Source organism: Siphateles boraxobius, unplaced genomic scaffold (genome assembly GCF_051911475.1).
Source record: "Siphateles boraxobius isolate OS27281-9 unplaced genomic scaffold, OSU_SipBor_1 66, whole genome shotgun sequence".
Taxonomy (NCBI): Eukaryota; Metazoa; Chordata; class Actinopteri; order Cypriniformes; family Leuciscidae; genus Siphateles; species Siphateles boraxobius.
Window position 1 is genome coordinate 8751195 of NW_027509193.1, and position 72089 is coordinate 8823283.

General features: G+C 37.5%; 6 protein-coding genes across 10 annotated transcripts in view; 1 reads left to right on the forward strand and 5 right to left on the reverse strand.

Annotated features, from left to right (window-relative positions):
* tmem150b (transmembrane protein 150B) overlaps positions 1–270 on the reverse strand; it is a 4704-nt gene extending 4434 nt beyond the window's left edge. The window contains exon 1 of the mRNA XM_077212046.1: positions 168–270. The gene's annotated coding sequence lies outside the window, so the exon portion shown is untranslated. The remainder of the gene's footprint in view (positions 1–167) is intronic.
* A 1788-nt stretch (positions 271–2058) lies between these two features.
* Positions 2059–12530, reverse strand: adsl (adenylosuccinate lyase). Its single transcript, XM_077212045.1, has 13 exons — positions 12247–12530; positions 9015–9218; positions 8800–8844; positions 8318–8397; positions 7816–7987; positions 5010–5056; positions 4776–4866; positions 4583–4652; positions 4355–4502; positions 4136–4226; positions 2713–2802; positions 2350–2526; positions 2059–2218 (listed from the first exon to the last, which is right to left on the reverse strand). The coding sequence occupies exons 1-13, from the start codon at positions 12391–12393 to the stop codon at positions 2132–2134; spliced, it is 1449 nt and encodes a 482-aa protein (XP_077068160.1). The 5' UTR covers positions 12394–12530; the 3' UTR covers positions 2059–2131.
* Positions 12531–16689: 4159 nt separating this feature from the next.
* On the forward strand, positions 16690–21203 carry LOC143721546 (GTPase IMAP family member 8). Of its 2 annotated transcripts, none has more exons than XM_077212047.1 (4): positions 16690–17019; positions 17666–18355; positions 18494–19075; positions 19191–21203. In XM_077212047.1, exons 1-4 carry the CDS (start codon positions 16989–16991, stop codon positions 19241–19243), a joined length of 1356 nt encoding a protein of 451 aa, XP_077068162.1. In that variant the 5' UTR covers positions 16690–16988; the 3' UTR covers positions 19244–21203. The 2 variants fall into 2 exon arrangements, with proteins under 2 accessions (XP_077068162.1, XP_077068163.1); XM_077212048.1 differs by having other exon boundaries at positions 16742–17019; positions 17663–18355.
* A 344-nt stretch (positions 21204–21547) lies between these two features.
* atf4b (activating transcription factor 4b) lies at positions 21548–24504 on the reverse strand. 2 transcript variants are annotated; one of them, XM_077212051.1, is made up of 3 exons: positions 24310–24504; positions 23076–23462; positions 21548–22965 (listed from the first exon to the last, which is right to left on the reverse strand). In XM_077212051.1, the coding sequence occupies exons 2-3, from the start codon at positions 23362–23364 to the stop codon at positions 21986–21988; spliced, it is 1269 nt and encodes a 422-aa protein (XP_077068166.1). In that variant the 5' UTR covers positions 23365–23462; positions 24310–24504; the 3' UTR covers positions 21548–21985. The 2 variants fall into 2 exon arrangements, with proteins under 2 accessions (XP_077068166.1, XP_077068165.1); XM_077212050.1 differs by having other exon boundaries at positions 23082–23462; positions 24310–24464.
* A 602-nt stretch (positions 24505–25106) lies between these two features.
* On the reverse strand, positions 25107–32007 carry prr15la (proline rich 15 like a). The gene is made up of 2 exons (XM_077213817.1): positions 31812–32007; positions 25107–26348 (listed from the first exon to the last, which is right to left on the reverse strand). Exon 2 carries the CDS (start codon positions 26329–26331, stop codon positions 26005–26007), a length of 327 nt encoding a protein of 108 aa, XP_077069932.1. The 5' UTR covers positions 26332–26348; positions 31812–32007; the 3' UTR covers positions 25107–26004.
* A 27379-nt stretch (positions 32008–59386) lies between these two features.
* LOC143721548 (BEN domain-containing protein 6-like) lies at positions 59387–64951 on the reverse strand. 3 transcript variants are annotated; one of them, XM_077212052.1, is made up of 7 exons: positions 64695–64951; positions 64526–64615; positions 63763–63822; positions 63387–63492; positions 62827–63083; positions 60684–60870; positions 59387–60504 (listed from the first exon to the last, which is right to left on the reverse strand). In XM_077212052.1, exons 1-7 carry the CDS (start codon positions 64794–64796, stop codon positions 60341–60343), a joined length of 966 nt encoding a protein of 321 aa, XP_077068167.1. In that variant the 5' UTR covers positions 64797–64951; the 3' UTR covers positions 59387–60340. The 3 variants fall into 3 exon arrangements, with proteins under 3 accessions (XP_077068167.1, XP_077068169.1, XP_077068168.1); XM_077212054.1 differs by having other exon boundaries at positions 62941–63083; positions 64695–64937; XM_077212053.1 differs by having other exon boundaries at positions 60303–60504; positions 60668–60870; positions 64695–64937.
* Positions 64952–72089: the final 7138 nt, after the last annotated feature.

The window sequence follows — 72089 nt, forward strand, 5'->3', positions numbered from 1 at the left end:
AAAGAAGTTGAACATTTATTTTAAAAAAAGCATATGTAGCTACACACACTACCATTCTAAAATTTGAGTCATTTTTTTGAGACAGCTACTTGCTGTACGCAAACAGCCAAGCGTTCAAACCAAACTTCAAAATGTGAATGAAATATGACATAAGAAGTGACTCTTACCATGAGATGATTTGACTGAGTATCCACAGGCAAATTAATCCCTGTTAATCTGCGGAATAAACGGAGAAACGCCAGACTGGTTGAAGATGACGTTATAGTAAACGTAAAACAGGTTTCAAACCCTGTAACTATGGACTTTGCGCCAGGATAATTGATTTATAGCTGCACGGCTATTGCGAGTCATTTATAGGTGTGTGTGTGCTTATACGGTACAAACACACTTTGCTCTGTCTTGTACTAGTTTAAGTATTTACACCCGCGGTTATAACACATAAGTGAATAATCTGTTGGTGTCCTCCCTCATTAGTTTTATTATACAGCCAGTTAAGCTATTGGTAAAGGACACCTTTAAACATCTAAATAGTGTCATAATTACTTAAAACCACATGTATATGATTAACTAGTTCATAGACAGGAACATAAAAATACCTAAACTTTTCTTCCAATACTTTAGGACTTCAATTAGGGGTTCAATTCTCACTATTAACTAGTTGCTTATTAGCATGCATATCACTAGGATATTGGCTGTTTATTAGTACTTGTAAAGCAGATATTAATGCCTTATTCTGCATGACCATATTCTACATCACTAGTCCTATCAATACCTAAACTTGAAAATCAAAAGTCAGTCATTAGTTAGTTAATAGTGAGAATTGGACCCTAGTCTAAAGTGACACCATAATTTTACAATTTAAGGATTATCTTTTAAACATTTATTTTCAATTCAATTTTACAGTTTATATTTCCTGAGATATATTGTCCATTTAATATATACACCCATAAAAAAAGATGTATACATGGTAATACCATTGTATAGTATGGTAATACCATCAAAGCTGTTATTCTGATCAAAAAACCTCAATGTCCCCATTCACAACTCGTTTAAACTTTTGGGGAAAATGAAAAAAACCCTGATATTTCACTCATCACAATATAAGAGCAAAGGCCAAAATGTTTTTCATTTCGTTTGTAAGGTTTACCCATCAATATTACTATACATCAGGGGCCGGCTGCACCAGCTGTGCGCAACTTACAACTTAGCATTTTGATGCAACTTTGTGCCCATTTACAACTAAGTTAGCACTACTAAGTATTTTTGCGTTACACCATTAAACTTAGTTAAAGCATTACTCTACGTATAAACTAAATATTTATGGAATAAAATAGCAGACAGACTGAAATGCATCAATAAACTCTTGCTTTACCCGACAGACTTCAAGTCTTTAGATATATATGATAATGCTGACATTTACACTCACTTACATTTTAAAAGAGAGAACATTATGAGAAAAGATTCATTTGTTTAGCGGCTCTTAAACACGTACCCTTCCTAAACATTGTGCCACTGTGTGCATCTGTCCCATGTCAAATAAAATCAGTCATAATCAATAAATGTCATTTCTAATGTTTTTTTTGTATCAGTATTTATTTATTGATTCAAATAAAGTTTCTGAATGTTATTTATATAAAACACACATTATGTTATTCACGGTTAAGTATATCCTACTTAATGAATGTCTAAACTTATTTTACCGTTAGTAACGTGAGGCAAAAGAAGTTAGAATGAAGGATAAACTGAAATTCACGGCATTTCAACAACTTCTGCTCGCGTATTTGAATGCTGCATTCGAATATTGAGAGTAAACGTCATATCATGAGACTACACATTACTTAACAGAGAGCTTACGACCTTACATTACATTCTCACAAATGGTGCGACCGAATAAAGTACAGAGTTAATTACAAACTAGCTAGTAGTTACTAAGCCTCTAGAGTGGACTTAACATTCTAATTTAAGAACGAACTTACGAATGGCTGGTGCAACCAACCCTACCCTGGAGCTTGAGAACTAAATGTTGTCAAAATGTCACATAAAAGAGCACACGAAAAGTTATACAGCTTGACATTTATTCATTGTCATACAGTTCTGATGCATCAGTCACAGAGTCGCATGTGTGTGTGTCTTAAAGCTCTAGTTCAATCTTCACGTCCATTTTACTTTTGTATGGCTCTAGAACAGGCCTGACCTCCTCAGACAAAAATCTTGTAACCTGAGAAAGAGAGGGAGCGATTGGAAGGGTATTACAGCCTACCTCATGATTAAAACATTATGTTAATCATGTGATAAATATTAATAGGACAGCAGCAGATATACAGGTGTGTCAAGGCTGCATGCGTGTACCTGTTGTGGGGCTCGGCCGATGAAGGTTTTGGGATCCAGAACGCTATCCAGCTGTCCGAGTATAGGGGTGAAATATGGATCAGCCTGAACCCGAGCCAGTAGGTCATTATCTCCCCCTTCCTGTTTGACCACGGCCGCAGCTTGCTGGGACAGCACACGGATTTTCTCATGGCAGTCCTGAGTGTGTTTTCAGTACAGACATGTTAGTCAATGCTAGGCACTATAAACATCTGCTGTGCTCACAGAAGCAATATTTACAGCAAGTCATTTATTCAAACATCTTGGGGACGGGGTTGATTTGCCAAAGCAAATTTATTTACAGTACCATATTTTTCTTATTCATTAATCGCTGATTGTTCTGACCTGTCTGTTTCCTCCGGCCTTCACCATGGCCATGATGATGTTTTCAGTAGCCATGAAGGGCAGCTCATGACGGATATGCCTCTCGATCACCTATACAAGAGAAAGGGAGAATGATTAAAGGGGTCATGAACTGCATTTTTTATTTATTTTTATTTGATTTTTTTTTTGTGTAATGTTCTCTGAAATCCCCTGATAATGTTATCAAGATTTTTTGATAAAACACATCATAATTTAGAAGTAATAGGCTATTTTCCTTCCTATGACCCTCTCTTTGAAACATGCTGCAACATTCAAGACTTGGAAGTAAACGTCCACTCTATGATTGGGTAAGAGTTTTGCATGTTAAAATATTTTTTCAATGTCCCCACCATTACACGTGTGCAACTGTTCTGAAAACTGAAAAGAAAAATGTCTTTTTTTTTCAAAAGAAAAATGGCAACCGGTCTTCAAGCCAGAGTCTACACCTCAAAGACAGCATGCCAATTAATCAACTTTATTTATATTTATTCCTTATATATTTGCGAGGTAGTTAGTACATTATATTAGTGTTTAAAGACGTTATAGAGAAGTGTTTATTTCGTTACATAGTTGAAACATTTGCAAACGTTTATGCATATTACAGACGCTTTTGGTTGTGGCAAATAAAGAGGCAATGATGTAGAAGTAGGTGTTGATCTTCTGCAGAGTGACACAACAGACAAAATCTAAAAAAATTGGTTACAATAAAATCTGTTTTAGGACTAACAAGGGGGCTTTAAATTCTGACACTTAAAGGATTTTTTTATAGTACAATGACCTCTTATGAGTCAAAAGATCAAGAAAATTGTCTCTCTCAATTCATGACACCTTTTTAAACGGTACAGCTGTCAATTTAATGTGATAATTATCTATAATAAACTATGTCTAATGTAAAGGTTTTGAATGCTCTTCATTTGCAGCTTTATTCATCAAATATTGTTAAATGGTTTAAATATTATTAATAAATGCATTGATATAGAAAATGTTTCTTGAGCAGAATACCTGTATATTACAATGCTTTCTGAAGGATCATGTGATTGAAGAAGACTGGAGTAATGATTCTAAAATACAGATTTGACATCACAGGAATAAATTACATTTTAAAATATTAAAATGGAAAAAAGATATTTTAAACTGTAAAAACATTTCACAATAGTACTGTTTTTACTGTATTTTAGATTTGATTCAGTGAACATAAAGGACTACTTTCAAAAACAAAAGAAAGGGGCCTTTTGAAAAGCAGTGTAAATGCAATTATTTGGACCAAATAATCAGCGTCTCATTTAGTTCATTTGATAAAACCTGACACTGATAATTGCCAGCACTGATGAAAACTTTTTAAAATGTGTGTTGAAAAGAGACGACCCAGAAATCAAAATGCATTGAGAGTAGCACACACACACACCTTAGGATACACCACCAGCCCTTCAGTGATGTTCTGCAGAGTGCTGAGGATGATGTCAGCTGTGAGGAAGGACTCGGGCAATGAGATCCTCCTAAATAAGCACAAAACAATATTGAGACAGGATGTAGGTGAAAGAAAGAGCCTAAAGTTTGATCTTCACAAAGCCAAAATGGTGCAATGCCACATCATATGGTCAGACAACAGATGACATAACAGTGCCTGTTAGCGCTGTCGTCCAGGGTTCTTTCCAGCCACTGCACTGATGCGGTCTGCAGAGGGTCTGACACCAGCGCCATCAGGTGGCGAGCAAGACTACAGCAGCGCTCAGCACGCATGGGGTTTCTCTTGTACGGCATGGCACTGGAACCTACAAACAGAGAAAACCATGACAGATCGGGGGTTGGTTTAAAATGTGATCAAAATCCTCTGTCTCGCATACAAACTCACCAATCTGCTCTTTCTCAAACGGCTCCTCGATCTCTTTCAGATTAGCCAACAGACGAATATCAGTGCAGATCTACAGCAAAAACAGGTTGTTCTAATCAAACAAATATTGTCTGTTGCTTTTCTGTGTCTATTGCGGATTGTTAAAGCAGCTAATTTATAAGTTCATAAAGCTGATGTGATATTCATGTCTGACCTTGTGTACTGAGGCTCCGAGGCTGGCCAGCACACAGAGCGAGTCCACATCCACCTTACGACTGTACGTCTGACCCGTCACCAAGTATGATCTAGAGAAATAGAGAACTCAATAACCATGTGTATACAAAAACATGCCCACTGTAAGTCTCTAGCCAACAACATTTAATCGATTAGAAGCCATTTGAAGCATTTATTAAACAACAAAAGCAGAAATTAAATAGCCTGAGCATACTTTTTAAATCCAGCCATCTCAGTGACCTTCCTATCCAACTCCTCCACCTAAGAGAGAAAACAGTCAAAAGTCAGTTCAACCATAGAATATACTAGAGCTGGGACGATACATCTATCCCATTCGATAATATCACGATTTTGGCCGTTCATTTACATGACAACGCCGTTTGGGGGGACTGAAAGTGTAAACTTTTGAAAACAGGTTTCAAAGTGCAAGTTTTTTTAAAACGATACCGTTATCGTCACCATATAAACTATAAAAATGTGAATTTGTGAAAACGCTAATGTCATATGCGCATACATTCTGTGTTAGGTGCTTAGTGTTTCTTTATGAAGTGACTTCGCCAGCTACTGGCCTGGCGTGAAAAATACAGCGTTTTTAGTTGTTTTCGCGTTCTGACAACGTTGTCATTTGTACAAGAAAAGCGCAAAGAAAAACATTTCCGTTTTCAGTACATCTTTGTTGTGTAAACGTACCCTAAATGTATTCATTGCAACAAAGATTAAAAAAGCACAAAACATTTTTTTTAGGTCAAATGAAAGGTCAGTAAGATTTTTTTTAACATTTATGAAAGAAGACTCTTACGCTCATATTTTTTTTAAAAATACAATAAAAAAAGTAATATTATGAAATATCATTGCAATTTACAAAAAACTCTTGTCTATGTTAATATATTATTTTGCAATGTAATTTATTTCTGTGATGTCAAAACTGAACTAAGCTAAAATAATTTTAATATGCTGATTTTCTGCTCAAGCAACATTTCTTATTACCAAAATTATCTTATTATAAGGTTGAAGACAGCTTCACTCTTAAAGTGCTTAATATTTTTTTGAAAACCTCCATACATTTTATTCATAATCATGAGTTAAAATAACATTTATTTGAAATCGATTTTTTTCTGTAATAATGCTGACGTCTTCTGTCTTCTCTACTGTCACTTTTAATTAATTTCATGCATCCTTGCTGAATAAAAGTATTCATTTATTTAAAAAGAAAAAAAATATATATATATATATACACATACACAGGTCCTTCTCAAAAAATTTGCATATTGTGATAAAGTTCATTATTTTCCATAATGTAATGATAAAAATTTAACTTTCATATATTTTAGATTCATTGCACACCAACTGAAATATTTCAGGTCTTTTATTGTTTTAATACTGATGATTTTGGCATACAGCTCATGAAAACCCAAAATTCCTATCTCAAAAAATTAGCATAACATGAAAAGGGTCTCTAAACGAGCTATAAACCTAATCTTCTGAATCAACTAATTAACTCTAAACACCTGCAAAAGATTCCTGAGGCTTTTAAAAACTCCCAGCCTGTTTCATTACTCAAAACCGCAATCATGGGTAAGACTGGCGACCTGACTGCTGTCCAGAAGGCCATCATTGACACCCTCAAGCAAGAGGGTAAGACACAGAAAGAAATTTCTGAACAAATAGGCTGTTCCCAGAGTGCTGTATCAAGGCACCTCAGTGGGAAGTCTGTGGGAAGGAAAAAGTGTGGCAAAAAATGCTGCACAACAAGAAGAGGTGACCGGACCCTGAGGAAGATTGTGGAGAAGGACCGATTCCAGACCTTGGGGGACCTGCGGAAGCAGTGGACTGAGTCTGGAGTAGAAACATCCAGAGCCACCGTGCACAGGCGTGTGCAGGAAATGGGCTACAGGTGCTGCATTCCCCAGGTCAAGCCACTTTTGAACCAGAAACTGCGGCAGAACCGCCTGACCTGGGCTACAGAGAAGCAGCACTGACCTGTTGCTCAGTGGTCCAAAGTACTTTTTTCGGATGAAAGCAAATTTTGCATGTCATTCGGAAATCAAGGTGCCAGAGTCTGGAGGAAGACTGGGGAGAAGGAAATGCCAAAATGCCTGAAGTCCAGTGTCAAGTACCCACAGTCAGTGATGGTCTGGGCTGCCGTGTCAGCTGCTGGTGTTGGTCCACTGTGTTTTATCAAGGGCAGGGTCAATGCAGCTAGCTATCAGGAGATTTTGGACCACTTCATGCTTCCATCTGCTGAAAAGCTTTATGGAGATGAAGATTTCATTTTTCAGCACGACCTGGCACCTGCTCACAGTGCCAAAACCACTGGTAAATGGTTTACTGACCATGGTATTACTGTGCTCAATTGGCCTGCCAACTCTCCTGACCTGAACCCCATAGAGAATCTGTGGGATATTGTGAAGAGAAAGTTGAGAGACGCAAGACCCAACACTCTGGATGAGCTTAATGCCGCTATCGAAGCATCCTGGGCCTCCATAACACCTCAGCAGTGCCACAGGCTGATTGCCTCCATGCCACGCTGCATTGAAGCAGTCATTTCTGCAAAAGGATTCCCGACCAAGTATTGAGTGCATAACTGAACATAATTATTTGAAGGTTGACTTTTTTTGTATTAAAAACCCTTCTTTTATTGGTCGGATGAAATAAGCTAATTTTTTGAGATAGAAATTTTGGGTTTTCATGAGCTGTATGCCAAAATCATCAGTATTAAAACAATAAAAGACCTGAAATATTTCAGTTGGTGTGCAATGAATCTAAAATATATGAAAGTTTAATTTTTATCATTACATTATGGAAAATAATTAACTTTATCACAATATGCTAATTTTTGAGATGGACCTGTATATAAATCATACATATATAAATCATACATATATAAATCATACTGACTACAAACTTTTGAAAGGTAGTATGTATAGTATGTATGCTGGAGACAAATTGCACACTACTAGGTATAAAGTAAGCCAGTGTTAAGACATAAAAATCAGATTCAGCTGTTGATTTTCATTCACCTTCTCATGATCCCCCTGGAAGAGCTGCAGGAAGCTGGCCTGAGTGCCTGTGGTTCCTTTGACCCCTCGGAAGCGCAGGTCTTCTCTTGCACGCTGAAGATTGCGCATGTCCATGACCAGATCCTGCAGCCACAGACACGCACGCTTGCCGACAGTAGTCAGCTGCGCTGGTCTGAGAGAAAGATGGGGAAGAGGAGAGGGGAAATAAACCCAAAACAAGTCTAGAATTGTTGTATTAAATGAAGAAAAGATGAAAGGAAGGAATATGAAAAATAAGACATTTGAAGAAAATGAATAATGCTGTATTGGTTACAAAATTAGTGAATGCTGAAGAGATGCGTCAAAGATTAGATGGACAGATCATAAATGAATAGACGATGGGGAGGGAGAAAGGAAAACAGTAGAAACAATTAATTTTACATGCACACTTTAAACATGCTCTAATATCTAAATACTTATTTGGGAGGTTTAGTACATGCACTGAAAGCCTGAATTTACTCACTGATAGTGGGTGAAGCCTAAAGTCGGCTGGTCAGCGTATTTCTCTGCAAAGTTAGCCAGCCTGTCTATGACACGAGCCAACTATAGAAGAGAGAATGTTTGAAAACAATAAACACTTTACTGCAGTGGATGGAAAATATGGAGGACTAGGTGTGCCAAATTTGTGGTCAAAGCAATTATTTTTTTCACATTTAAAATTTGCATGATTAAGGTATTTTATTACTGCATTTAATTAACATTTTAAGCATTAAGTAAATAAACTATGTTTTAAACATACATTTATTTGCCAATTTGACAAGTGATTTATTATTTCATGTTACATTTAACTACATTTCTTAAATTAATTAGACCATTTTACACTATTTGTCAAAATAATTGAATACAGCACATTGATAATTGATTTCTTAATTTTATATTTAAATGGAACTAAGAACCTTAATAAGCATCAGTTGTCATAAGCTGGAAAATATCAGAAGGTCAAACCTTGGGTAGCAGAATATCAAATCCATCACGCAGCATTATCAGATCCTACAGATAAAGCATACACACATTTCAATAAGACAATTTTCACTATTTTAAAATAATATACTGACTTTAGAACAACATGCTTTTTCTTAGAAGGATTTTGCATCCAGCAGCATTTCCACTGAGTCCAATTAATAGGAACAAAAAGTGGTGTGATAATATTTTTGCCTCACCGTGTTGTCTCCCACATAACAGGAAGTAGCACCCAAGTGGATGATGGGAGCAGCAGTGGGACAGCAATGAGCGAACGTGTGCACATGAGCCATGACATCATGCCTCAACTTCCTCTCTTCCTCTGCAGCCATGACGAAATCAATGTCGTCAGCGTGAGACTCCATCTCGCTAACCTGGGCATCGGTTATGGGGAGACCCAACCCCTGCAGACAGAATATTAGAGCAATAAAGAAATGTATTAAAAATAGATTGCATTTTCACACATTTAGCATTCCCATTGTAATTCAAGCACCAAGTTGTAATATGTAGAAGCTTGTTAGTAGCTCATGTTCTTTCACATTTGATGTATGACTGTTTGTACTTTATGTTGTAGATAGAACAAGTATCATGAAAGTCACAAAACCCATTTGAACTTTTACAGGGCTTGAAATTTTTTTTCTTTTTTTATTCTATGTTGAAGGACTACAACCTGAACAGCTCCATTCACAATAAAGCTTGTTGTTTACAATGTAACAGAAGCACAATATACCAAAATATAATATTGGTTATCAGCCAATTTCAGAGATTTTGTTATAGTATAATTTATTAATATTCCTTATCATACTACAGGGCTGTTGAATGCTTGATTCTGATTGGTTGAGAACGTTCTAAGGTGTGCAATTATTTTCAGGGAAACGCACGGCTAACGTAGTTCCAGGCAGGTCTTGACCGCATTACAGTTCCATATCACTTCGCGTAGTTAACTGTAATAACGCAAAATAGGATACAATTCATAACAAGAAAAAACATGCAGCCCATGCGCTTGATCTGCAATTTTCGATGTCTAACTTCACAATCAATAGAAACATGCAGGTTAATTTTAATAAAAAGTATATAGCCCTATATAGTCAATAGAAAATTAAACTGAATAGGCCTATATAAATAAATTGATAGTCCTGCTGCACGGGTTTTCGTAATTATTGCAGATAATAGGCTATAACAAATAAATAATTATTGATAGGCCTATAGCCTACTTGTTAATAGGACTTTGTGTTTCATTTACTACTGTCAATATTAGGAAAAAAACATGAACAAACTAATTAAAATGAATTGAATTAATTATTAAATAATAACATTGAAGCACATGCCTCTCTCTCTCTCTCTCTCTCTCTAATAACTGCATTAATAACTGCATAAAGCTGGGGACACACTTATTGTAAGGCCGGTTATGAATGTAATTTGATACTTTGGTATGATTGATCATGCCCAAACGCGTGTTCAGCGCGTTGAGTCTGTGTTTAAAATCTGCTGCAGTCGATGGAAACAGAATGTTTCAGCCAGTCGTTAAGTATTTCCAGCATTAGTCTGCTATCAGTGGCCCAAACCTCCGTTACTAACTCTAAAATGACCTTTTGGAATTAGCAACGGAGGCGTGGGATTAGATGCGCAATAAATTAGTCCTACAAACAAGAGCGTTTTAATGACAAAAACTTTACAAACGTCTTGAAATACATAATTTGAACAATGTTTCGATGTGTGGTAACTGTAGTATAAGCGGAATAATTGATTTCAGGCCGTTGAATTATTAGAAAAATAATGCACACCGAGGTGTAACGGCCACTCCGCTTCGCGTCGTGACCGCATTACCACCTCGGGTGTGCATTATTTTTCTAATAATTCAACGGGCTGTGGTCAATTATTCCTTACTTATTAATGCATTCCCATTTCTATTATCTTTATCATTTACCATATTTATCATATTCTCGGTCATTTTTAGCTAATCTTACAATATCCATTTTTCATATGGCTCATTTCAAATGTTGTCATATCTAACGTCACTTGTAGCATTTTAAAAGTTTATTCTATTTATTTAATGTTTTAGTTAATTTATTATAAAATTATTATAAATATGAATTTCAAAGTAATTATTTGCTAATTACAATGCCAGAATTGCAATATCGTTGCATCCTCCTATCATTTTGCTGTAACACATTGTATCAGCATATTTGTTTCAGCATTAGCTATACACAGAGAGAGTGTAAAGGTCAACCCTCTTAAGTCACTCTCCTGTTACCCTGACATTTACATTAGTTATTTTGGAAACACACACTTATACAATCTTTCCCAGGGCTTTGTCTAGTACTGTGCGTCCCAAGGACTAGATTAGTAAAGTTCTGCAGCGTGACTTTACTTACAGAGCAGCAAACAGAAACCTTTCTGTCTCATCATCGGGTCAGAGAATGACCACCATGTGACCAGATGACTGTGTTCAGTTAACATTTCCCAGTGCTAATTGAACAGACTGCGGCATTTTGGAGACTTATGGGTAACTGGGTGGGCGATCACAAAACCTTAGTTCTTGATTTCTAAACACACTACAAACAAACAACCTTTATGCAAGCCTTCCCATGTCAGCTAAACCAGCAAAGTCCACCGGTCAACAGTGAATAATTTGATTTCTCATCAATTCAACTATTGTTAATCGTAGCAAACTGAATATCTGTTATGTGAATTTGAGAGCTCTCTTCTAATACTGGTTCCTACACCATCATCTAAACTGATATATAGGGCGCTAGACATGGCAGTCATAAAACAGAGGTATACCTTTTATATACTGCATACAAAAATACACTACTACATTAAATTACCATGGCACTACAATGGTTTTAGACACATACTGTAGTAATGCTTTGCTTTTTGAACTTTTACCATAGTACAACCGAATACCATGGAACATAATTATAGTAGGGATTCAGTATCATGGTAAATGTCAAACTAACATGGTATTACTATTAATACAATCACCAACCATGCTATAACAACCACTTACAAGAAGTTCCAAGGTACAATTTTTGTCCTGTTCATGTACAATGATAATACTCTTGAAAATTATTTATAGCAGGGTACACAAATTTCAGTACTGTGGTATATATTAAATAATGTACAATGATTACTTTTTCATACCATCAGAGTACCGTGGTAGGCTAGTAACGATAGGCTACCACCACAGTAAGTTACTTCTTTGTATAGGCAAGTTAAATATTAAATAAACATTAAATATTACAGCACAGCTCATGTCCAAACTTTCAAACTATTTTTAGACTGAGAGTGTTTGGCAACTTCAGTTCTCCACTCACTCCCTCAAGGTCAAAAACTCAAGACAGGATCACCCTTGGCATTCAGAGGATCACAATAACAACAAAATCATTAGTAGACCGTCTATAGAAATACACGTAAGAGAAATATCCAGACCTTCTCGGCCTTAGCGAGGTAAATCCACAGTTTCCTCCATGTGGTGAATTTTTTCCTGTCGCTGAAGTTATAGGCCATCTCTTTGCTGGCGTACCGCGACACCAGCGGTGAGCGGTATTTCATGAACTCGTCCCCGGATCCCTCCATGCCAGTAACGGATTAGTGATGCGCCCAGTGCAGCGAACACAAGACTGTGTGAAGATGAACTCCTGTTGGAATAAGTGTCCAAGTCAAGATGAGACTTCTTCTTCTTCTACCCTTGGTTTTATCGCGGGTTGTGAACCAACTTTAAAGGTGTACACCGCCACCTACTGTGATGGAGTGTGAAAAGAATGAACTAAATTCTTTTTTTCTTTTCTTTTTTTTTATTGCAATATTAACCAGCAGAACAAGTCGATACATATAAGAAATATAAACAATCTTTCAAAACAAAACAGAAATTATGGTTCAGAATACATTAAGAGAGGAAATGTGAAAGAATTTAAAGGAGAGAAAAAAAGGGAAAAAAATTAAGAGAAGTGGGCACAAAAAGAAAAAAGCATTAATGGAGAATATTAAACATTAAACACAAATTTAAAAATTCTTTAAAAATTAAAAACAAAAATTGTTTTCATTGCTTTCTTGTTAACAGAAGTTGAAATTATATTTAAATACATCTTCAAATCTTCTTTGAAAAAGCTGAAGTGGGGTTTACTTTTCATATATTTACATTTATGTATATGAAACTTTCCAATATATAAAAGGTTTATACAAAAACGTGCATTAATTAGATTCTTGTCTTTGAAATAAAACCCAAAAAGAATGTGTCTATATGATAAAGAAAAGTTACAAAAAACCTTTTGGACAATCAGAGCATCAATATTATTCCAGAAAGACCGAGTAAAAAGACATTCCCAAAACAAATGATCAACAGTTTCAGAGGAGGTAGGCTTCACAGAAAGAGCAGGAAGTATCAATATCACTTCTAAATTTCTTTAAAAAGTGTTTAACTGGATAAAATCTTTGAATAATTTTATAGGATATTTCTTTAACTTTATTTGTTAGAAAGAATTTCTGAGGAAGTGACCAAACATATGACCATTTAATATCATCAAAAAGGTTATTCCAATAAGAAATGGAGGAAGGAAATGAAGTAACAGGGTCCAAAAATTATGACCTTATTTTATAATTGGATGTATGCATTGAAAAACAAATAGAACCAACCACAGTAGATTCAGGACTAGGGGGATAAACAGAGGTCACTGTAGAACTATTATTGTTTCTAAACAGCATACAGACTCCCAAAGAGATGGCCTTGAAAACTATATTAAATTCTTTACTAGATACTGGGCATTGGTATCCTGAAACAAAATCTGAATAATTAAATAAATTACCTTCACTATCAAATAGCTGGTTTACTAACATCACTCCATTATTGAACCAGTTTTCAAGAAATAAAGATTTCCTCTTATGTAGAATATTAAAGTTGTTCCAAATTAAAAAATTGTGTGGCGAGAAATTATGCTTGTAAATAAGTCTCCAAGCCATATCCATCTGCTGATGATAATTGGAAAGTTTGACAGGAAGTTTACTAACTGAATAATTGCACATTAAAAGAAAATGTATACCTCCTAATTGAGAAAAGATATATCTTGGGATTATACTCCAAATAGAGGATTGATTGTGAACGAAACGTTTAAGCCAATTAATTTTTAAGGTATTGTTAAGAGAATCAAAATCAATGAAATTTAAGCCACCTTTATTATAAGAATTCAAAATAACTGATTTTCTAATATAATGAGTTTTATTTTTCCAAAGAAATTTGCGCAACATTACATCAATCAACTTGCAAGTAGATTTATCCACAAATAAAGACTGAGCAGCATAGGATAAGCGGGAAATCCCTTCTGCTTTAGTAAGCAGAGTTCTGCCTTTCAAAGATAGATCTCTTAACAACCAAAAGTTAAATTTTTTTTGTGTTTTCTCCACAACTGAACTAAAATTCATCTGACATCTTAGTTTAGTATCTTTTATTATTTTTATTCCTAAATAGGTGACACTTTCTTTGATGGGAATGTTTGAGATAGAGGTTGCAGCACATTTTTTAATATGGAGTAATTCAGATTTATTAACATTAAGCAAAAGGCCGGAAATGATTTGTCTATGACGCTTTGCCAGACCATAACTCAGTTACAACTGAGAATGGTCTGGTTTTAACCAGGCTAATATAACCCACTATTCCTAATAAATCTCATGATTGCATGTATTTGTATTCCTGAATTTGGACCATCATTTAATAATCCTACAGTATCCAGCTGCAGACCCGCAGCACCACCAGTTTCAGAACCCCAGCGCCAGAACCGGAAGTATGGGGCGGAGCTCACTTATTAGACCTGTGTGATATTTTATGTTCTATTTATTTATTTATTTATTCATTTATTTATTTATTGTGTTTACAAAATAAAAAAGCTGTTTTTATGTTTCATTAACTTCATTGTTACTTTCCCTGTGTTAGGCTACATGTTATCAACTTTTTCTACCATGAACGGGATTATAATCGGTTTCCCTCAATACCTCATCATACTCAAGGATTCACCTTCCATCAGGAAAAAACGCTTAACGTAACTTAATGGACTAGCTAATACAGTGATATAAAAGACCTAACTCGCACCTTATTGGTGAAGTATGCCTACATATGTTAATATTCCTACATACATGATTAATCTGGGAAGGGTCATAGCACTTTCATATTGTTGTCCTATATTGTTAGTTTAACTGTAACTTAAGTCGCTTTGGATAAAAGCGTCTGCTAAATAATTAAATGTAAAATTGGCTTGACATTCGCACATTTAGGGACCGTCTCTAAAGTAACATTGGTAGTCCTATAGGCCTAAACGTTTCTAACTTCAATAGCAAACTTAAATTTATTTGAATAAATTGCGCATTATGCCTGACACCTACATGAACACTTACAGTTGGTTTTATGACTGCAAGTCGTTCTCTTCAAATGCTATTGAAGTTAGAAACGTGTAGCCTATACCAATGTCGTATGTAACTTTAGAGACGGTCCCTATAAATGTGCGAATGTCCAATGTCAAGACAAAAATGCCAGTATCACTGAGAAACGCTCAGCTTTAAACTTTAAGCGTTAAGTTCATATTCTGAGTTCTTCTGCTTGCCTGCGAGTTTGGTCTTTTATGGGGAATCCTTATGTATTAAGGGAAACCCTAGCCTAACTTACAGCATGCAGCACAATCGCCGCAATATAAGGTTGAGGCAACTAAACAACCAATAGATAGGCTATGTCAAATGTAACATTGGATCTGTATACATCCGCATCGGGGGAGAAACATTATAATCTCGCTTAGAGATGCATGTAGGCTTTATTACATTTTGCTCCAAAAACACATTCATATGCAAATAAGATATACTGATATATAGATACATTGTTTTGAATAAATGGGACTACCCTTTTAATGGCCATTTTACACACTAATAAAATGTGTATAAAGTAAAATAGTATATCAAATTATTCTGTTGAATCTTTTATATATAGTTGAGAATCACCTTTAAACAAAGTTTGATTAAAAAAAAATCCCAAAACTACTAATTGATTGGTGAATGAAAAAAAGAAATGAACATTGGTTTGCCTTTGCCTTTGCCTTTGCCTTTACATTTCTTTTCTTTTCATTTCATTTTTTTTTTACTATTATTTTCTCCATTTGTTTCTTATACTCCAAACAATGCAGACATAATAAAAAAAATCACAAAACTTTTTTCCTGGTTCATAGGAGGACATTCATAAAGCAAGAGTTGCATTTACTATTTTTTGTAAAACAGATTTTAAGATGAGTCCTGAAACACCGAACCCTAGACTTTGGAATTTGTAATGCTTTTCAAATGAATGTAATTTCCCTTAATTAGTTTGTTTATATATTTGTTCTGATTTTTACAATCATTCATTTTATCATATAAATATTACTTTTCATTCTCACTAGACTGCTGTACAATACACTAGTGTTTGATGTATAACACTTTATTTATAAGGAACAAAAACTGTCCATTGTTTGCTTTACTCGCTCTAGTATTTCAATGCTGCTGCTGGGTTTAGGCTGTACTGCAAAATCAGGTGGGTGGCGCTAAACTGGAAACTTCCATCTTTTCATTGGTCTAATGACAGCTTGCTCCACCACCAAACTCAACACTACACAATGAAAGAGTAGCAAACCACTCCACATTTATTATTTATTACTACCTAAGAATTTTGGGAGGTTACTTACCGTATAATACTTGTCAAACTCATCCCACTAACTCTATACTAAAATGAATCACAAGCCACATATTTTTCTCACTCCCTCCTTACATCCCTCTGCTCTCTATTAGCCTCTTTCTTCTAGCTCCTCCTGCTGGTATCATTTCATGAGGGAAAGAAAGTGAAAAAGAAGCAGAGCGAAAGGTTGTTAGGGAGTTGTATAATCAGAAAATCACTGGGAGAGCGAGGGAAAGAGTAGGAGGGAGATAAGAGGGGAAAGCAATGGTTTGAGCACAGGCAACTGGCTGCTGAGACAAAACAGCAAGAGAGAGACACAGAGACAGAGAGAGAGAGAGAGAGAGAGAGAGAGAGAGAGAGAGAGAGAGAGAGAGAGGGAGAGACAGAGAGAGAGAGAGAGGGAGAGACAGAGAGAGAGAGAGAGAGAGAGAGAGAGAGAGAGAGAGAGAGAGAGACAGAGAGGACAGGAGACCACGGACCAGCTAGACACAAGATGGCTACGGTCTCTTCTGATTTAAATGCTGGTAGGTGATATTAAACTTTAACTTCATTCGTATGTCAGACAATTTTCCACTTTCAAATCCCACCTACACAGGCAGCTGACTCACTTCCTCTGCATTACGTGCGCTTCCTGTGTCTCTGGGGATTTCTAATGCAGACAGGAGAGTCTCAGCTGTTTCTAGATCAGTTTGCCATCATACAAAAGCAATGCCCAAACAAATGTCAATGAATCTGATCTTGGTTCAGCATTACAATGAGATCATAAGGCTACCGGTTTGGGTTACTTAGTAGAGGGATGGAGGTGCACTGTTGAAACTGATGCAGCATTGCTGGAACTTTTATAATTTGCTGGACTGTACCAAAACAGAACAAATGACTGAACTCTTGTAGAAAATATAGGATGTAGTAGTATTGACAGAAACCTTTCTATCCTGTCAAATGTAAGTGTTTTAGGTTGTTATTTTACAATCACAAGACTGGTTACGGTTCAGAATATTTAGTGCAGGACTACATGCACCAGTTTTTAATTTATATACTATGGCTGGGGTTGCTCAAAATGTCCGTGTAAACAAACGGGAGTTGTGGATGTAGTCTGCATGGACTGAACTGCCTGTTGTTTTGATCACTTTCAATATCATTTTCACTTTCATCTCTGTCTCTCGAAAGCAGAGGGATCCTCTCCACCCATGTGGCGCCTACTGTTGCTGGGGTTCCAGGGCTCTGGTAAGACCTCAACACTGAATACCATCTTGAGCCAGGAGAAAAATCCATCCGACAATTCCCAAACAGACCAACAACATTGGGTAGACATACTCACCTGGCGACTGTTGATCATTGACACCCCAGGATGGAATCTGGAAACCAAAGTCACAACTGATGAGACGGACTCAGAGCACCAGCAGTCCTTCATTGATCAATGTTCTCCTGGTCCCCATGCCCTGCTGCTGGTGGTTCCCATCGGAGTTCCATTCACCGAAAACCACTGGCAAGGTCTTTGGGCCCAAGTTAGAGAACTGGGAGCAGGAATATGGAGGCACACCATGGTTTTGTTCACATGTGCAGACCAGTTGCAGGACAAGGGTGTTGAGGATGTTATTGTGGATGGCGGGGCAGCGCTGCAGAGGTTGGTGGAGAGGTGTGGCTGCAGGTATCATGCCTTGGATAACACTTGCTCAGACAAAAGTGCTCAAGTTGCAGAGCTTTTACAAAAAATCGAGGAAATGGTTAGGGAGAATCAAGGCTGGTTCTTTGAAATGGTGAGGCCAAGCCTTGAATTCGATGATGAATCAAATGAAAGAGAAGAGGATGGAGTCCCAGAAGTGGAGAGGACAGCAGCCAGGTTTAAATCTCTGCCAAGAGGTGAGTTTCGCATCTGATTAATTCTCTTGTACCTTTGTTTTGCTGGTACCTTTGCAGAATGTCTCCTTAGAACATGCAAAGTGCATTTTCATCATGTGAATTTCTTTTTGTTGCAATCTCCCACTTTCTTTTTAACAGAGTTACGGGTTCTGCTAGTAGGCTGGTGTGGAGCAGGTAAGAGCTCTGCCGGTAATCTTCTACTTGGCTGTCGTGTGTTTGAATCAGGACGCCCCACTGAGGTGTCTGTCCGTCATCAAGCATTGGTTGCTGGTCGCCGCCTCACAATTGTTGACACACCAGGTTGGGATTGGTTCTCCGCCCAGCGCACACCAGGCAACATTCGAAAAGAAATTAAACAAGGGGCAGGGCTTCTCCATCCTGGCCCACATGCACTCTTACTGGTAATCCCTGTAGTCTCGACCCTCACTCCCAAAAAGAGGCAGGCCCTCAAGAGCCATTTGGAAATGTTTGGCGAGGAGGCGTGTCTTCACACACTGGTGCTGTTTTCATGTGGCGATAGGCTGTATGGCACATCCATCGAGGATCACATCCAGCGGGATGGAGGACAGCTCCTGAAACTGATGCATCATTGCTGGAACTGTTATCATGTGCTGGACTGTACCAAAGCCAACAACAACAGGACACAGGTGACTGAACTCTTGCAGAAAATAGAGGAAATGGTATCAGAGAATGGACAGAAACCTTTCTTACCTGTCAAATGTAAGTAGTTTGCATCTTGTGTTATTATAATTGCTGGTTTTCACATCAGGTTATAATTTGTTCATATGAATATTTCTCATATGTAAAACCTGATCATTGCATCCTTGTTCTACAGTAAATCAAGAACTGGACGAGGAGGAAACGAGTGGAAGATGCATTCTACAGTGAAATATAAGGCTACATAAAGTGCAACTCTAGTAAATCTAAGAGGGAAGTAGAAGTTATTGACCTTTTTCATCCCAAAACAAGCAGTATTTATGCAACTGTTTATTACACATAAGGCCATTCACACTGTTTGTATGTCATCCAGATAGAATTAGACTTACAACCAACATTTCTGGCTCCTTGAGCAATGTTAAGATTTAGACACATTTTCATAGTTTTAAATTAAGAACATTCACCTTTGCTAGAAGCACGTAGCACTTTCTAGTGACAAAATCATTACATAAACTTGGGGTTTTTTCTAATCCTGTGAGCTAGAGACGACAAATAACCGTACTCAAATACTGATACTATCGCCAAAAGCATGCAATAGTTTCAGAGGTGATTATTTTCAAGTGTTTTATGTAAAACGCATGGTGGAAACAAACAAACCAAATGACTATTCATTTCCACAGTGTAAAGCAGGACTCATATCCAGTATTGTACAGTATTTACACAACCTCGTCGTTTTTCATGCACATTCAAACAGTGTCATATATTTAGTAAAACTGCATTTCACAAAATTGGATTATTGCTTACATTTAGTTTGAATGCACTCACTATATTATCATAAAGTCTAAGTACATTTGGATTAAGTACTCCTTTATTCTTGAATATATAATTGTTCTACAGACTGCTCCTTTGAGTACCTTAAGAACCTTGGTTTTTTTATGAATATGATATTAGAATATTATTGAAGGGGGTGGATTGGAATCCACTGCTGCTTCAATGTATATGTAATTTTTGATTATAATTGAGGTATTGATCAATATTTTTCCTTCTAAATATCAAATGAGTTGAATGACTTCTCTGGAGATTATACTTTGTTATACAATTTACCAGTGTGATTACTGAAATGTTCTTTTCATGTATTTTGTAATGTCAGTATTTGCTATCTGAATGCAGTAACAGTGTTTGCTTATTCAGCCCGGGTTCCAGAAATAAAATAGGGACTTGTTTTGTGTTTGAGAAAGGTCTTCAACGTGTTAAAACGTATAGGGATCTACAGTTTAAGAGACGATTTCTCAGTTAAAGCCTATATTTTCCATTTAGACTAAAGTTTAGCTCTCCTTGAGAGAAAGAACGCACTATCTTGATGTTTTGAGAATACTCTCCTGTTTATAGTTAGAGCCTGGCCAAATCCAACATTGGAAAAGCTGTTTGTCGGTGTGTGTGTGTTAGTCTACTTGGTTACAGGTTCAAAGGAACCACTGGCATTATTGGAGATTGACTGAGTTGTTGTTCTGGACATGCTGGCGCACAGCAACCCAAATCTGCGACCTGGAAGGTCACGACGTGCCAAACTTTAGGGTCTGAGTGTCAGCTGCATAATCGATGGAGATATGCTTCAGTCTATCTGTGTATATGTGTGGAAAATTACTGTTTATCTATTTCTTAGCCAATGAGAATCATTCATCCTGTAAGCAATGACGTAGCTTAGACCTTGGAAATAGTATAACTGCTGTGATCTTTGTAACTGTAGGCGAGGAGGCCTACGAACCCATGTGTGAGTTTTGAAGCTGACTTCTGCAAATGAAACTGCAAACTATCTTCAGGAAAACTTTTAATTTATTATAATTCTGACTCTGGGTCTTCATTCTTCATATCTGGTTCTGGGTCTTTAACTGTATTCCCCTTACATTACTTAGGACTTCAATGGCAGCATTACATTCTACCTAAACACATTTACCAATATGTTTTGAGCATTCAGGGAATAGCTGTTACTATTGCATAGTAATATTTATCTTGTCCGCAAATATTCTGCGCAATATGAGAATATATATGAAATCCCAACTGCATGGGCAGTCATATCAGGCACAATTGTGACTTTCAACTGGTTTGACTGAATAAATTGAGATGACTAGAGAGTTTAGCTTTTGTATGCTTGTCACTTCATATTTTCATATTAATAAAGAATAATTTGGCATATCAAGTGTTTTTGTCAAATTCAGCTTCCAGGTTGAATTTCCTTGATCTCAATTAATGAAATCCTAGAAAACAAAAAGAACCACACTTATTTGTCCTATGAGCCATAGTTTTCCTTGGTCATAAACTGGGGTTATGCTGTTCATTGAAATTGTTTTTGACTAAACATTTTTATATATTGAACTAATTTAAGTTGTATACTATATCTCCCTTATAGAATTCCATCTCTATCATGTGTACCCACTACTGTGGTAGTGAATTCATCAAAAACAAACAATTGAAAAAAAAAATACTAAAACTCATTTCAGCCTCCATTTCATAATAAAAAGATTAAATGCGCAAAAAAACTTTTTTAAATGTTTATTAACATTCAAGCTAACTGATATGTAGTGAAAGGCCCATAAAACAACAAAATATTGAGTTCTACACAATTTAATAAATGCACATACCATCTCTATGAATAAAGTAAGTTTAAATATTAAGCATTTGTACAGCATAATTTCAATTGGGAAAAAATTCAAAACAAAGATCAAAAGACAATACACATATATACTGTGCATACAATAGATACACAGGACTAAAAAAAATGCACTGGTAAAAGAATATCATGCTTTTCTGTTTACAGGAAGCGTTTCTACTCAGACAATGGTGGAAAAAAAGGAATTTATTCAACCCTTCAAAAAAATACTTTCTTTTAGGACCAACATTCCTAGTATTCTGCACTTCAGGCTATGCTGAAACCGTCCATTTCTATCAGCTTCAAGCCTCTGTGTCCATTTCTTTCTATGACCTCACACTTCTGCTCTCTCTTGCCCTCTTGACTTCTTCCATTAGCTCTTTCAAGTACTGGATCTCTTTAGCAATGGACTCCGCCTTTTCTGCCAGCTCTTGATTCCTCTCCTCTAGGACTGTACACTCTGACTGGAGGGAATCTTGTTCTGCACGCTTTTTCTGTCGGTAGCGGGTTGCCGCAGTCTTGTTCTGCTCCATTTTCTTCAACTTTTTCTTTTCAACCACAACCTTTGAGCCATTGGCTGACTTCACTCTTTTTGAGAGGGCAGGAAACTCTGACGGCTGATTTTGGGTGGGCTTAGAATCAGGTGTGGAGTAGGGCTTCACTCTCGAAGAGCGAGACTGGGGAGACGTTGAGGTTTGTTTATCGGGGAAAGTTGGACTTGGGGAATTTTCTACAACCATCTCACCTGGAAGGGTAATCATCGCATTAACCTCCTCTTTGGGAGAAAGTACAAGAACAATGCGGGTTGGGGTGAGTGACAGGACTATTTTGGGCACCTGCATCTCAACAGGTGATGGACTCTGAACTTCAGCTATGTCTACCTCGCAACCAAGCTCAAGAGTATCAGTAGGGGAGTCTGGTGGAAGGATGGAAGGTGATGGGACCGGGGAGGCCGGTTCAGACTTTATCTCAAACTCAGCCTGGGGCTCAGGGACCACAGAGGAGGAATCTGAAATTTCACAGGGTGATGATGGAATGAAAGGAGTAGCAACTGGATTATTCAAAGTGAAGGAAAAGTTGGAAAGTTGATCGATTTCAGGGACAGACACTGGTGGAGAGAGTGAAGGCGTTTTGTCAGAAGCTACAGGTTGGGACTCCAGGTCTATCTGTGATTCTAGAGAAGTGATGAGCTCCTCAGGAGAACTGGGTGGATCCTCAGAATCATAGGAGCCAATCAAAGACTCCAGATCAAACTCACTCAAATCAATTCGCTCTGTCATCCAATCCATTTCACTGAATGAATGATCTTAAATGGGGGGGAAAACGTGTTAAATATTATTATTGCATGTTTAAAATATTAGTATGCTGAAACTAGGGCACTTGTAGGTATATTTGAAATAAACTGCTACACCTCACCATTGCCATGATTCTCTAGGCACAGCTCATCTGAGGGGAACCAGGCCAGAGACAGCTGATTGAGCCCAGCCTTCTCCCCCCTCTGTATGGAGGGAGGAGTGCAGGGTGGAGAGAGAGAGGGAAGTGAAGAGGAAGAGAAAGATGAGAGGGGCGATTCAGCGCCTCCGAGAGGAAGAACCTCCTCATCTTTATCTAGGAAAGACCCCAGAGGGTCAGCCATCGGTGATGATGGGTCCCAAAGAAGGACCTCCATATCGTCCTGGCCAAACCGTGAGCTCATCAAAGACATGGCTATCTATTTCAAGTTGAATCAACGAGTCTTCTACTGAGAATTCGAATAATCTCGTGCTGTCAGGTGCAGCAGAAGTCAGAGTTGCCACAAAGGACCTGCAAAAAGATATTAAAAGTAGTTAATCACTTATATAACAATTTCATAAATGTGAACAATTACAAAAGCTACTTTGCAAGAGAGAAAAAAGCCTCATTAGTTATTCCGGACTAATGATGACATCATTTGCAAGAGAAAAAAAGCCTAATTAGTTATTCCTTGCTAATGATGACATCATCAGCCCACAACCTACCCATATATGGACATCACCACGTGACGTTCTTTATCCCTTACTGTCAGCAAACTGAGTTCCATTTTTAAAATCTCAACACCAATTTAACAGACGCCAAATCTCGCGTTTTTTTCTAAGATCTTAAAATGAGAAAAAAAATGTTGTTTGAGGTAAAAGGTACGGCGATGTTCAATTGTTTTATCGAGGTGGATAAAGACTCCGCCATTTCAGGGACTTGCCGCTCCCTTTTCAGGGAACGTACGCCATTTTAGAGCACGCGGTGACAAAGAAACGTCAATTAAACTCTCTCGCTGATGTTTATTTTGAATTAAACACATTTGATCGTGTTGGAGATTAATTCGCTATACGAAATAAAAAAATGGTAAATTTAAAAACAGAAATAACTACAAATTCATCGACCGACGTTGTCACTGTCGAGTAACGTTAGACATATGGTGCTTTAAGCGCGAGACCCTGGTCAAGACAATATTCGCAAACAATTTCCATAATCTAATAAAATGAATACATCCACAATATATATTTAAGTCGAAAACGAAATAACCTCAAAACATTAATGGCCATAAGGCTAAGCTATGTAATGTTACACAACTGCCCAATCGGGTGGGTGAGACGATCATGACATTTTAAGACAGAACGATTAAAAGTATACTTACGCCATTTTTATATAAATGTATGGAGCCAGTGCACAATGTTGATGCACTGAGTTGTTTGAGCGCTGTCTACTGGCAGCAGGTCACACGGCCATTTCGGCGGAGAGCAGAATCGCTCGGGTAACAACAATATTCAGCTGTGAGAAGAACGGAACTGCAGGTGATGACGTCGAGTTGATGTTTATACAGAGCCGCAGTGCCGCTAAGACAGATCCTTCCGCCAGAGAGTTTTGTTTTGTGTTACTGGGCGCAGACAGCATATAGAGCCACCACTTTTAGTCCATTTGTATCAGTATGCCTAGGAAAAATAATTCATTCAAAAATATTTTGAGATCACCTTGTCTTTTAGTTAATGTCAAATGAGGGAAACGTATGGTATTGGGCTAAGACACATCATTGTAGAGAATAATTAGAGTCCGACTGATGATATCAACATTATATTTGTCTTTCTGCCGATAAATTGACAAACAAATGTGTCATGGGCACAAAGTCAATAAAAACAAACATTTCAGTGAAGGTTACATTCTCCACATGTAATGTTGGATCTGTCGCCCTCTGCTGGACGAAAACTAAACAACTGGGCGAGTCTTGCCTCGGCTGTTTTTAGGGCAATTTTATTGTTATGGAAGAAAAAGACAGCGGAAAGAAAAGGCCGTTGCTCTTGCTGATGGCGAAACTAAATAAAGAGACGAAATAGGTTGTAGTAAACAGGCAGGGCAAGTTGTAATTTGTTTAGTAGTTCTATTTCAAACACATTTTTTTAGAGAAATTTACACAATAAAATACTCACATCATACATCACATGAATGCATTATTTTATTATCTACAGAGGTATATTAAACAACACTTAATTATTATTAGGGCCTATTATATTTTTACAAAATCCCAGCTAAGCAAACAATATACGAAAATTTCTTTTAACATACAAAACAGTATTTAGGCTAAAATTGAAAACCCCATGTTCAAATTGAATTCAATAAATTTAATACAATAAATATCAACCAAGATCAAATATCATAATTAAACCTGACACATCAACACAGACATAAAATGGTGTATTATTGCAACAGGCACATGTATTCAAAAAATATATTTTGGTCTAATTGGTGGTTCAGAGGCCATGACATGTATTGACATCTTTTTGAAATTAATAATAATTACAATATATTATATATAATTAGCTACAATTTAAATTTGTAGGCTAAATAAAAGTCATATAATCCTTTAAAATTGTTTGCTATATTCAAATTGTATTGTTGCTGATAATATTCCTTAAATCGTTTGAATCAAAAGTGCTGTAGATGCAATTGTAGTTTTCAGCACATAAAATATAATAAGCAAACAAAAACCACTATCATTACTTATATCTTGTGCTTGATTTGATTCCCTCTCAGTGTAGGTTACTTCTCTTTTCTAAACATTTGCTAAATGTCAGCCTTTCATCAGACGACCACAATGCAGTCCTGCCGTGTGTAGGCTATCTGTGAAGAAACCTGATCTTTGGGTTTATGCCTGTCTTTGTTCCCAAATATTAGTATAGATCAGTCACTAATTCATTCAGCAATCCTTTTCTTGCTTCAGGCTCAGCCTCAGTTGATTGTGAACAGCAGAGGACATCAATGGAAGAGTGCTGCATAGACCAAAGGCCCTCTTGAGCTGTTTTACACACACACATGCTAGTGTGTTTACACAGTGACTCTATTTTCCAGTTGTATTATTCTCGCTTGTTTCTCCCTCAGGGAACAGGTCAGGGTTTTCTGCTAGCGTAGAGCGGATTCTCTTCTTCTCTTTAAAGCGGCCCGAATGCGAGACCTTCACATGGCGTCCCTTTGTCGCCGTTTTGTCCACGATGCGCTCCAAGCGGGCGTTAAACTGGCTGTCCGTAGCTGCGTCGGGTGTCCCGGGTGTCTCCCCGGCGTTGCTGCTGTGGTCTCCAGGGATTTCGTACAGCACTTTCGGCTCTGATTTCTTCTTACGCAAGAAAGTCAGTTTCCACCAGGCCGGTGCAGGTTCTGCGGTCGCCATTGAGATGAAAACTCTTTCTGACTCTGCAAGGAGGACGGAAAGAGAGATTTTTATACATGAAAGTGTTATTTTTATGATTAAAGACCAAACAGTATGCATAAATAAGCAAATTAACTATAATCAGCGTGGGTTTTTTTTGTAAAGCGCATCTGTTTTATTTAAACACAAAATGTAAGAATTGTCATAATGTGTAAGCTGAGGGTGTGAGCTAATTCTAATATAAGATCTGTGTCTTGCATTGGAAGGGGCAGCCGCAAATGAATTTTTTAGTGTAATTCAATAAGCACCATATGGCAGATGTATGATAGGGTTTTAACCTGAGGTGTTTTGGTTACAGGCCTCACATTTCACTCACTCTGCACTGCAGCTATATGCTAGGAGGATGGAAATGCTACAGACCATGCTAATGCTAAATGACAGAGTACTTGTGCTTATGATGCATTCAACTCAATAATGTCCATCAGGTGTGTTTTGCTTTTTTTATGTGAACTGTGAACTTTATCGTTACATATTATATTGTTATTTTACAATGCTATTAAATTTTGTGCAGGCAGCCAGCTAATTTTGTTGTAAACAAGCCTGACAATGTCACTGCTAAATACCTATAAGTACTGTGGTATTCCGCCATGTTTCTCACTGACACGCCCCAAACTGGTAAATATTCCCACTCATACGACATTGTGGTGGCGTCCGTGTGCGCTCAACTCGTAAATACGTTCTTTCTGACATGACTTGAACACAATTAGTAGCCTACAGCTTATTTTATCTTCTTTAATGAATAAAATTGACAATGTATGCTATACATTTCAAAAGTTTGTGGCCTATACAGTTTTTTTAATGTTCACTCAAAAGTACAGTAAAAACTGTAATATTGTGAAATATTATCACAATTTAAAATAATTGATTTCTCTATTGGTGTCACATGATCCTTCAGAAATCATTGTAAGATGCTGATTTGGTGCTGAAGAAACATGTTTTATTATTATCAATGTTGAAAACACATGTGCTGCTTAATGTTTTTGGAAACCGTGATACATTTTTCAGGATTTTGTTGATAACTATTAAGTTCAAAGAACAGCATTTATTTGAAACAGAACTCTTTTGTGACATCGTAAATGTTTTTACTGCCACATCTGATCAATTTATTGGGTCCTTGCTGAATAAAAATATTAATTTCTTTAAGAGAAATCTTACTGACCCCGAACTTTTAAAAAAAAAAAATTGGTAAATTTGTACTTCAATAAAACTGCAAAGGTTGATTGTGGTGATTCACTCATTCAATCATTAAAATCATACTCGACTAAACATTTTGTTAAAGGGACATTGTGTAGGAATTACTCCCATCTAGCGGTGAAATTGTATTTTTCATTCAAACGAATTGTGCTCTCCAGCCCCTTGCTTTTTTAATTGCGTGTTGCATCTACGGTAGCTGTTATGTGCCAAAAAGCTATGACAGGATGTCTTCTAATAGCACTTCATCGAGTTTTCCTTCGTGTGAACAGGTTTGTTATTTCAAACAAACTGCAACTTGACACAACGAACAAACGAATGTTACAGAATGAAAAATAACTTTAAAAAAAATAACTTTTAAACTTGCCGGGGCCGTGACAAGCGCCTCTCACTGCTCTGCTCCTCCGTTTCTGCTGCTTTCAGTTACGTGACGCTGGCTCTGAACGAAAACGCGTTGTGGAAACGCATGGGTCTAGTACTTTTTGACCCTCTCTGCTATTATAGTTTTTCAAGATGGCGGTACGAAATGGACGGCTCCGTGGACCTTCTCGTCACATGTATATAAAGATAATAAATTATTCGTTTACGAGGATAAGTCAGATAATTGGCAGAGGTATTTGTACACCATTGAGGACATATGAATAAAAATATTGATTTTAGATAATAAAATACCTAAAAAACTACAAATAGTCCCTTTAAATGGATCTAATAATATTTAAACAAGAGGATGTTTCTTTAGATAATTCTTTAGAAATTAGAATGTAACGGTCTCCATTCAGGCCATACGTGAACACACTCATTATAGCATCTGACCTCATGAGACTTTACTTCTTAGGTCTGATTGATGCAGCTGGTTTCATTTTAGCCATAATATTCAGTGTGTTGTAGATTAGACGAGATGAATTCATTAATTTATGTGATTTTACATGGTCCATTGTCGTGTTAAGAGCTCACGTTCAGAGACAATTTATGGTTCATACACATGCTAAGGCCTCCATTGAAGTAAACCATTACAATAAAAGCAAGCACGCCTTTGACATACACGGTGAAACACTGTCCACATAAAACTTCATATGATATTATGAGGTTTACCACACACTTATTCACACAAAGACAACGATAAACAAACACTTTGACCTGCATATCCTGTAAAAGTTTATGGCTTTACTGTCCATGGTCCTATCTTGAACTGAATCAGCCTTCTGTAAAATGTAAAAATGAACTCAACCACACTCAAATTCACACAAAACTGCTGTAGCATGTGACAATATCCATTCACAGGAAAGGCTTGGCTCTGTTGCTTGGCAACAAAGTGGTCATTTTCATACAGTATGCTAATTTCTGTTCGCTCTCTCAGGGCTTTGACTCTTGCTCCTGCTTTTATGTTTACGAGAGCAAACAGAGATCAGGTGGTGCCGGCCAGCTCCCTTTCAACCTTACAGCCTTGTTTTTCTGACGCTTTTAACCTTATAAAAATAGGCCATTTAATCCAGATGGTTTTAACAATAAGCCATATTGCACTATTTGAAAAGCTATAAGTACGCATTTTATAAAATTCTTTGATTTGTTTGTTCAAAAAGTGATGCCAGCTCTTAATAAACTACACAAAGCCTTGAATTTTACTGCACATTTATCACTTGCAATTATATTGAATAAGTTTAAAGCACAATTTATAATACAAACATGGATTTCAAAATGTTCTGTATCAATGCACCCCAATGCAATAATCAGTTTTACCGTGGGAAGTATTATGGTTTAGTCAGGATTTGGATAAGGAAGGTTTTTCTTTGCACGCAAAGGGAACTTCTACGCAAAGCACATGCACACTCCATGTTGTAAGCATGTGGTTTTCATATGAAAATAAAAAATAATGATACGGTTCAAGGAAATCATAATTCAGAGGGAAAAGCAAGTGCTTTCCGGGAACATGTCAATGGAGCAGGGACTTTCTGTGAGCTGATAATTCAAGGATTTGATAAGATTTACATATCACGATAACGTAGAAAACCAATGGCTTTGGTGTGGCAAAATCTAACTTCTGATTTGTCTTGTTACACAAACTACGGACAGCTTGTTAATTTCTAAAGTATTTTTTTAAAAAATCAGCCAGCAATAATAACAACACAAAGTACATTTTGTTTCAACACAAGCTCCCATGAGAAATAGCAGTCTCTGTAGTCATCCTGATTAATGAATTATTCCTGTTGGTGGTTGGAAAAAACATCAGGTGTTAACTGGAGGTCTTTAGAGAGCTTTGCTCTGGGAACAGTCACACTCGGCGGGTCAAAGTGAGTAAAAGTATAGTGCAAATGACAGGAACTGAGGTATAGAAGAACTGCAGGAAATACATTCTTGTGCTTGACCAATCTTACAGGCCCAAAATGCATTGGCATCCATTTCACAAAGTTCTTCAGGTTTATTTTTATGTTGTTTTACTCTCACTCTTTTTAGAAATAAGTACCTATTTTTAAATGGCATGAGAGTCAAATACACTCTTAAAAGTAAAGGTTCCTTACTGGCATCGATGGTTCCATGAAGAACCTTTAACATCCATGGAAAATATCCATTGTTCAATATACTGAAAAAAAATGTCTTTAGATTATTAAAATGTTTATACACTAAGAAAAAAAATGCTTCTAAAACCATTCTGTTCACCGAAAGGTTCTCTGGGGAACGCAAATGGTTCCGCTATATGGCATCACTGCATGGGAAAACCCCATTTTGGATTTTTCTAAAGAGAGTAGCTAAAAGGGAAGTAAAGGAAATTGGTCCCAAGTTTCCACAAAGAAAAAGAGATCTCCGCAGACTATCTGGAGATCTCGATTCAGATGTATTTTCTTCTTCAAAAAAAAAAAGAAAAAAAAGAAAAAACATTTTTGACCTAAAGTAAGAGTATATTGAATCATGTGTATAGTGCAGATCATTTGGTTTTGATAAAATTGGATGAGGAATGTTTGAGCTCATAATGAGATCTCTGACTTTTGATTGGAGACTTTGGACATAGCAAATCTGAGCATAATGACATAGAGGAGACGTGTGAGACCATTGGGGCTTTTTCTCTGGAGAAAAAGATCTCATACAAAAGTGAAAGTTTTTCATTTTCCTTCCAATGGGGAGAGGGAGTTTTTTTGTGTATGAATACAAATACCCAAGCACATATAAAGCAAGCAGTAGAGGCACTAAACTCCAAGCATTTGCTTGTGACTTCATAACATCATTTATTTCCCCCCTTGTCCACTTGAATGAAACCCTTGGTATTCTTTTATGAATACCACTAATTATAGAGAGACTCACTTTAAAGCGCCATGACAGGTTTAAAAAGGGAGGCTGTGAGGGATAGACTTACCGTGTTTTCAATGGCATCCGCTGTAAAAATCTATAGCTCCTAGATCACTTTACACAGTCTATTGAAATTTTCTTAGAAAGATATTTTGCAGTGTTTCGCCAGCAGACCAATTAAAAAACACATCAATGCAACCCACTGAAGAGATGCTTGTCTATCACTCACAGCCTCGCTTTCATTCCTGCAAAAAATCAATGTTTTTGGATTGTTTTCATTTCAATTGAATTATTTCAGGAGGTCAGTACTTCGTGGCTGGATTCCTTCCCAATGCAATGTTTTTGTCAGGCTTAGGTTTTAAAAATCCGTTCAGAGACGTTCATCTTGGCCGCTAAACTTGTACTTTTGACACAACTGAAAGAAATGTTTTGCATTTCAAAGTGTTCACTTGATTGCAATAATCCCCCCTCCACACACACACACACACACACACACACACACACACACACACACACACACACACACACACACACACACACACACACACACACACACACACACACACACACACACACACACACACACACACACACACACACACACACACACACACTCATCTCAGGCTCCTCATTATGCACGGTTAGTCAGTGATAAAGGTTCACTGTTTGCTATGAATGTGTAATTATGTGTCTGTCCAAAGGTTGTTAAAATTCACAGCTATCATTCTTAGCTTCTTAGTTCTAAGTTATTTTTTCTCTAGAACTTAATATCAATTCCCATTTGATCAGCTTTTTTTTTCTCTAGAACTCAGTATTAATTTCCATTTGATTTTACCTTTAGTAAACAAGTAACAGTAACTTATCTGTAAATTAATTACTATGAAACTAATTGCAACTGGATGATATTCCATGGAGTTTAAAGAGTTTTTCCCCTCCAGTGAATTCTGGTAGCTATAATAAGCCTCTCTCACCTGCGCAGGTCAATGTACGTCCGTTGAGATACTTGTTATCTGCTTTAGAGGGGTCTGATATATCTGATATATCCTTTGGTTCGGTTGAGTCCAGCAGGTGAGGTCATCGCCCTATAGGACCCAGCTTTTAATTATAGTTTCTGTCTGTCTCTTCTCTTCTGCCTCCTCTCCAGCTTGGCTGTCCCTGTCGCTCTCTCTGGCAAACAGGTGTAGATTCACAGGTGCATGTCTCCTCCCACAGACACCCACATCAGGCTCCTCCTCCCTCTGCCTGATAAACAGGCTTATGTCACATCAGCTTCATAGAACAATAGCTAAAATATATGCTTGGATTGGGTGTAGAAGATCAATGCCTGGATCAGCTTTTGATATGACATTAGCTAATATTTAAGAGGCTATAAATTTAATGGCCATTGGGAATGTGATCAGCAGGGATTGTCTTTATAATAGTAGTGCATGACTTTTTTCTCTCTTATTAAGACTCTCGGGCATCCAGTGCTTTCTTGTTAACTTTTTTTTTTTTTAAATAAAAAAAAATGAATAGCATTTAATGTATCTTGAAATGCTATATTGACAATTCTCTCAACGCTGTTTAATGACATTATTTACTATGGTGAATGTTTTTTTTCATGAAGACTTTTTCAAGTAACTACAAATTTACAATAAAATATCTATCTTTCAAATAAGTTACTTTGTTTTCTCATATGGCTGACAGCTCTCCTGCCAGTGAGAAATCGAGAGAAAGGTGCAGAGGCGTTGTGTGTAAACATGATGGTTATTTTAGTTCAAGGCTAAGGGTCCGTTTACACGACAACAATGTACTAAAAACGGAAAAGTTTTTCCTTTTCATTTTTCATGTGTACAACACAATTGTCAAAACAATCCCTGTTCACACGGATAAGCGAAAACGACCAAAAAACGCTGTAGTATTCACTTTGTTAAGAACATTTTTGCCGTTTACACGGGTTGATGATGGTATCGTTTTCAAAAAACGTGCACTTTGAAACCCGTTTTCAAAAGTTCACGTTTTAAGGCGGAATGCTGTTGTCGTGTAAATTAACAAACACATAAAAAGTTGTATGTTTTATGTAAAATAAACTGTGCATTGTAAATGCTTATTGTGAGCATGCTTTTACTCATCTCACTTGCACAAAAACAGATTCAGTATTGCTCAAAATGAATAAAAACAGTGAAATGCAAACTTATGCAAACCTGCTGCAATAGTTAAATATGTTAAATAATACAAATATACTTTATGTAGCCTATTTAATCTCATCTTATTAACCAATTTATTTGCTGCTGACCTTCAATGATTCGATTAAACCAAACAAATAAGTAAAAATTACTTTAGTTAAACATCGCATTTGTTTACATTTTGTTGTTGTTTATATTGCTGAAGTAGGAGCATTGAACTTTTTTCTCCTTCTTCTGAAATCCAGAATGGCAGCACAGCTGATAGGTTTGAGCTGCGCTTTCTACTGCACGGGCATACATTTGCATTCCAGCCTGAGGCTTATTCATTTCACTTGTGGTGTGTTTTTACCTTTTCATTTTAAGTAAAAAAAAATTTAAACTATGTTATATTTTATTTTCCTCTCTTAAAGGGATAGTTCACCCAAAAATGAAAAATTCTGTCAGTATTTACTCACCCTCATGTTGTTCCAACCCCGTAAGACTTTTGTTAATCTTCGGAACACAAATTAAGATATTTTTGATAAAATCTGAGAGCTGTCTCACTCCTTCAGGCTGGTAATTTCATATGCCGGTCCAGAAAAGTTAGTAAAGACATTGTTAAAATGCATAGTGACTACATTGGCTCAACCTTAAGTTTATCAAGCAAAGCGAATACTTTTTGTGCGCAAAAACCCCCCCAAAATAACGATTTTTTTCAACTATTCATTTTCTTTTGTGTGGGCCTCTGACGTGAGTTCACGAGAGCGCCAGGGCGCATGCGTGAGAACTGAGAAGATGACGCAGATGGGTCTCGATGTAGTCTTTAAAATGGTTCTAAAGTGAAACACTTCTTAAAATGCCCCTCTTCAACTTGGGATAAATTTGGAACTTTTTCCCAAGTTATATATTCTCCCAGCTGGGTGGCTTACAGTTTATTTCGTTATGCAATTATAACATTGAGAAATTACCTGGAAAGCTCTCTTCATTCCATAAACAAATGCTTCTGGCTTGGTCTCTTATTTATAAACAACTTTTCCCCACATTCATATTTCATATGGAACAATCATAATATTCTCTATAAAAACAAATCTTTATTTTTTCAAAACTGGCATGATAACAATATTACATTAGTACGTGATCTTTTTAATGAAGATGGGTGTCTATATACATATGGCGAATTCCTGGAAAAATGTAATTTTCCTGTCACGCCTAGAGAATTTGCCATCGTTTTTGATGCTATTCCCACAGGTGTTATTGCATTGTTTAGAGGCTTTGATAGGACCTTGTTTACTACACCACCTACTCCTGATCCCACTCAAACAATGGGCAAGATTTGTCTAGTTCCATATTCTAGCAATAGGTCCATTCGTGCTTTATTATTGTAACCAAATCTTATGTAATTACCTATTGGAGCCATTTTGTGAATATTGTCGACTGGAGAATAGTTTGGGTATTGCCACATAAATACCTTATTGTAAATAAAGTCAGAGAAGTCTCATTTAAATTAATTCATAGATTATATCCCATGAAAAGTTACCTTAAAAGGTTTAAACCTAACATTGCCATTAAATGTGATTTCTGTAATGAACAAGATTTGGGACTGTATACCAAATTTTCTTGGAAGAGCTTTTGCAGGTATATTACTGATTGTGTGTACCCTCATTTTTCTTTATTTTGTAAATATATTTGGGTTTATTTGGGTTTATTACTATGAAGAAAAGCTTTGAGAAAGAATTTTATTTATAAATCTATTACTTCTAGCAAAATTTCACATTCATAAATGTAAATTTTCCAATCACAAGCCATTATTCAAACTTTTTCTCAACGAATTTCACCAATACCTTCAAACGCTTTCTGTTTCAGAGAAGGCCAAAGCAAGGAAAACATTGTCTTATGCTCTCTTCAAAATCCCCCTTTAAAATTGTTGCATTTTATTGTCCTAACATGCTCTAATTGTTTATATCTCCTCTTTTATTATTATTTTTTTATTATCTTTTTTTATTTTTTATTATTATTATTATTATTATTATTATTATTATTAATTTTTGTATGTTTCTTTTTCCCTTTTCTCTTTTCTCCTCTGGTGTTTGTTCCGGTTCTTGTATTGCATCCTGTTAATTAAAAGTGTTTTATTTCTGTTATGCTGTTATTATGTATTATGTTACTATATGCTGTTATTTCTAAAGTGTGCATTTCCTGGATGTCCGACTCGTGAGAAACCAACGAGAAAACGTAACAGTGCCTTACCAATGCTGCAAAATGAATGGCTTAACGTTACCTTTCTCACTTTCCCATCAAATGATCGTGAGCGTCATCTTCTCAATACTCGCGCATGCGTCGTGGCGCTCTCGTGAACTCACGTCAGAGAAGAAAATTAGTAGTTGAATAAAGAATAATAGTTGAAAATGCGCACAAAAAGTAGCTATTCTCGTCGCTTGATAAACTTAAGGTTGAGCCACTGCAGTCACTAGACTATTTTTGTCTTTACTCACTTTTCTGGGCCGGCAGATGAAATTACATAGCAGCCTATAAAAGAGTGAGCCAGCTCTCAGATTTCATCACAAATATAGTAATTTGTGTTACGAAGATGAACGAAAGTCTTACGGGGTTGGAACAACAGGAGGGTGAGTAAATACTGACAGAATTTTCATTTACGTTAGGTTTTCATTAACGTTAACTCGTTAATGTTCTCTCAGGACACACTTGTTTGTTGCTTTTTCGCCATTCGCTTCAACCAGACTTTGTAAAGAAATTCATACATAAGCACAACTTACATTTGTCTGCAAAACTAATTTTAAGCATTTCAGATCTTTAAGCGGGTCTTTAAAATTATGAGAAACAGTTGTGTCCAAACTTTAGACTGCTAGCCTATAAAACAACTAGCCTCATCATAACGTAACCCAAAGAAAAAAAAACTTATCCACAAGCCAATAAAAATTTATTAGTCTAATAAATCTGGAAAACATCACATTCTATATTTCTAAATTAAATGTGTCCATACCTAATGTGTTTATAAACATGTGTTAAACATCTTAAAAAGAACAGATGCATTTTAAAGAAAAAGTCTCTCTCTCTCTCTCTCTCTCTCTCTCTCTCTCTCTCTCTCTCTCTCTCTCTCTCTCTCTCTCTCTCTCTCTCTCTCTGTATCCTAAACTTGTATCTGTATCTTAAAAAGAACAGATGCATTTTAAAGTTCTCTCTCTCTCTCTCTCTCTCTCTCTCTCTCTCTCTCTCTCTCTCTCTATATATATATATATATATATATATATATATATATATAGATAGATAGATAGATAGATAGATAGATAGATAGATAGATAGATATAGATTGAAAGAACAATTCAACATCCGACCAGCAGAGGGCAGACTCTCAGTCCTGTCTATTTGAGAGGTCATCAGTTCTGGCTCTGGCATTAGTTTGAACAGGAACACTGGCCAGAGAAGTGCCTGATGCCAGGATGCCCACTGGTGCGATTAGGCTGTTTGAGGGAGACTAATGGCTGACCGCTGCCCTAGCTGGGTGTTTTAAGGAGGACTTGCCCTCTGTCTGGGGGCTGCTTGGTTCATGTGTTGCGCTGGCGGTAGGACAGGGTATGCAGGGTTCATTCACACAGGGATTAAATAAGAACAAGCCACATTTGATGGCCCACTCGAAAGGCTGTTCAGCACCAGCTGGGCTTTGGCGTTGGTAGTTTGCTCATGGCAGCCAAGATCTGCCTCGCCACAGTCTGCAGAACACACAGTCCATTAATCATTATCTTGTATGATGGGAAACTTCATTTGGTCCGACTAGAGTCATTTTCATTTTAAAGGGAACATTTTGGGCATCTAAAGAGCCTGGCCTATTTCTATCTGACTTTCGTTTTGAACATTCGGGTAGTTCACAAAGAATCCAATAGATTTTTTTGCATTATTATTCACATTGAAATTACAATTCAACATAGGCATTCGATTACATCGGTTAAAAATCATGAATTTCATTCATCTCGATTTTGTTACCATTCAAATTTGACCTTACTTTAAAAAAAATCTCATGTCTTTGGAATACACAGCACAATCAACATGAATTAAGTTGTTTTTATTTACCTTGTGTCTATTGAAATCGTGTTGTGTTGTATTAGTGCTCCTCCTCGTGGTGAGATTCTTGAACAATAGCTTCGCCCTGTGGAGAGAATACAGTCTTCTATTTGACCACCAGGTGGCAGTAGCTCCCGTCAGTCATCATTACTGCCTTGAACCACAACAAATTGAAAATGAAATTACTGTCAATCTATTGAGAGAATGAAGTTATGTCATATCATAGTCCGTAGAGGGACGGAAATAGACAGATGGGCTACTGGTGCAGATAGAGTGGTTTTAAAGGAGGAGGGAAAAAAAGGATGACACATTTATGTTGTTGCTTCTTTGTTTTATTCTGCTGAATAGAATCCTCCCTCTCTCTTTCACATCTCCAATTCCCTTGTTCCTTATTTTCCCTAGCACATTATATAATGGATGCATCAGGGAAGGAAAACAGCAAACTGGTCTGCGTGCTGTATTCGCATAAAGATTTCGTTGTTCAGGAATAAAAGAAAACAGTAAAATTGTAGGGACAAAATAGGACAATGGACCCTGAACAGGGTTATTATGGGGGATGAAAAACGTACCAAAAGCGCAAGTAAAATGAGTTCACTACATAGGCCTGACTCAAATGAAAACAGCTGGAAATAAATGAAAAATCCTAATGAAATAATCAGAATTATGGTTGTTGCTCTCATTCTTCCACAAATCTCGCTTAGAGCATGTTTTTACAGAGGGGTCTTATTTTGTGGCTACCAGACCTCATCTTCACTCGTTCTTGTCGATGTAGAGAAGGGACAGTGAATGATAGAACCCATCAATCAAAACATCTCCGCTTCCATCACCTTGCATCTTCCTGCTGAAGACATACAGCCTACAGTGATCAAAATGAATGAAATAAACAACTTCCAACATTTGATTCTGAGTTCAGAATTAGTAGCGAAGAACCTTTAAAGTCACCATGAAATCAAAATTGACCACTTTTTTAAAAAGAATATTGCAGTATGATTTATTCGCCCACATCATTATTTAATCAAAATTCATGTGTCCGCATAATCTTAAATCAATGTAACTTCACATCTCTTCTCTTCTCTGATGATGTGTTTACTGGCAGGGAAAACTGTCACTCACATGACATCACAGCAACAGCAAACCACAACCATCCAATGGTCCATTCAATTCCCCATGTACAAAATCAAGACCCGCCCCACATTTTTTCTTGTTCGAGAAGGTTCACTCATATCGCTTTTCCACTGCGTGGAACGACTCAGTTCGCTTGGTTTGTTTTTCCACTGCAGTTTAGTACTGCTTTAAAGTGGGTGGGATTATAGACTGATCGTTATAGTTTCGCCGCCACCTCGGTTTCTGACCACGATACAGCATTTTTTTTTTTCAAGTTGTGTGCAACGGTCGTTTAAAGCAAGTTATTTTAAAAAGTCATGAATGCAAACAAATGATACTGCGGTTGGCTGTTGCTGACTATTTAAATCTAGCGGGTTTGGTGTCTCGTGTTGCAAATCCAGTGACGCTGTATAGTGATGATATTCTCTGACCAATCAGTGATCTGCTGTGTTTACACGTCACATTTTAGTATAGGCTCTCTTGGAACCTCAACCAAGGTGGCAGGCTATAAAAAATAGTACCAGGTAGGTAATGTACACAGTGGAAAACCCCCAAAAAGAGAGCCATATACCATCCATTGGAAAAGCGGCATCAGATATAGGGTGTGTCTCAATCAGCTCCCTAGCTCATGAATAAGTATATTGTGTACATGAATTCGTGCACTGGTAAGGACAGTAAAGGACGCTGCCTGCTCACTACACATTGGGGCATTGTTGACTGTATCAAGCTGACTTTAAATTGAATCTTTTAGGCTTTTTTTCCAGCAAAGGTGGCAAAAACTAAATTAAACTATTGGGGATGTTGTGAAGTGTGTCAAAGCAACCTGGGCCACTCTTTTCCTCTCATTTTGATAAGGTTATTTCGTTAACATAATCTCAAAGAGGTGAGTTTCACTCTAAACTGCTGATTCTGTGGGGAACATCGTGACTCAAACTTAGCGTGTTTATTTATATAAACAGACAGTTCATCTTCCACGCGCCTCCAGCCAAACGGAAGCATCCGCACCGGGCTGCTTTTTTGGCGGGCAAAAGGGTTAAAACCGATCGGCAGGCATCAGTTTAATCATAATCAACCGAGCTAAAGAGGAGTAATGGAACCTGCGAGCCGGGCGCGCCTGTGTTCCGCCACAGATTAGCCGCTAATTTGCATAGCGCTTTCGTTCATCCACGTCGGCCCGACGACAGGCAGTCCTCCCCGGACACAGCCATGCGTAGCCTCCGGGGCCGCTTTGACAAATGGCTGGCCGCGTAGCGCTGTCTTTGCGCCCAAGACGGGGCAGCGAGAGCGACAGTGATTGATAGTCTGACGGGATAAATAGTGCAGAACTTCTTCTTCTTCTGCTTCTTTTTTCTCTAATAGGAGTACAAGAGGTGTTTAAAAATCTGCGTAATGGAGAAATATGAAGCCAAGCAGAGCAGGAGGGAAGGAGATTCTGTGTGTTCGAGTTCGTGTGTGTGTGTTTGTGAGGTAAAGAGTTTGTGTGTCGAGGCCTACTCAAACAGTTCTTGACTTTTTTTACTCCCAGTATGACCTGACACTTTACTCAGTGGCTTTGTTCAAATAGTATGCTACTAGTACTGCTGCTACTGTAGTAGCCTATGTAGGCTATAATGCATTGCGCAGTGCACCACATGCACATTTTCTGTGTGCATTGAATATCCAGATGACCTACTACGTTTGTGAAAATATGAATAAACCAGAACTAAATACCTGCAATGATTTGTAATAATTTGAATGTATTTTTGATTCATTTTTTGATCAGATTGCCAAAAGTTACGTAATTTTTTAACTCGATTGGTTTAAAAATGCAAAATAAATATTTTTATTTTTCAAGGCGATAACCATCTGGCTAGCGTCTCGCTGAATGCAGCATGCCAATGTTGAGGTCAATGTAGGATACTGCTGTTTGAAAGTATTGTTGTGCTATTTAAAATATAGTAGGCTTTATAGCTAGTGTGTTAAACCACATATTCGGGTGGAACAAATGTAATAAAATAAGAAAAACTCGTCCAGACTGACCACTAATGTAAATATGTGATGGGGTTTGTTCCTGTCAGTGTCTATGATGGTTATTTCCATGCAGTATACAGTACATATTGTGCAGTGTGCCAGTATTCCATTCCAAGCATAACTAATACTCCATCAACCTTCATTTCCGCTGGCAAATTATTTTTCCTCCGTTGCCCTCACCATCATCATTATCCGTAATGAATAATTATATATATACGTAATAATTAGCAATACGCAGTGCAGTTTGGAATCTTACTAATCGGTACAGAAATAAATGAATACATTAAGAGCCTGCGACTGATCCTCTCCATTTTGCAATCAAATATTTATTTAAACATTTCCATAACCATTGTTTTCATGTTTTAAACCAATATTTACATATATCGTTTCAACTAAAGAAACGAGGGTGGGCTGAGCAGATTACCAAGGACGCCACATACTCAACCGTATGGGACCCGAGATTCTCTACACACTACAAATGACCGCTACACCATATAACAGATAGACATTAAGAAAAAATAACTGAATAAATTGACAAAATAATGATTGTGAATACATTCAAGCATTTAAATGCTTTGTCATTAAATAAAGAGAAACACTCCCTTATAAACAAAAGCAGGATTCTCATTATCTTATTAGGAATGATATGCCATATAATATTTTTCAACTAACACACACACACATACAGTATGTCCCTGGGTGGCTCTCTGTTGGCATATGAGAGTGCAATAAGGCAGTATAATGAATTCATTACATGCTATCTGACACCATTACCATAAGAATGCCGAACACATACATCAGCAAAGACGATTTACACACCTCACCTCGCTCAGCTGCTAGCACACATGCACACACGTGTTGGGTTTCCGTGTTTTATGGGGACTTTCCATACGCATAATGATTTTTATACTGTAGAAACTGTATATTCTATCCCCTAACCCTAAACATACCCATCACAGAAAACATCCTGCATTTTTACATTTTCCAAAAACATCACTTAATGTGATTTATAAGATGTTTTCCTCATGGGGACCAAAACATGTCCCCATAACATAGGGTGTACATGAACCTCAAACACACACACACACACACAATCATCAGTGAGTCCGGATCTGCACAGCTGGTAATTCAGATGATGTTTTGGATATGTATCAATATCATGAAAAACATGAGGAATCTCAATAGAACGTCAAAGACGTGAAATGTTTGCATAAAAATTATATATCCTTGTAAACAAAGCATTCCATTATATTTTCATTTATTTATTGTTTTTAAATGTAAAAAGCTCACAATTACTGTTACACACACACACCCACACACTCCGTGAAATTCTCTGTGGGTGCATTAATGCACAGAGATAGATCGCAGGCATTAAGAAAAATAATAGTGTGGATATTGCAGCCTCTCATCTCTGGTCAGAGTGCTTTAATAAAGTGTGTAATAAAGTGACGGGGTGAACGTACGCTCTGAATTATATACGGTAAGTGCTGAAGATCTGTCCCGGTTATGAAAACACAGCATCACTCATTCACAAGAAAACCCAGAGTCATCGACTAAAGCAACAGCAGAAATTCAGATGTTTACAACTGTCAGATAGCAAGTTTAGATGACATTATTATGCAGGTGCTACATTAAAACATTACAACGTTATATTCTGTTCATTTATGTTGGAGGTTATTAGGTAATTAGACCATAATTCAGGGCAGACGGTAGTTAAAGATGCTTTATTGCATTAGAGCTCATGGGACCAAACTCCAGAGAGATGTTTATATATTAATGAAACTCATCTGGCTACAAACATTAATAAGATTTAAGTAAATTCTCATGTGAGTTTGGAACTAATTTGAATCAATTACACCTGGAAAGTGAGATAAAAGCAACAACAACAAAAAAAAAAAAATCAGAAGTACAACTTAATGTTGCATGAACTCTAGTTTGGGCATGTGAAATGATTTGATGGTAATGGGAACTGGACCGAGACTCTTAACAGCTGTATTAATTAATATGACTAATTAAAATGCGGCTTCCCTTATGGCTGTCCAGTGAGATGTGATTGAAGATGGCAGTAATCAAGACGTGGAAAAGTTTTTTAAACCAGTTGACAGAGCTCGATTCAGTGCGCTTGGGAGAGAGAAATGGCCTCTAACTACGTTATATAGAAATTCCAGGCACACGCACACACTCGTTCAGGCCTGCGCAACATCACGCTGGCTGGCCGCTGCCAGGGCTGTATGTTCACACACTCTTCATAAGGCTCAATTTAACTTCTTGTGTGTAATAAATAGAGTTGCCAGATCATTTGGGCCATATGTGCTGTATCACCCTCAAACACACAGACGGTCTTTCGCTCCGAGTTCTCGGCACGTTGACTGGCAGCGTTCTGGGGACTGAACATGGAAATGTGATACGCCGCAGCACCTGGAGTCAGGAGACAGGATGTGTGTTTGGGCTCTGCTTGACTCCCGTGTGTTTCTGTTCTGTATATTATCATGCACTATTGCCCTGTGGCCTGTAAGGCCCCAGGCTCCTTCTGAGTCTGCCACTCAATCAAGACTAAAGGTCCATGAGTTTAATAGCAGATGTCAATTGAATACAGAACTTTTAATTATTCGCAGAAATAACAATAATAATAAAATACCATTTAAAAACAAAATAGATAATGGCTGTGTTTCAGTTTGCATACTGATGTTATGCACTAAAAGTGTGATTCGTTAATTTAGCTTATCAAGACTAACTACACTGAAGCTATAATTAGCAAATATGTAATTAGCAATTAAAGCATTTATCTGGCACAGAAACATCAAAATGCCAGTATTAAACTGATAACTATAGATATAACTATTAGAACTAGAGAAGTCATTTATATAACATTGAACACATACTGACAAATAGCAATATTTTTTATTTGTTTGTACACATTTGCAAAATTGTAACCATATGGGCACTTTTGGCATCATATTTTAAATTACTGTTCAAAAGTTTGGGGTTAGTAAGATTTTTTTTTATGTTTTGGGAAAAGTCTTTTATGCTCACCGAGGCTGAATTTATTTGATCTAAACAACCGTAATATTGTGAAATATTATTATAATTCAAAATAACTGTTTTCTATTGTAATATATTTTCAAATGTAATTTATTTCTGTGATGTCAAAGTTGAATTTTCAGAATCATTACTCCTGTCTTTAGTGTCACATGATCCTTCTTAGATGATCTTGATAGATTTTATTCTTTGATTAATAGAAAGCATTTATTTGAAATAGAATTAAAATGTTTCATTTAAAAAAATCTAACTGAGCACAAACATTTGAACTGTAGTGTTGAATGATCTAGGATGTATTCATTCTAATACGATTTAGTACTCGTAGTATATAAATATGTAAGACAGGCAGAGAGAGAGAGAGATTTGGGCGTGGTTAGAAATGTCCAATAGTATGAGAGAATAATAGAGTTGGAGATGCATACATTAACTGTGGGCGTCATAGACATAAAGAGAGAGAGGGAGAGAGCACAAAATGTTGTCATGTTAAATGAATATGGAAAAGAAAAAAGTGACGGAGTATAAAAGAAATAGCACTTTGATAGCCCCCCATATAGGCTAGTTTGTCAGATTGGAGAAATGGAGACAAGTAACGTTTTAATATTTCTTATTTCTAGAAATATTAAATAGTATTCTTCTAGAAATATTTCACTTTAATATGACTTATTTTAGACACTCGCACAAGCATCACACGGCACGGCATCAAAATTCAAAACCCAACTCTATCATTGTAAATGTCTAAAACTTTTATTCAGAGTTGTGGATTCGTTCATTATGCCTAGTAATTCACTAGACACACACACGCACCGCCAGATGTCTTTCTCCCTCGATTGTCACTAAGGAGTTTCTCTGTACAAACAGCAGGGGTCACTTAGTGACCCTTTGAGGGGTCAAGGGTCAGGTTCCCAGCCTGGTGTAGCCATGGTGATGGCATCTGGAGAGTTGAAGCAAAGTGGAATCTCCTCGGCTTGTCAAACCGTCCACACACACACACACACACACATTCGCTCCTGCTTGGGCTCATTAGGTTTATAATCTGTGTTTTTTATTGCAGTGGACTCCTCTTCGAGGTTGTTTTGATTATATATTTATAATCTTGTTGGTTATGTGCTTAATTATACGCTATAGGGTATGTTGTGCATTGATAACCACAAACCAGAACACCAGCCGCCCACATTATCCCATAAACCTGCCTGTCCTGTTACCTGGGCAACTGCTGAGAGTGGCGTCCAGAACAGGCCCGGAGGCGAGGGCTCCGTCTCCTCTCTCCCTGTCCTTGAGCTTTTCTCCCCATGGCTCCAGAGCCTGGCAGCTGAAGAACACAACAGAAAGAGCTGTGTAAATCTGCTTCTGTGAAGTCAGCACGCCTGGAGGCTGGCATTACGACAAGGTCAGAGGTCATCGCTTTCTGGGTGGCGTCTCCCGTTTCATTCTGCTGAAAGTCACGATGTAAAAACACAGTTTGAGAGATGTTTCTCATGAGCTTGAGCTGAGAATTATGATAAATTGCTTCAAAATCTGTGGAAACTGACTGGACTTGAACATTCTTCATATAAATGTACCATGGTTACTCAAGTATCGGCCAAACTACCACAGTATTTCTGTAACTAATGTGGAACTACTGAGATTAAAATGAGGTAGTCAGAATCTTAATTTTCAGGCATTCATTTGCATAAACATATATATATATACTTAATATAACAAACAAGCCTTTAGGAAAGAACATTTGAATCCGATTTCTTTAAATCTGAGATTTAATGGAGAGCAAATGGAGAGTCATGCTTTAGTCATCTGCTTTTTAGATTATTCTCTTGAGAACAACAAAAAACCTTCCTTGCGTATATCACCATAATCTTCAGAAAATATCTCAACAATGGCTCAGAATTAACAATCCAATGTTTGTTAAACGATAGACAATATGATATGAAAAAAAGAGATAATATATAGAAAGATTATATAATATAAGTAAAAAAAATATATATAGCTATTTATTTTAAAAGAAATAATACTTTTATTCAGCAAGTATGCATTGACAGTAAAGACATTTATAATGTTACAAAATATTATTTTAAATAAATGCTGTTCTTTTGAACTTTCTATTCGTTAAAAAATCATGGATAAAATGTATCACGGTTTCCACAAAAATCTAAAGCGGCACAACCGTTTTCAACATTGATAATAATCAGAAATGTTTCTTGAGAAGCAAATCATCATATCAGAATGATATCTGAAGGATCATGTGACACTGAAGACTGGAGTAATGATGCTGAAAATTCAGCTTTGACATCACAGGGATAAATCACGTTTTTAAAATATATTCAAATAGAAAACCGTTATAATTAAACTGCAATAAAATTTCACATCTTCACTGTATATTTGATCAAAATAATGCAGCCATGTTCATAGTTCATGTCTACATATGTGTGTGTGAGATATCAGGTGACAGGTAGGGTGAGGGTGGCAGACAGCTGTCTGAGGGGGGGGGTTGGGGGGTCTGATGTCCATGTTGTAAATTCAGGAAGGCGGTTGTCATTGATGTATATCTGACAGGCCCGTGTGGGTGTGAAGTGTGCATATATGTGCAGGGGTCTATGTGTGACTCAGCGACCTGTAATTGCTGTAACCTAAGCGTTAGCCAAACCGATCAGATAACACACGTTCACATCGTCACACTAGCCTTCTCTGATCTGTCTGTGAGGGCTCTCGATGTCTCAGTAATGTTTGAATGACTCTCACACACGTTCTCCCATCCCCTAACACACAGCCTGCCCTGTCCAGATCAGACAATAGTCAGACGCTCTGGCATTCCAACATGCCAGATGATCTGACGCGTCCAGCCTGCTTTTCAGCTCTCCATCCCAGCTGTCAATCACACGGCTGAGTTACGGCCTCGCTCGAGACGCCGTAGGCCTTGCAGACAAGGAGGAGAGTGAAATATCTCTCTGTGAATGATCTGTCTTTGTGAATTATGTGTGTGAGTGTGTATGTGAGGGGTTCCCTTTCCCCTCACTATTCAGATAGATTGACCCCGTGGCCGTAAACTACACTCTCTCTCTCTCTCTCTCTCTCTCTCTCTCTCTCTCTCTCTCTCTCTCTCTCTCTCTCTCTCTCTCTCTCTCTCTCTCTCTCTCTCTCTCTCTCTCTCTCTCTCTCTCTCTCTCTCTCTCTCCCCACACATAGGGATGTTACATTGTGTATGTATCCATCATGCCAATCTCTTCCTGTTTTCAACATCCAACAAAACCTAAAAACATAGATTATAGTCTGAGTCGTGGTGCAGTGGATACTAAAATGTTGAGCCCTGGTGCTCATGTGGTAAAGGTTAAAAAAAAAATGGAGCAAAAATATTCAGCCAAAAGTGACGAAAATAGCCTGCATATTTAAAATTAACACACTATTTAAAATAGTGAATTCCTTGGTTTTTAACATCTATGAATTTACATATATAAGTATATATTAGTGCTGTCAAGTAGATTAATTGCAATTAATCACATCTTATAAAAAAATTTATGTGTACATATATTATTATATTTATTAATATTATAAGTATGTATGTGTGTGTATTTAAATATATCATATATAATGTGTGTGTGATTTAGATGTGATTAGATGTTATTTTATATATATGTGTGTGTGTGTGTGTGTGTGTGTGTGTGTGTGTGTGTGTGTGTGTGTGTGTGTGTGTGTGTGTGTGTGTGTGTGTGTGTGTGTGTGTGTGTGTGTGTTATGCGGTTTAGATGCGATAAATCGATTTGACAGCACTAATATATGTATATAATATAATTAATAGCATCTAAATCACAATTAATCACATCTAACATAAAAGGTTGTATACATATATAAAAACACCCAAATGTGTAAAGTAGCCCTGATTCAACCCAACATTCACTGATGTGTCCGCCTGAGACTCGTGTCACATGAGAACCATCACTAGGTCCACTAACCCTTTAATATACGGCTCATGTCAGGAAGTGTGGTGGTGATTATTGGTGGTGGCGGGGCTGGTCAGTTCCATCATGTGAGCTAGGAGTAGGTTACCATGGTTACCATTAGCACGCCACCTAGATTGGTGCACGAACTGTAACATAAAGAGGGGAGGAAAGAATACAAGCAATAAAATGGCAGAACAGATTCTAACTGCATTGACTGTATGTATACATTAGGGCACCTATATACATTTGCATGTGACTAGAATATAGAGAAAGCAAAGGTGGTCCCTGTAGTCTAGGGCGGCTGGCAGGAAAACAGATATCATTATGGAGCTGTTTGATATGCATACTGACATGCTCACGCACACACACAGAAGCACCTGACACTCCATCATGATGTCGTCCCTGAACCTCCCAGGGGGCTGCAGGCACTAGCTGGCGTCAGAAACACATTACAGCCGAGAGATTGAGGAGCCAGAGGCCATTATCTCCCCTCTACAGCACACAGCACTGCACTCCTCCTGCAGAGAGAGAGAGAGAGAGAGAATTAGAGAAAGTGTGTGTGTGTCCATGAATCTGCATGAATTTTCTTGTGTGTGTCTGTGTGAGAGCGCTGTTTATCCTAAATTTATCCAACAGAGATATTAATGTGGCTTCTGCAAACACGTTGAAAAGAAAGCAATATATTATCCGAAAACTGCCTCTTGGATATTACATTTATGTGAAGACATCTTCATTTTCACACGAAAAAAATAATCGCACCCTTTTTTTAATACTACATTGTCCCTGTAATTATATATAATATAATGTAATATTGAAGAATTGATGTTTTAACTGTCTGGAAAACAATGGCAAGATTGGTGACCTGTAATCTGTCTCTGGTTTAAAAGCATTGATATTTTGCCAAAGGTATTGATGGCCTTATTTTGACAAATTGATGTTTTTGTCATGTTAATGTTTTTTTAATCACATTAAGATTTGCACCATTGACATTTTTAGTGATGCTTTATTGACGCTTTGCAGTCTCATTCTAATTTTGCATGTTATTTTATTCAGTTAAATATTTAAAAGTTATTGATGTTCAGTTGCATTAAGGCATTGTTAGTTGTGGTTGAAGTTCACTGAAGTTTTCCAGAGAGGAACAGAAGGTTTACAGGTCTGTCCAAAAATACTGATATATGCATCTTCCAAATAAATGGCATAATACCATAACCCATACTCAATCAAAAGTTTCGGGTTGGTAAGATTTCAAAAATATTTCTGGAAGAAGTTTCTTATATGCTCACCAAGGCTGCATTTGACATTGTGATATTATTACAATTTAAAATATCTGGTTTCTATTGTAATATGTTTTAAATTGTAATGTATTCCTGAGATCAAAGCCACATGATCCATCAGAAATCATTCTGATATGTTGATTTGATGCTCAAGAAACATTTATTAATGTTATATTATATATTTATATATTTTTATAGGCCTATATATGTGATCCTGGACGACAAAACCAGTCATATGGGTCAATTTTTTGAAATTGGGATTTATACATCACATGAAAGCTGAATAAATAACAAACCATACATCAATGGAAAGTTTATGATAGGAAAATATTTGGCCGAGATGCAACTATTTGAAAATCTGGAATCTGAAGGTGCAAAAAAATTTAAACATTGAGAAAATCGCCTTTAAAGTTGTCCATTTATGTTTGTGATTGTGCTGCATTCACTCACAAAAATATATGTTTTATACATTTACAGTAGGAAGTTGACAAAATATCTTCATGGAACATGATCTTTACTTAATATCCTAATGATTTTTGGCATAAAAGAAAAATCAATAATTTTGACCCATACAATGTATTGTTGGCTATTGCCACAAATATACCCGTGCTACTTATGACTGGTTTTGTGATCCAGGGTCACATATATACTTTCAGAAAATGCACATTACTCTAACTGTAAGTTAAAATACTTTTACATAAATTGCTACCATATTTTAGTTTTTTGTTATTATGTTTAATTATGTTGAGTACTGTGCAATAGTCTTTGGCACGTTAGTATTTTAACCCCACAAAACCGTTTTAACCCAGTTATTTATATATTTAGCTGTATTGTGTCAGTAGGAAATATCACTTTACATTTCCAAACATTTCTTTTGCCATTGTAATATTCATGTGAGATTTTTGTATACACAAGGAGTCTGACAACAGTCTGTATGATCTGATCTCACCGTCATTGAGTCCATCTGTGATTTCATGAAGAAACAGAAAAAACTGAGACAGACTATATCCAGAAGAACTGCAGCAACGTCTCCAAGACGCTTGAAGAAACATTCCTGCAAAGCTCCCTGAAAAACTATGAGCAAGTTTACCTGGACAAAAGCTGTTTTAAACACAAAGGTGGGTCACATCAAATATTGATTTGATTTAGTTAATATAATTAATTGATAAATAAAATCTATTTATGACATTGTATTTGAAAGCATTCTCACTTTACAACATGTTTACACAAGTGTCTAAAACTTCTCACAGTACTGCATCTCTGCAGGACGGTTTCTTCAAGCGTCTCAGAGATGTTGCCTTCTGGATTTAGTCTGTCTCCATTTTTTCTGTTTCCTCATGTAATCCCAGACAGACTTGATGATGGTGAGTTTAGATCTTCGTGTGGATCATACCGGCTCAGAGTCCTTGTGCATACAAACATCTCAAAATGAATGGCAAAAGAAAAAAGGTTTGGAAATGTGAACTGATATTTTTTACCGATAGATAAAAGATATAAAATAACTGCAGGGCTCTTAAAACTATTACACAGTAGTGTGTGTGTGTGTGTGTGTGTGTGTGTGTGTGTGTGTGTGTGTGTGTGTGTGTGTGTGTGTGTGTGTGTGTGTGTGTGTGTGTGTGTGTGTGTGTGTGCGTGTGTGTGTGTGAACAGTCATTCAGGAAGGGGTCAGAAATCAGGATCATCATCATGACAGATGTTCTTATGAGCCTGATGGCATTCACAGCAGTAATTTCATTTTATCTAAAGACAAACTGTGCAAAACCGTCTGAAATGAAAAAAAGAGAAAAAGTGAGCAGAAAGACAAAGTGCAAGAAAGACAAAGAGCACTTGAGAGTCATGGACGGATAAAAAGCCTCTTTATGGGTTATTACAAGCACCTCTTTCATTTCCTCGCTGACACACAATGAAAAATTAGGATGAGGCACAACCGCTCCGTCTCCAGCAGTGTGGAAACACCAGGAAAAGCTTGAAACTGTCCTCAGCAAGACACAACATTAATCCACCGGCAATTAACGATCTCTGATTGGCTAATCAGGATTTGTTTGGAAATGCAAAACCAGGTTTTGGAGGATGAGCGGTTCTTTACACAATGGCGTCGCAGGGTCATTTCCTTTCAAAAAGCCCTGAAAAGTTTATGGCACTGATTCTGTCCGTGTTCAAAGGCTCTTGTTTAAACAGTTACAAGGTAATAAAATAGGACAGTTCACTTTGTTCATATATATATATCATATAAAACTAAATGAAATCATGAATAAAAAAAGAAACTCAAAAACAATGCAGAAAATGATCCAGGATAACTAAAATTGAAAATGAGTGAATCTTTCCAATATCTCTAAGCCACGGTAAGTTCTAGAAGGAGTAAATAAATTGTAAGTCCGACACTTAGAGGCCTTTAACTGACATTTTATCTCAACACCCAAACTTCATCTGTTAAAACTCGGTTTGTCAGTTTGATTTCAAGTTACTGACTTATATTGCCTCGGTGCAATAAAATCACAAACACGACACGATAACTGTCACAACAACTCATAACATTTTACAGATATGGTCACGGCTGACTTCAGCCTGCCCCTCAAACAAGCTCTGAGAGTTTGGATTGGTCACTTGATAACAGTCGTTCATCACGACCGGACGTGTACGACGACAACTGACATGTTCACACTGTAACAGAATCGCAGGCTGACAGAGATGCTTGATGAAAGTGTAAATGACAAACGTTTAATCAACCGAAATGTAACATCAACAGCCACGGGGGCTGTAGTTAATGAGAAGTAATGGAAGAAGCCTTCTGGGGCTTTTTTTTCCAATAGCGTAGGAATGTAACTCACACCATTTAGTGTGAATGGTGCGCCATGGAATGCTTTAAATAATCAAAACTTGAGATTTATGAATTGGCAAAGGAGTTCTGAAAATAGTCTGTGTGGAAAGTTCACTTACTTTCCAACCATATTCATTCTGCTCTGCTTATATACATTTGATATCTATTCACTATGGGTATTCAGCATTCAGATGTTCAAAATGAACTCAATATTTCACATCAACATTAGTCAACTACCCAGTTAACATGAAGAATGAACATTACTTCTTCAGCTTTTATTAATCTTAGTTAATATTAATTTCAACATTTTCTAATACGTCATTAAAACAAAGGTTGTATTTGTTAACATTAGTTAATGCACTGTGAACTAACACGAACAAGCAATGAGCAGTTGTATTTTTAACATTAACAAAGAATAATAAACACTGTAACAAATGTATTGCTCAGTTAGTTCATGTTAGTAAATACATTAATGTTAACCAATGGACCTTATTGTAAAGTGTTACTTGATATACTATTAAATAAATGACAACATTGTTAATTGAAACTGAGTCAGTGCAAAGACAGATCAGTTTAATCAACAGAAACTCAAAATATTAGGTTATCTGAACAAAATTAGTGAATCTCAGTTGATTTGACAAAAAAAAAAGTTGTTTGCAAATATGAAAATATTTTTACAGTGTATCACCACTCTTAATAATGTGTAAAGAAATGTTTTGTATACAAGTGTTGTCTTTAAAAATGCAAATGATACATTCTCTAATTGAAAATGCAGTAATTTGCATACATTCCCAAAACAGAAATCTGAACAGTGTATAAAGCCATGTTCAAATATCTTATATCATTTTGTTTGACACTAGTTTTTACTGAGGGGATTTTTGGATATCTCTTTTTATTCCGCCATAAATCAGTCATTTTCACCATGTTTTACACTATGATTCAGCACTGCGGTATACCTGCAGCAACATCTCGTTGCATCTTTCAGCTGTTCGGTTGCATCAGATCTCCGGAAATAAATCAGGACCTGCATCTATGTGAGTGTGTTTGTTTCTCTCCCTCTTACTTTTTCTGCCTCTTTCTCTCCGTTGCTTTCAAGAGTAAAAAGAGAGAGAGAGAGCACAAGCCACACATCATTTCTGAGCCTTTGCACTGCCAGGACACTCAATCCCGAGTGGGGAAAGTAAAAAGAAAGAAACAAGCAATAAAAGAAATAAAAGGAGAAACAGACAGATAAAGAGAAAGATTGGGAACGGAGGGGCGCAGCTGGGTTTGCCCCGTGCACACCGAGGGTTCTGGCAAGCGAGAGTGTTCGGGGGTGTACAGGCAGTGTCTGCCCTCGGGGAGGACATGGTGGGGCAGGAGGGGGGAGGTGGGGGTCCCGACCCTCATCAATCTCACTCAGAACCCGCTTCAAGACACCAGAGGGGCCCAACCCCGCAGGCCAGAAACCCCCATCCTGTTCACCATACGCACGGGGGCGAGGAAAAGACCCCACTATTGTACACAGCGGGAGGATGGCACACACGCACACACACACCCAACAAATTCAACTGCCAACTAAGTTCTCTTTTAAGGGGTATACTTGATCTAAGTGTGTGTTTGTGAAGGAGAAGTGACTTTAGACAGGTAAAAAAAAAAAAGAAGAAGAAGAAAGAAAGAGAAACCGTCATGGGATGTCAAAATAAGATTATTTAATAGTGTTACGTCCCGCTCGAACACTTGATCGCACCCACGTCTGACACCTACTGTCAAGGAAACTAGCATAATCTGTCTTCTGTGTGACATGACACACGCCACAACCGTTCACTACTTTTAATTACGTAAATAAATAGTTTTAAAGGATTAAAAATTATGGAGAATCAAATGGGTAAGCTGCAAACATCTCTTTAATATCTTAATTCTAGACAGCAATGAGATTAAAAGGAGAGCAAATGGAGACATGCCACAAAAAAAAAAGAGCACAGATTTCACAAGAGTCTCAAACTGAACTAAATATTTCTCATCAAATTCTCTTAAAACTACACTATACTACACATATTCATTTGTGAATATTTCTCCAAAGGTAGTTAAGGAGAAAAGTATTAAAACTAAGCTGACACTTAAGGCAAGACATACATTTTTTGAACATTGAATGAAGACATTTTATTTTCTGATTTTTATCCCTCCATAGATCAGAAAATAATGTCAACAGACAGAAAAAAAGAATTGCACCATGCTTTTATGAATAAAATGTTATATAAACCAGATGAACAAACCCCTTTGTAAAAACCTTCAGACAATAGATGGAAAATTTGGTGTATGTTAGTGCTGCTGAAGTGGAGATTTCTGGCTCAGTGCAGTAGAGAAAAACTCATTTTGAGGAAACAGCCCTTAAAGATATGTATTGTAATTGAAATCTGCATATGTAATTAGATGTGCAATGAAATATTGATGTAAAATGTTTACTTTCCACTATTCTGAAAGCAGACATGTTATGGAAGCAAAATAGCATAGAGTTACGGTTAGGGTTTGGTTTAGTTACTTGTAATTATGCATAATTTACTGTTGATACTAGTATACATAGTGATGTGTGGGTGTTACCACACCTAAAATCACAAAATTAACTATAGTGCAATAAAAAAATGGAGCAACTTTTGAGCAATGACATTTTCCTCTAGATATATTATTGCAAAGTATTTTAGAATGAGAAAGAGAGAGAAACCGCAGGTGTATGAGTGAACCTGTGTATATAAAAGTGTGTGTGTGTGCGTGTGTGTGTGTGTGTGTGTGTGTGTGTGCGTGCGTGCGTGCGTGTGTGTGTGTGTTTTTGAGAAAGATGGAGAGAGTGCTTTGCACGAATGTGTACTCGGATGATAAGGAGGGTAATTAATTTTGTTTAATTAATTGCTACAATGCTGCTATCATCACAGGGACTGAAGAGCACAACTTCTACTGTTCTAAAGTGGCAAAACACACACACACACACACACACACACACAGTCATACGCCATAACCTCATAAAGGTTGTGGACATGTTCGTTCACAATACAGATGAGAAGATAAGCTTAACAAACATGGACCCTTACATCAGTGAATCATTTGCAGACTAATTTATGAACAAAACAACGACAAATGATACATCCAAGACATATAAACCGAGTCATGCACTCGTGTTTCCAGTGCAGAAATCACATGAACTGACCAAACACACGCTACATGACTGATGCAAACCACTATGTTCCACTATTACCATCATAAACATCAGCTAGAACGAGAACGAGTGGGAGAGCGAGGAAGAGCAGGACAGGATGGTATAGAGGACAAGGGCCAAAATGTAAAAATCAATTTGCCAACTAAAACAGATGACCCAAACTCAGTGTGGGGCTGGTAATGGTGGGGGGCTCCCACGGTAAATTCAATTTACTCAGCCCTACCAACTCAATTTGTGCTTCCATTTGGGGGCAGAAGAGAGGAGCGGCGCCACGGGATCAAGCGTCCCCCCAGGCCCCTGCGGCTCCTCTACATATGTTCCTCTTCCCAAACCTAATAATACCCACTCCAACAAGAGCCAGGTAGCTCAATTCTGTTTTACACACACAAATACACTGTTTTGATTATTTTCACCATACAGGTGTTTTTTTTTCCCAACACACTTTTCTTATTGTTTCTTACTGGTTGGTACAATAATGCATTACTGCTTACATTTACATTTTTGTAATTTGGCAGATGTTTTAATCCGAAGCATCTTCCATTGGATTCAAGGCATACAATTTATTAGTTCATGCATTCCCTGGGAATCGAACCCATGACCTTGGTGTTGCTAACACCATGCTCTATTTCTTGAGCTAATATTTCAATGGTACACTGTTGTCACATGACCTTGATCTATACATGGTTACTTCCAATTATATTCGTATATACACACTTTAGATTAGGGTCCAATTCTCACTAAACTAACTATTAACTATGACTTTTGCCTCAGTAAACTCTTAATTACGGCTTATTAATAGTTAGTAAAGTAGTTGTTGTTTCAGTATTGGTAGGATTAGGGATTTATAATATCGTCATGCAGAATAAGGCATTAATATTTGCTTTAGGCTATAAGTAATAAACAGACAATATCATATAATAAACAACTATTCATAGTGAGAATTGGACCCTAAACTAAAGCATTACCAAAAATAATATAATAAACTAAAAATTAACTAAAAAATAATAATAATAATAATAATAATAAAATAAACAAATAATTAAAATTACATTTAATTATATAAGCAACTCAAAATAATCGTGGCCTGGTATGAATAACATGCTCTTCAAAATGACAAACTTTTATTCTGTCAGAAATTCTCCAAGGGATTTTTTGCTGATGAATCATGCTTCAGTATTCTTTCGGCCTTGGGAAATGATGACAGACAGCTCCTGTATTTGAGGTTGTCCCGAAAGAAAACTACTTCCTGTTTCTGTCTATTTCGGTGTGCCTCAAAACGTCAACTTTCAGCCCTGAGCAGGTCCAAACTGTGATTACCACTAAAAGCTATTTTAGGTTTTTAGGCTATTGTTCTTACTTTCAGATGACACAAAACACTGAGGTACACTTAGCGTGCTGACCCCACGCATTTACAGACCACTAATCTCTGATCGGCAGACAGTATGTCAGATAAACCGAGACACTGCTTTCATTACTAACAGATTCTTACAGCCACAAGGTTGTTTGCAAACAAAAATGCGGTTCGAGAAGCCAACAGAAAACCACAGAGAGAGAGAGAGAGAGAGAGAGAGAGAGAGAGAGAGAGAGAGAGAGAGAGAAAGAGAGAGAGAGAGAGAGAGAGAAAAGAGTGAACAGGTTTGAATGGAGTGGTTACACATACAGACTGTTATATCCACATATATAATCGAGTGAGATCAGACAGGCTTCATCTAAATCTCCACCTCTTTTATTCATTCTGTCTGTCTCTATTTTCTTTTCCTCCGTTCCTTTCTCTCGCTTTCTCTCTCGCTTTCTTAGGTGCTTGGTTTCTTGCTTTATTTTCTCCCTTCCTCTGATTGGCTGCATGTGTACTTTTCTGCCCTCTCATTGGACGAGATCTCTCTCTCTCCCCTTCTTGCGCTCCCACTTTCTCTCCCTTTTCCCATAATGCCCATGGTTGGTGAGCAGGAGCCTAGCTAAGGGTCTGTCCAATCATTGTCTGAGCCATCAATCAAAGCTGACGGGCCCAAGCGACATGAAAAGAAACCTCAGTGGCAGCCATTAACCGAACACCCCTCCACCACCCCTCTTCTCTCCCTCTCTCACTCTCTCAACCCCCCGTGCTTTGTTTTCCTTTCAGCAGACAAAAACGGACTGACAAGATGGAGGGTTGGACATTAATCAAACCACCCCATGGAACCACCTCTTCCTCCTGATAATAAATAAATTCCACTCTTCTCATTGGACAGATGCTCGCATTTTCGCCCGGCTTTTCCTCCTCCTCCTCGCTCGTTCACGCTCGCTCTCTCGGTTTTAAGGATGCTCATCTGCTCTCAGTCAGAGTAATTCCCCACAGATCAGAGTAGGGCAGGTGTTTGCTTCACCCTCGTCCCTCTCCAGGGGCCGTGTTGCCCTGACAACTGACCATCCCGAGCCGCTGCCGTATGCGTGTTCTGTTTGGTTTGGACCAATGGTCACCCCCTGTGCTTTAATTGAACATGCACTTCTCAGCGGGAGAACATGCAGAGAAAGAAACAGCCGCAAAAACACGTTCTTCCTACACGCATGACTATGAATGTCAACTGTGCTCAGATCGTTGCGTGTTTACGAATGGATTTCTCGGAGTCTCGCTGGTGGAAAATCACACTCAGCCCAAGAGAATGCATATAAAAACAGCCTTTGTTGATTTGGAAACATGACAGCTGGTCTTTCCCTATCCTACCACCATGACAGCCAGAACAACAAGAATCCCAAGATGAGTCAAAGACCTCTAATTAAAAGAGTACTGAGGTTTATTGAAGAATGTGTCCATTGTAAAAAAACAAAAAAATAAATAAAAAAACAGCACAATGCAACACAGCTGGGTTTGTATTTTTACACATGCAATAATCAAACAAAAAGAATAGCAAAGCAAAGCAAAGCAACACAAAACAAAACTGCTTGGACTTACATTAGACATAGCCTATACAAGATCAAGTCAAAACACAGCACTACCGTTTGATCTTGTATTACATCACAAAAAAGATCACAAAAAAATAAAACTGCTGTTCAGACTTTAATTATGCACACAAAATATCCAAACAAAACACAGTATAGCAATACAATACAATGCAAAACAAAACAAAAACAGCTGTTTGGACTTATATGTGGACTTATACAAGGTCAAAACAAAACACAGCTTGACTGTTTGATCTTGTATTACACAAATGCAAGATCAAAACAAAACTAGGCAGAGAAACAAAACAAAAAAAAACAGCAGTTGAGTCTTTTGTTATAAATACAAAAGATCTAAACAAAACAAAGAAATGTCAAAAACAAACCAAAACATTATTGGCAGTTATATATAGCAATTATACATTTTTTAAAAAATCCTGACCAAACAAACAAACAAAATAAAAAACATTAGTGAGGGCTTGGAAAAACGTCGGTTTGAGCATATATTTTACAAAAGATTAAGACAAAAACAAGAAAAACAAACAAACAACAGTGGTTTAGGCTTATATTATACACACAAAAGATCTAGACAAAACAAATAGAAATAGAAAACAAACCAAAAAAATAGTGATTTGGTGCAAACAAAACCAAGCAAAGCAAAACAAATAAAAGCAAAGGTATATAAGCTATATAGCAGTTATAGTACACACATACACAAGAAAATGCTCATGTACTCCTAAATTTTAGAGTCTGGTCCCTGAAACATACAATATGTTATGACTGGGATTAAGATTATTGACTTAGACTTTTTGTGCTCATCTAAGATGCTTGTGGATTGTTGAATAAAAGTGCAATGTCATTCAACGCCACAAACCACTGGGGAGGATCATTTCCTCCAAACATTTGTTTCCTCCGGTTGACAGGTAGAAGACAAATGAAAAGTTAAGATGGCACGTGGAGGCATGTTAGTGAGCCGCAACGGGTACCGCGGCACCCTGCCTTGCAGGGCATTGTGGGATATGTCCTCCACCGAAGTTGCAGCCCAGATGACATATTACAGCTCTGCGGGAAACGCATGGGCCTACAGGAGGAGGCGTTTCTCCTGCGTTCTGCAAACGTTTAATTTCGGTTGTCTTCCCTGCTGCTTTTACCCAGGTTCAGCGAGGGCCCCACGGAGGGCCGAGGCGTGTTTGCGTTGGCCCCTTCAGAGAAGGATGCGAGCCCGGAGGACTGTTTAACGCCCCGATCTTCAACTTTGAAGTTTTCTTTGACTGCGCAGTGAAAATATTGGCAAATGCAGCTGAAGCACTTTTCATATTCGTAAATCAATTCGAGCCTTCAAGAGATCAAATGGCCGCACTGTAACGCTTGTTTGAAATATTCGCTTCCTCGCAACGTTTACATCCTCACATTAGAAAAAAGAAAACATTCTGGGAGAGGCCTCTATTCTGGTGGCATATTCAAAGCGATTTGCACACACACACACACAAACACACACACAACACGGCGCCGATAACACAACAACACAATGAGGATGTCTGAACCTGCAGAAACAAAAGAAGCCCATTGATTTGCTGTTAGCAGATCTAGTGAGTGGAAATACAGGCAAGGTCTGTAAGATGGCTGGATCTGTGAAGATATTGTCTCCAGTGCCACACCGCTGTTTTCCCAAACCCCGATCTGTTGTATCGTTGACACCTAAATGGATTAGGGTCATGTATCACTGATAATGGTCTAGCCCAATGCTGGTGTGTCTGCAGTTCGGGTTGTGTGTGCGCGATAAGGCCTATTGATTATGTACCATATGCAGTTCCCACGCCGTCCTTTATGCCATGTGTTCGGTGATGTGTTTTTTTCCCCCTGAAAGGGGTGTGTGCGGTGATACAGCTGGTGAGTGCGGGGTTAATTTACTCACACGGCCGTTGGCCTTCAGGAGCCTGCGTGCTTCTGTCTGGAAAGGTAAAAAAAACGTGTACGTTTACAAGCAGCCGATTGAATAAGCTTCCGCGAACAGAATCTGCAATCAAGACAAAAAAAGACGCCACACATTCAAGACAGACCAGTTTTTTTTTTAATGGATATAATCACAGTGCTTTGAGAACTGAGAAGAAATGAGAGAGAAATGAGAACTGTACTGCTGCATTTTCTGACTGATAAGGCCACAGTAAGGAGTCCAATATGCTATAGGAGGCACGCGTGTATTTCACATTACACACACTAAAAAATATATTCACATTACACGGCGGGGAACACTTTCAACATGTGATCAACTAAAATACCACAAGTCTGAACTACATCAATCACGATGTAACCCCCCTACCAAGTGACAACCATGTAATTTTACAGGAGAGCGATGCTTAACCATCTGCCGCTGTGTTCACAGCTCAGTCTACTTCATTCGAAGTTTTAGCGCACGACAAACAGTGTGTGATAATGTCTGTCAGTGATGCTGGAGGTACGCCGAAGATACTGTTTTCCATCTACTTCTAACTCTGACTCCAGGGTTCATTTTTGCAATTTCAAGTCAATACAAAGTCACAGTTTTGTGTAATCAACATGATAAAGATCATACACACATAGTTTGTCATGTACTCTACAGCTTTCAAATACGATCTTAAAGGGATAGTTCACTCAGCAATAGGGCTGCATGATTTGGGGAAAAAATCAGTAAAATTCGGAGACACTGAAAACACCAGATCATGAGCTGCTCCCGTGTAAATGAATACAGTGCTGCGCTTCACTCTGAAACACACAGCGCATATAGTGATTTTGGTTTTATTTAGATTTTAGAATTGTGCAGCCTTACTCAAATATAAATTCTGTCATAATTACTCACCCTCATGTCGTGCGAAACCTGTATGCAAAATGGTTTGGAACTGCAATAAATGAAAACTGAGTAAATGATGATAGAACTTTGCTGAACTTTCAAGTTTAATAACAGAATTCTGAGTCGTTAAATTCCGTTTTAAAATTCATTGGGGATGTCCAGAGGAAGTCAACACTCAATACTCAAACGTTGCTCCTGCCTCCTTGAAAGAGTCCACCAATGGATCATCAGCAGGGTGTGGCCTTTTCCGAAGCCTCTTGGCCTCATTCTGCAGCTTCTGTCGAATGTAGCCCTTTATTTCGGAATCTGTCTTTCCGGGGAAGAACCGCTGCACTGTCCCTGTGGAGAATGTTTCACTGGTAATCAAAGCAGCAAACTTGAGACCACAATTTATCAAAAACTTCACAATGGCCTGATTGCAGTTAATGAAATGGAACTGAATGAATTCTCAAACTAACTAAAGGATTCTCAAAATAACCACAGTTCAGTACTTGTTACAAACCGTCCCTTATACGTACTCAGAATGGCCTGGATCTCATGTGCCGGAAGAGCTGGCTTAGGCATCCCTCGCTTGCTGTTAACGATGCCTGAGATTGAGTGAGAAGCCAGACAGTCTCTGTCGTACAGGCTGCGCAGCAGATCATTGGTGAGTTTCTGAGCCGTGGTCCCTGTGTTGCAGCGCTCCAGAAGATCAGCACTGATAACCTTAAGGAACAAAAAAAGTTGTAAAAAATGCAGTCACCAACTAATGAATGAGGGCTGCAACTCAAACTGATAATCTAAAGTAAATTTCATTATCGATTAGTCAAGTGTTTGCATTGCGCATGAAGAAACCCTGTCATTAAGTAGTGAAAAATGCATTTCTATGCCCTAAAACACACATTTAATGTCATGATACTGATCTTATAATGCAAGTATTTCTACTGTCTAATGCAGTGATCACATTTTCGCCATTGTTAGAATTTGACAAAGATTGTGCAGGCAACTTAATCAAATATTAGCAGTTAAACATCACATTTAAGTTTTAAATGAACCACAACTGAACTTGAAATTGTCATGCATAATTAATATATATATATACAATTGTGTTCACACTTAGTTCGTGGTTCTGTAATTTTGGTTATTTAAACTGTTCAGCTATATACATTTAATTATATACATTTTTATACAATAAAAACTTTTTTGTTTCTTTACAACAAAATCAATTTAAATTGTAACTTTTAACTATTTTTGGAAACAATGTACATTACTTCAATACTACTATGCATATTGTTTGCACTAGAGCACTGGGTATGATGTCTGATTAGTCAAAGATACAAGCAAATTAATTGATTATTAATATAGTCATTAATTGTGAACAATGAAACAGTTTAAAAAAACAGCAACTGAAGCTAAAAACTTTTTGTTTTAAAACCATTGAAGACATGGGATTATGTGAAGATCTTCTGTCAAAAATGTTTATTAAAACTGTAGTTTTTCCTCTTTGTTGCCATCTCTGTTCGAAATCTGCAATTGCAGTTATTCGCGAGATTATCAACTTTAAGTGGGTTGTGCCACAGCACGGCACTGCGCAGATGAATCCAATGTTTTGAGGAGAATGTGCGGCTGTCAGTCACCGAGCTGGTGTGGATACTGTCATTCAGAATCACAGATTCTACTTTCTGGAAGTATGACCAACATAAGAATTTTCATCGGAACATGTCACGTGAACAAGTAACTAACATCCACTTTGCATTGAATTGCATTGCACAAAAAAATCATTGCAGTAAATCGCTTATCATATCACGTCAAACCGTGCAAATTATACTTTGTTCTCAAATTGTTAATGTTACATTTAATGCCCTTCCGATACTATCCTTGTTTTCGCATGTGCCCGGTTGCAGTCTCTTTTTTTCTGTAGCCACTCCGAAGTCAGAAGTCTTTTGCATTTTACAATGAGTGAATCTCCAGTTGTCACTGGTGATTGTCGTTTGATCCTTTCTGGAACCGCCATCAAATTGATAAGTTTAATTATATCAAGTGCTGTGAGAAAAGGCTATAAATCTCCACCTCCAACATCCTCACGCAATATAGCCTACTAGCCGAGACACCTTCTTTATGTGTACAGATGTGGCGTAATGATGCAAAGACATGCTCGAATTTCCCGTGGATATCCACCTTTACCACAAGAATTAAAAACATTATTAAAAGCTTACCGTTTTGAATCGAGCTAAGGCAAGCAGATAGTTTTGAACACTGGCTGGTTATGTACTTGCTCAAACAATTTTTAACCCCAAAAATTTGCGGAATGCAGCTTTAATGTTTTCCATTAAATAAAAATCGTGTTGATCTATGAATTTTCTAACCATTTTATACCGTAACCTTCATTTGAACCATTTTTGGACCCAATGTAAACATTAGCCTACTTTACACATTTTTAAGGAGGGCACTGGGCATTATGTTCAATTAATCAAAGAAATAACCAGAAGATTAGTCTATTATTAAATCGATTATCGTTAACTGCAGCCCTACGATTAAACAGTAAAAGAAAACCGCAACTGAGGATAATAACACTTTTTGTTTCAAAACAATTAAACGCATGGGATTCTATGAAGATTCGATGATGTTCTGGACAAGTTCTGAAACTGATTACAGCGCCCGCATCTAAAATGTAACTCTTACGTCATGTTCCAGAAGCGTTCCATTCCTTTGCGTTTGCATTGTTTGTGTGACCTCATACTGACCACACCCCTGCTGCTCTGAACTTGCACATTCATCTGTTCTTCCAGTAAGCACTGTTGGAGGAGAAATGTGACTGGGTGGCCTGCTTCTCTCAGCCTCCCTTGGAATGCTGGGAGTTGCAGATTCGTGACTGCCGCACAGCCATCTATCACTGCTCTCGATCAACTCTTCAAGTGTCTGAGCCAACTTCCCACAAGCTGTAAAAGAAAAAGTATGAATTTAGTCTGAAATCATCACACAAGTGGTTACCTGTTGTGTAACATGGCACACCACAGTAATACTAAATCTTTCTTCGACGTGAAGTTTCCTCATGAGCTTGCTGAACTTTTCCTCAAACTTAAATGATCTTGAAACATGAAATAGGCTGTGAATGAGTCGGTTGTTAGCAAGATTTCAGCTTGGTGCACATCTTTCCCTGCCAATGGAAATGCATTGCACTAAAAAAAGCAAACCTAGCGAGGGCACTTAGCCTCCTGATTTCAGAAGTCCACCACGTTTACCTGTTAGGCTCCTGATTTGCTCTCGAAGGCCGTCCATCTCCCTCTGCATCCTGAGCACCATTGCGATAAGCTCCGCCCTTGAACATGATTGGAGGCTTCCAAGCACCTGAAAACAGAATCGACAGAATACATATCACATTTTAATAGCATAGAGAGTGATGTGGACACATGGGTTTAAACTAGTATAAACAATTTACCAAAAATGCTGTTTTTTTGCATTTGAATGTTTAAGCATGGAAAGCAAGAGTTTGGAGCCAAAAGAGTAAGTGCAATTCACTTTTTGGCTGTAAACTTCAAAAGGCACTGAGATGTTTAAAAGTAAGAAGCTTTAATTAATGCAGTGAATTGAATATTAGATTTTTAATACAGTTACTACCTCCATAGTGAAATCTGCATCCCTTGTTGAATCTCCAAGGGGCTTGTCAACCTCAAAAGCCTGTTCGAGAGCAAACAGAAATAAAACAGTGGTTCTGGTGTGGTTTGTAACTTAAAAAAGAACATTTACTAACAATTAAAAAATAAATACAAAGGTATTTGAGGTTCATCACATTGACAAAACCCTCTAAAGATCCTCGATTCTAAGATGCCTCAGATATCCTGTACTCCTGATATTACACACTTTAATATTTTTTCAAGTGCCTCAAAATGTTTCCCTCATGATGGGATTTTATGAAGGAACCGATGACAGTCTTTGAAGTTCTTGCAGGAACTTGGGGGTTCCATCATGTAAGTTCCCCTGAGAACTGATTTCTTTTTTTGAAATGGTGCCTAAAGGTCCTCCAGAGGGTTCTGCCAGTGTGACAATCTGCGGAAATCCAAATTAAGCCTCAAGTGTCTTAATATTTACTGTAAGTGATCCTATTAACCCTCATTAAACTGCAGATAGCCTAAGCTACATCAGGTCTGAAATAAATAAACAGATAAATCATTTAAAGCTCCTTGATCACATGGAAGATACAGTAAATCATTTTAATATTTCATGTAGGCTAATTTTATTGTTTTATAATATCTAATTAAAATCTTATAAGTTTTTATAAATGTAGAATGGCCATTGCAACAGTTATTCTAATCTACTCAACAATGCTTATCAGCAAATAACACAACTGATTGTAATTAGTTAGCAATAAAAAGTAACAGACCTTTGATTTGAACTTAATATAGTCAGCATTACAAGATGAGATGTCCTCTCCATTTAGTCCTCTCCATTTTCTCCTCTTCGCTGGTTCTTGCTGAAAGACAGTCACATAATTATATCAATGGTCTGCAAAACAAGGACACTTACGCAACAAAAGGATGATGTTTACATACACTGAAGACGTGGTTCACCCTCGCACCGGTGTCTTCGGGTGTCTCTTCGTATCCCTCGTATCCATTGTACAGGATGCGCTTCGCTATTGTTTTTCTCCTCATCTTTCGCCCATTAGCCGTTTTCCTCGCAGAAAAAGCGTCCGGTTCTTTATCATGCCGGTCATGGCCACGCGCAGATCCGTGACAGCCTGATGACTTTCACGCTCGTGGCATTTCCATTAAAGTTAAAGACACTCTGTCGTGTCAACATCACGAGTGCGTCTTGAAACACTTAAATACGAGTAAAATGTGTAATAAATAAATAAAAATATAATACTAATAAAAAAATAAAGGACTCTAAAAGTTTTAACAGTGGCTAACATGTCTTGAATGTATATCAGTTTGATTTAAAAAGCATCATATAATACAGCTCATAATTGCTATAGGCTAGCTGTAAGTGTTATATCAGGAATTTTAATAATGTAAAGCTCATAATAACTGCTATTTATTCTATAGCCTTCATGAAAGCGAGATTTATATTAGTATTAATTTAATATAGCCACTTCTAATGATCTTCATAACCTCTTGCGATTGTAGTTTTTTTGTTGTTGTTGTTGTTGTTTAGAAATAGCAGCTTTGATTTACTGCACATTCCACAAAATGCAGTACACTTCAATGTCCCCATGACATTTATAAAACATAACAGATCCCATGTTTTTGTGTTAACACCATTAAATGTTTGATAAACTTATTATCTAACAAAATTAACATGGTATGAATTGTAGCTAGTTTTAAACACATCTTGACTATCTAATAATTAAAATCATCATAATCACTGTCATAGACATCATCATTAAAAACATCATAAATGTCACAATCTATGGAATGATATTAAAAACATAACAAAAAATAAGGCCTACTTAAAAATGGACAAACAAGTATTAGGCTATTTTTAGCATTTACTGCATTTGTCAAGCTCAACCACTCAACCATGATAAATCAAATTAGTTGATAAATTAGGCTATTTTAAGAAAATGTTAAAACAAATAAATGTATGGATGTTTAAATGGATAAGGAGATTTAATATGTTGTATGCTCTTTGAGAGATGTAAAAAAGAATATCTTGATTATTAAAATATTTAATTACAAGCCTAATACATTAAGACATGTATGAATGCACTTGTCTTATACCAAAATGTGTATCTAAATCTATCCAAGTCTAAAGATTTGAAATTTATTGCATATGTTATTTTATTCCATACGAAATTTATTATATGGAGACTTTATAGGCCACTTTCCTATTTCTTACTCTCTTTCTCTTTCATTGTTTGGCTGTGTGAGCACAGATACCAGTGAGAGGTCAGGTAAGTGTTGACCCCATGCAGTCCCAGGTGACGTACAGTGAGCACTAAGTGTATCCAGAAGCACCTGAGGTTGTAAAACAGAGGTCTCTCCAGGAATGAGAGGAGGAAAGCAGCTCTGGGCTGGAACAAAGTGGATCCTGTAACTCATTAAAGCAGTCTGGATTACAAAAGGTCAATCAAATAGTGTCATGTGCACCAGTACTGTCTTGCTTCTGGTTTGTGAATATGGCTCAGTTAAACAAGGCCCCGTTTGATCCAATCAAGTGCGTAGGCAAGACAGATTATATCTATACATGCATATATTTCTCAGCTATTCTCAGTTAACCTGTATTAAATTATGAGTTACTGACAGGCGAGTAAGTAAAGTGGCTCTTCAATACTGTCTAGGTACATTAAATTAGTGCTTATACTTCAAATGTGGTCTGGTCACATGCATATAGGATCACAATTCAGTGTGTTTTGGACCCCGTTTACACCTGCAATTAGTGCTCTCCACTTGTGATTACCCAAAACAGGTCTTAATACAAGGAGTAAATGGGATCTGTGTAAGTTTTGACTCATTTTAAATGCATTTCTTTATCAGCTTGTTCATTCAATTTTAAACAGACTGGCACACTAAGACTCACTGTTAGGAGACACAAATGGCATCGACTACAGAGTTACTTCTCTACGGAAACTAAGAAAGATACATTAACACACTGGATGAAAGCACACTGGCACCTTCTCTTATAACGGTGATTAGACAAGCATGAAATCCACACTACATTGATCCTGGTGGCCAGTCATTTCAGTTCAGACCGTCTGAGAGGTTCATTCTAACTTAGATGAACAAAATGACTTACTCATCCTGCCGGATCCACCGTGACGTTCATAATCTGCAGAGACCAAACATGAAGATCTGTGACTAAAGCACATCTTGCATCACAGCAGATGTTATTACAGTCCAGACTACGTATATGACAGCAGAGCCACCATCTCTTGCTCAGACAGACTAGTTATTGATCTCCTCCCCACATTTCGGCCTCTTGAGAGGCTCTGAAACAGCATAGAGAGGAATATTGATGATATATTGATATGCATTCTTTAATTTACTTTAACCATAAGGCCTTTCACCTCTCTCCTAACAAATCAATTGCACATACAGCATGAAGCTTCTTTTCTGGGTCACAGGCTGCCATTCCCCATTTAGTCTGAAGCAGCTTTGAAGTTTGTCTTGTGACTGTCAGACTTGTTTATGCTGCATCAGAATTTTTACAAAAGGAGCTGATCTAAAGTCAGTATAAAACTGCAACATGGGGTTGGGAATCAGTTATTTAAAATAAATGGAACGAAATGATTTTCATGATGCCAGTGAAGACAGAACATTGTGCAAAAATATTTTGTCAATGCTTCCTGCATCACTATTCACTGGCAGAGCTACTTAAACCATTTAACCATAAATTAAAAAAATGTGTGTGCATAATAATGTAAAAGTATATGTATATATACACACACTACCAGTCAAAGGTTTTGGATCGGTAAGATTTTTAATGTTTTTAAAACAAGTCTCTTCTGCTCACCAGGGCTGCATTTATTTGATTAAAAATACAAAGAAAAACAGTAATATTGTTAAATATTATTACAATTTAAAATAACTGTTTTCTATTTTAATATATTTTAAAATATAATTTATTCCTGTGATGTCAAAGCTGAATTTTCAGCATCATTACTGTCACATGATCCTTCAGAAATCATTATAATATGCAGATTTGATGCTATAAAACATTCAGTATTATTATCAATGTTGAAAACAGTTGCGTACATTTTTTCCAGGATTCTTTGATGAATGGAAAGTTCAAAAGAACTTTTGATCAATTTAAATCATCCTTGATGAATAAAACTATTGATTTATTTTATTTATTTCCCCAAAAAAATAAAATAAAAATTCTCACTGATCCCAAACTTTTGAACGGTAGTGTTTTAATGTTACAAAAGTTTCAAGTGCTCCTTGATCATCAAATCATCATATTAGAATGATTTCTGAAGGATCATGACACTGAAGACTGGAGTAAAGATGCTGACAATTCAGCTTTGATCACAGGAATAAATTACACTTTACTATATATATATTCAAATAGAAAACAGCTGTTTTAAATTGTAATAATATTTCACAATATTACTGTTGTAGTTGTTGTTGTTTTTAAATAAATGCTGCCTTGATGAACAGAAGAGACTTCTTTTAAAAATATAAAAAAATCTTAATGATCCAAAACTTTTCACTAAACCTAGTATACTCAAATTTGCACATACTTGCATCTCTAAACTAATAGAGAACATTGTGGATATCTCAGATTATACTGCCCTTTTTTGTCCCATATTATTTGAGACCAACCACAAAAAAGCATGGGATGATCAATGAACTACAATTAAGTGGAATCAGGAACAGAACTACAATCGTTAAATTCATACGATTTCAAATGTGAATCGTACCTGCATGCACAGGTAACAGACAAAGACTTTCTTCTCTCCCGCCCTCTCCTTCTATGTACATAATGAAAATAAAAGAGTAAATCGTGTCATAAAGAAAGAGGCCCTGCCTGGGCACTGAGTGGGATTTAATTGACCATATGGAGGCGTTTGAGTTGAACTCTGACCCTACTCCCAACAACCCTTGGGAGCGCCCGAAAATGATTTAATGGAGAGAAAAGTAGGCCAGCCACCCAGGCAAAAAAGGATGATACAAAATTATCACATACAGTCGTACTATAATACTATAATGTCATTGTGCATGCAAAAGCTTGTTGTTTCTTATACTCACCTATCGCTGATGGACAGCTTGTGTTTTGAGGCCGCTCAGCAGTCTGTCACTTGTTTAGACTCGCCACCATGGCGCTTCTTTCCTCCGTTGCCAACGTTCTCTCCCCCCTTTCTGCTCATGCATATGGAGAAGCTTAATTTAGAAGGACAACAACGCTGCCTTAAGATCTGTCACAGAGAGACAACATAGACTGACACATGAGTGCAAAACAATGCAGGCCATTCGGTGTCCAGGGCAGCACTGAATGTGAAGGAGTGCTGGGCAGAGGTCTTGCAAGCCTTTGATGGGGAAAACCAGGTTAAGGGTTAACTCTCTCTCTCTTTTTAAGGTGAAATGTGTATTTTTTGTGCATTTTGATGCTTACATATGTGTATTACAGTTTAGAGGGCAGAGACAACCGAGCCAAAAAAATGTCATTCATTTTACAATTCTTTGTTGTTCAGAAATTATACTCTTCACCTTTAAAGAAACAAGCATTCAAACCCGGCATTTACAAGTAAATCTCAATCTCATGTAAGGCAAATAGTGTGGTTTCTTTGTGTTTAGTTTCATTATCCTAAATCAGACATATTACAGAATCACTAACCTATACGTTCACATCTTACATTGACAGTAAAATGAGAAACTCGTAAAAACACAAATTAAAAACTATTTTGTGAACACTTATACTTAAAGGAATAGTTCACCCAAAAATTACAATTCTGCCATCATTTACTCACATTCATGTCATTCAAAATGACTTACTTTCTTTTGTAGAACATAAAAGAAGATATTTGAATAATGGATTAATAACCAAACCATTTCAGTTCCCATTGATTTCCACAGAATGGAAAAAAATACAGTAGAAGTCAATGGGAACGGAAACTGTTTGGTAACCAACATTCTTCAAAATATCTTATTTTGTGCTCCATGGAAGAAAGAAATACAGGTTTGGAACGACATCATGGTGAGTGAATGTAAATGATGACATAATTTTCATCCCATTAAGCATGTAAACCATTAAAAAAATAATTGCATATGTTGTACTATCCCTCATATTTAAGTTTCTTTGTATAAAAACACCTGCTGATTAATGAGTAAACTCCTATGTGTCAAATGTTGATTCTCATTAACACGTAACATCTAATTCATTACATTTGCAACAAAAAACAAGACCTTTCCCCCAATAAATGCTCACTATTCCACCAGCCGATCCAGATCTGGCCTACGGTCATCTGTTAACATGAATCTGAGAGTTTCAAGATGACATGAAGCTGTGCAACCAGCAAACTTTCTCCCAGAACACCGTTCTGTTCAGCATCAGCCATTTCTGCCTTTGAGGGATTAGAGTGATGTCATCGGCAAGGTCTCAACTCTTTTCGCTGTCATCCTGCCTCAGGTCGCCGTTAAGTCCGAGCGGCGCAGCTTTTGCATGCGCTATAATTCAGACTGTGACTTTGATGATAATAGCACTAATAATGGCCTGACAGTGACGGATGGGTGCAGGCAATTTGGGGGCCCGTGAAGTGACCCCCGGCTCAATCAGAGCACTTCCAGGTTAAATGTGACCCCAGGCAGCCGGCAAATAGGGAGAAGTGCTGAATGGATGAAGGAGAAAAAGAAAGAGTGAGAGATAGAGAGAGAGAGAGAGAGAGAGAGAGAGAGAGAGAGAGAGAGAGAGAGAGAGAGAGAGAGAGAGGTGTAAAGCACTGAAGTAGTGAGGACCACTCCTCAGGATAATAAGTAATTGCTGCTATGCCATTTCTTTCCAGTTTGGATGCTTCTGCAAGATTCCAAGAGTAGAAACTCTGTCCGCTAACCACAGAGGAAACCACATTCGAATCCCTAGAGCTACACTCGAAATTCTGCCACGTTGCCAGAACCTTTCGGTTTCACAACCCAAGTCTTTGGCCGCAAACACAGTACTCTTAATCAGTCCAAACACCTCCCCGGGCAGCAGTGGGAATGCTTGGCCAGGCCATGTGTTAGACATTAAACGCAATCAGTGACGGCGTTTTTTGAGTGCTCGAGAGATTGAGAGGAAGGGAGATCCAGGTTGATAAATAGCAGAGCCACTCAAATGCCCGTCTGTTCACGGGGAGTCTGGGTAATCAAACCAAGGCCTGTTTGCTTTATTTATGCCGCATGTCAAAATGAGAGATTTATCGTTATTGCGAGGCAGCTCTTGATTAGTGAGGAGAATGTGGGAAGCCAACCTGGAAAACCTCTTCTGGCGTTTAACGTCTTCTTGTCGGGATGAGCACAAAGCAAACAATAGATGCATGCTGGTTAAGATGGAGAAGTGACAGGGATTAAGTTTTCTTTGTGGCGAATTCAATTCTGGGCACAGCATTTTCACATGATTACTGTACGAAAACACTCTCCAACTCTGTTAAAAAAAACAGCTAACATCTGATTGCCATTCATCCTTTAGTGGTATCATCTGCAGATGGGATTTGACACCAAAGACAACATGAGCTATGGAAATGATTAAGCAAGACCTCCACAGCAAATAGCTTGGTCATGCAGTACTATAATTTCAATTTCCTTAGCAAACAACTGTTTCAATATACGCCTGGACAAACCAAATAAACACTTCTGACGTACTTACGGTTTCTTGAGACATTTAACCTTTTATCTTTCCCTGCCAGAAACAAACGGCATGTTAAGAATTAACGTAAGGTTCTTCATTTTAGGTCAACACCATTCCTTGCAGTTCCTGTATTTTTCCATTAATCCTCCTCCATCTCCCTTAATCATAGTGCTGGCCCGGCGACTTGAAAGGCGCCAAGTAACATGCAACCTGTCAGATCCAGCAAGGGAAAAATGAATTAAGTCCAGAGGGTAAAGTTGGGACGGAGAGAAGTGTGAGTGGGCCGGGTATTGAGCCCTGGGGCACCCCGAAAGTCATAACTCAGAGCTTAGGTACCGCAGCCCGCCTGAGGAGTTACCGTCTGCCAATTGATTTAGTGTCATCTGAGGTCTTTGCCGCCTCTTACGATTATGTGCCTTATTAAGTGATTCTCTGAGCATGACAGCTTTAAGATATTAGGTGGTACTTTCTGTGGCCTTTTTCTAAGTACATGAATCGCCTGCTTTTATTAGTCTGAAGGACACTGCTCAATGCTGGTCTGATGGTGTGAAACCTTTCCTTTATAGCACTGACTATACGGCCAGTTTGGAATAAAATACTAACATTTTCCATTAGGCGTCTCTCTTAACTTTTCACTAAGCATCTCTACAACTCTAGTTTTAAACATTTTGAGGTCGCAACCC

Coding starts and splice junctions, on each gene's coding strand:
- LOC143721548 (XM_077212052.1), bottom strand. CDS start 64,796: ATGAGGAGAAAAACAATAGCGAAGCGCATCCTGTACAATGGATACGAG. Junction 64,616..64,694: donor GGGTGAACCACGTCTTCAGT/GTATGTAAACAT, acceptor ACTGTCTTTCAG/CAAGAACCAGCGAAGAGGAG. Junction 60,871..62,826: donor GAACGCTTCTGGAACATGAC/GTAAGAGTTACA, acceptor TTGTTCCTTAAG/GTTATCAGTGCTGATCTTCT.
- LOC143721546 (XM_077212048.1), top strand. CDS start 16,989: ATGGCTACGGTCTCTTCTGATTTAAATGCTG. Junction 18,356..18,493: donor GTTTAAATCTCTGCCAAGAG/GTGAGTTTCGCA, acceptor TCTTTTTAACAG/AGTTACGGGTTCTGCTAGTA. Junction 19,076..19,190: donor ACCTTTCTTACCTGTCAAAT/GTAAGTAGTTTG, acceptor CTTGTTCTACAG/TAAATCAAGAACTGGACGAG.
- prr15la (XM_077213817.1), bottom strand. CDS start 26,331: ATGGCGACCGCAGAACCTGCACCGGCCTGGTGGAAACTGACTTTCTTG.
- adsl (XM_077212045.1), bottom strand. CDS start 12,393: ATGGAGGGATCCGGGGACGAGTTCATGAAATACCGCTCACCGCTGGTG. Junction 4,227..4,354: donor CTGGACGACAGCGCTAACAG/GCACTGTTATGT, acceptor GTGCTTATTTAG/GAGGATCTCATTGCCCGAGT. Junction 2,803..4,135: donor GGCTGGTGGTGTATCCTAAG/GTGTGTGTGTGT, acceptor TCTCTTGTATAG/GTGATCGAGAGGCATATCCG.
- atf4b (XM_077212051.1), bottom strand. CDS start 23,364: ATGTCTTTGATGAGCTCACGGTTTGGCCAGGACGATATGGAGGTCCTT. Junction 22,966..23,075: donor CCTAGAGAATCATGGCAATG/GTGAGGTGTAGC, acceptor CCCCCATTTAAG/ATCATTCATTCAGTGAAATG.